We start from the raw sequence: 60,948 nt of genomic DNA, 5'->3' as shown, positions 1-60,948 counted from the left end.
CAGCAGGTGGTACTGTAACTGGAAGAGAAAAGTGACAGATAAGCCCATTACGGTGACAAATAGTGTGTTTATGCTCAAGTAAAACTGTTTAAATTTGTGTCTTAAATGTTCCCCAGTTGCTGATCAAAAGGAGATATCAAACATCTTTGGATGGGGCTGCCAGGAGTTTTCATTTCAGTATAACCTGCTGTACTGTCCTAGAAAGGCAGCAACGAATAATAGAGAAACACAGATATTACATTTTAAAAGATTTGCACAAGCTTTAATGATTATTTAAATACTTTAAACACAATACAAAAAACCCATAAACTGCTCTTTTTGCAGCTTTAAAACTTGTTGAAGCTGGTTCTGGTCTTTGTACTCCCGTTCATAACTGGGGCTCAAATATGTGTTTTAACAGTGCACATCTTATCTATGTATTGTACTGTGCACAGGTCTTAAGCCACCCCTCATTTCTTTATATTTTGTTGGCAAAACTATAAAAAATTCAAAAAGATGCAGCAGTCTGCTGATTTTTTTTTTCTAATGAGCTTGAAGGTCAATCTTTGACATAAACATCTTTATTTTTCAACACAGTTAGGCTGTGTTGAGCAAATTGTCTTGAAATGTCATTAAACAGTCTTCAAGAATAGTCCTCCAGTCTTTAAAAAGGACAAAAGCTGTTCCAAAGCTCTTCTTCAGATGTTGGCTGCCCTTTGTTCCATTCTCTATCAAGATGATCCCACACTGCTTCAGTAAAGTTGAGGTCCAGGCTCTGGTGAAGCCAATGTATGATACTATTCCATTCAGGCGTTAAAATTAGCTGGGATGATCTCAAATAGCATTCTGGCACCATCAATTAACGACTAGTTACATCTAATAAGCAGACTACTTTTAAATTAGTTTATTTTTTATTTTGGTGCAGTCTTTTTCAATATGAATAAATGACAACCCATTGCCTACTTACACCATCATCACAACCCCTTTTTCTTCTCATGCATTCATGTTACAGATATCACAATTCTCAGCATCTAGTTAGCATTAGAAGCAAACATATACAGAGTAGTGGTTCTTTAATCAGCAGGTAATTTCAAATGCAACATGACGTAACACGTTGTGCAGTTCATCGTAAAGCGTCTGTGGCACCTAAAGGTACAGTTGGTGAATTCCAGAAAGAAAGAAAGAAAATGCTAAAACAGGAAAATTAGAGGTTATGTGTTAAAAAAGTAAACATTTTACGTCAAAATGTACATATTGAATGATGTTTTCATCTTAAAAATCGTATTATAGTAGTTAATAACTCAAAGATTTCTTTCATCGGGCTTTGTGACTCAGCCTTACTATTTTTTTCATAACTAGATTTCGTGTTTCTTTTGTCAAAAATTGACTTCCATACATCTCACGAAGCAGTTACGTTTCCTTTAAACGCCCCACATTCAGGTGGACCGTAAACCTCACACGGGGCGGTGCTGCGTTCATTGCCCCCTCCCCCCCTCAAACCACGAGGCTCGAGTGTTGACAGGCGAATAACCGCCCATTGGCACCTAGCTTTCATCCGCCTGATCCACCTCACCGAAAGACAAAGCCCCCTCTCTCCGTCCCTAGTAAATGTGAACGCCAACCGGTAAAACCACCGTCTGAAGTAGCTCTTTAATACAACTACACCGTTGTAGTTGTATTGTACAAAGTTAACATTCTGGGCCGAAATCTGGCTTTCAAAGGACTAGGGCCGGACGGGAATTCCGCCCTCCTGGCAGTCCTCAGCACGGAGCTTGCCCCGCAGACCCCGCCTTCTCTTAATTTGTCAACAAAGGGGTTTGACAAGCTCGCCGAAGCCCTGCCCCATGTTGCCATAAAAGGATGATTTGGCCATACACGGCCAACAATCAGACCGTGGGTAACCTTTTCCGTTCCCCATCCCGTTCATATGGTGCGTTGACTTCCTCCGTCGCCGTTAAAGCGGAGCTATCATGGCGGAGCGCGTACAGCAGCCCCCAGCCAAGCGGCTCTGCTGTAGACCGGGCTACGGCTCAACATGTAGACAAGGCCAGCGGGCCGCGGGGGCGCCGTGCGGCAGCTCGGGAGCCACCCAGGGCGAATCGAGCAGAACCCAGAGTCCGGAGACCCTCCTGGACATCGCGGCGAGGAAAGTCGCTGAGAAGTGGCCGTTTCAGAGGGTAGAGGAGCGTTTCGAGCGGATCCCGGAGCCCGTCCAGAGACGGATCGTGTACTGGTCTTTCCCGAGGAGCGAGCGTGAGATCTGCATGTATTCGTCGTTCAACACTGGCGGGGAGGAGATCGGAAGTAGCGGGGAGAGCGGCGACGAGACGCGGCTGCCTTTCCGACGGGGCATCGCTCTGCTGGAGAGCGGCTGCGTGGACAACGTACTCCAAGTCGGTGAGTGATGTGGCGATACTGGGCTCTACGGACAAAAATGAAACAACCGGACAATTTCAGTCGAGAACAGAAAGAACAAGAGGAGAAATTTAATGTCGGTGCGCGAGAATGTGTCGATTAACACGAGGAGGTAAAGTGACAGGGTTTGACAACAAAGGGCGACAGACTCGCGGAGAGGCTACAATGGGGCTTTAAATCTGCTGGGTGCATGAATGGGAATGTGTGACTGAGGCATTTAAATCCTGTTTAGCTCGGGGCTAGTTTGAATGTGAAAAAAAGCCTTAAAATACAGACTACGCTGAAAATAAAACAAAAGAGGATTTTCCCCCACATCACACCTCAGCAGCGTCAGAATGAACTGCGAAACTTTGTCATATTAATGACAAATAAAACGATTTTACTGTCCTCCGGCTGGCTTGGATCACTTAGTGACTGCGTTGACGTGACTCGGGGAAGAAGCATTTAGTTGCGTTAGAGCTTTATTTTTTCTGTATCACATATCATGAGAAAGGAGCCTGTTCAAATACCGTCTGACCTTTAAAATCTGTTTTAAAAGATTACATAAAACTATTGAGTAATAAGGGAAGTGTTCAGCTGGGTTGGGTCCCAACTGACACACATTACATTTGAATGAGTTGTTCTTTGTGGCACAATTGATATGCTGTTGAATAATAATGATAGTTGAGCATGCATTGTGGCTTTGACAGCCTGCATACAGTTTGATCAGCATTGTGTAGCAGTGAGAAGCTGATAAACACGACCTGCTGCACTGGAAAGGAGACAAGTATGCACTATTGATGTCTTATATTTAGATCTAGAGGAATGACGGGAAGGTTTTAGAGTTCTGTTTTTTTTAAAAGGCAAGAAAAAAAGTGTATATATATACATTTTTTTCTTTTTTATGAAAAGAAGCTGAGAATTACCGTACGTGATCTTGTTTATAACCCATTGAGAGCTAGTGAAACAGGAACAGACACCTGTGTGCTTGTGCTTGAGAACTTTAGTCCACCAGCAGCATGAATCAGTGCTTGATTTAGTGTCATTTTTCCCCTCTCTGAAGAGGTTCTTTGAGATTTTAATTACCCAGCACACATATCAAATGCCCAGCATTTCCATTGTGAGTTTGGCACTTTGTTCCTATTTACATGTTCATTTGTGTCTTTCAAGCGTCCTGTTGCCAGCAAAAGAAGAGCAAACAAAAGCATCTTTTCACTCCCTTGTTAAGTAGAAGAGGTTTGGAAAGAGAAAGTATACTGGCACGAGATTCTTCTTAAATGGGCCATGATTCACACCAGTCTACAGCCAGTTTGGGTTGTGTCTTTGTGCATATCTGAAGATCTCACTTGAATGAAGACAGCCCTCCGTTTGGTCAGCGGGGAAGCTGTGACCGTGCTACAGTTTGTCACCTGTGAGTTCATGAATCTCTGAGGGCTGTAATCCCATTACTCCATGTGCTTAATTTGAATTGTAATGGAATCTGAGTGCTTGCATGATCCATCCCTCGCCTACCCCCCCCCCCCCCCCCCTCCACCGTCAAATGCAGGCGGTTCATGTGGGCATTGTGTATTTGTGAATACGCACTCACAACACATTCCCCTGCCAAAACAAGAGGCCTATGTTCCCAGATATTGGGAAATGTTTCTGCAGGAATGAAACTGAATCTGGGCTCGATGTGCATTCTTACAAAGAGGAATAACAGTAGTCCGCACATCCCAAACGCTCACACACAGGGAGGCTTTCTTGGCTGATTGCACCCCAGCTTGGAATTTGCTGGAAAAATAGAGCCAAGAAGTGATAAATAAAAGATGTAATCTCCCCACATGTGGGCTGCACCGGAGGAGGAAGGTTTTCTTGCAGCAGACCTTGAGGAAATGAATTGGCACACATGCGCTGCGGAGCCTCACGCTCCACAACAGACCTGCACTGTTAATCTGAGCAAAGATCAACTTAGACATTTTTTTCTTGACAGTGTAGCTTCTCAGGTGTAGACCTGATGACTGCTTTATTACCTTTTTGTAGTCTATATCGTAGTTTGTGGTCATTTTATTGAACTGCTCCAGATGACCTGTTGAGCTACAACACAGTTATCTTCTGTTACAAATTGTAAATTACAGTTTAAATTATTATCTATGTGAAAGTTATCAGTGATGAAAAATGCCCCTAATTTGGCTTTTCAAAAACCAAGTAACAGATATTCTGATATGTTGGGGTTAGGTTTAGGGTCAATGTTTCAGGTTACTGTTTAGGATTAGATTTATGGTTACGGTTTAGGTTTGAGGGTTGAGTAGGTTTAGGTAGGGTTTGAAGGCTAGTTGTTAGAAGTAGGCTAGGAGGGTCAGGGTCTAATTCAGTTTGCGGTCAAAAGTCAGAAATGCATCCTGTGTGAAGAAACTACAATTTGTTCAAAGAGTCGTTACGGAACAAGAAAATAGACGCAGAAAGGGAACAGAAAGTAGAAGACATTAGAAGTAGTATTGTTGGGTAAACGTTGTGAATACCCGTTGTTCGACACAACCAGCCAAAATTGTGCCAATATGTAGTCTACACCCCGTCATTGGTCTGTTGTACTAGCTTTGATTTGATTGGTGAAATCTCTCATCGTTAGAGGCTGTAGGCACCTTTTCCAGGAACACAAAGCAGGTTCAGAGGGAGGGTGATGTTGCTAATGACCATCAATTCTCTTTTAATTGGTTTTGATGTAAAATTAATCAGACTCACGAGTTGATATAATAATTTTGTGATAGCTTCAACTGCATTGTCAGCACTGAATGTTGCCAAAGCAGCAAAACAACCGAGAACTGCCACAGCTGCTGTAATGCTGTTGTTGTTGTTGCGTTAGCCTTTGCTGATCAAGTTTATGATGCTAATAGCAATGCTTGAGAAGGTAACACTGCTTATTCTATTGCTACTTGTTGTCTTCTTCAAGTTTAACCAGTTAGCATTGTCACATCCAGTAGTTCTTCATGCTCGGAGGTACCCACTGCAAAGTGGAGCCCTGAAAATGCCCCCAATAGTAGTGTCTACATGCCAACATTGTAAAGCGAGCTTGCGGATATTGTATGCTAACGTTTTATAATTAGAACTAAACATAAAGGGCGACCGTGGCTCAGGGGGTTGGGAAGCGTATTTGTAACCGGAAGGTCGCCGGTTTGATCCCGGGGCTCTCTGTCCTGGTCGTTGTGTCCTTGGGCAAGACACTTTACCCTACTTGCCTACTGGTGTTGGCCAGAGGGGCCGATGGCGTGATATGGCAGCCTCGCTTCTGTCAGTCTGCCCCAGGGCAGCTGTGGCTACAACCGTAGCTTGCCTCCACCAGTGTGTGAATGTGAGAGTGAATGAATAGTGGCATTGTAAAGCGCTTTGGGTGCCTTGAAAAGCGTTATATAAATCCAATCCATTATTATTATTATTATTATTATAAAGAAATGCTGAAAGTATTTTTCATGGGTTTTGTAGTTAATAATTTGGTTTAAAAGTCCAAATTAATAGATTACCTTGTGATGGTATTAGATCAAGTTGAAGGCTCAGCAGATTTATTTATAGATCATCCTATAGGGGAAAAATATAATATGAGTACCCTGACAGAGGGATCAGGGGACCAAATCACTGGGGCTCTACCTGTGAACTGCTGATATCTGTAGAACCTCCTTCCTAGCATTTCTCAATAACACTTCCTTGATGTTGAAATGGAGACAAGATTTCAGTCTCGTGGTCAGTATTGAAGGGACTAATTGCTTATTTATGAAAGTGTATAAATAATAATGGCTGCTAAATAATAATAATGGCTGCTGCCTCCTGCACCCTGAGGTTTTTGCTGTAAACATGACGTAGAGCATTTTATTGACATCAGTTCACAGAGTGCAAGTCTGAGCTGAAGTATAGGCTGCAGTGCGTCTGCACTGAGCATGGTTATTTTAGGGAGTAGAAAAAATATCACAGCTGTGAACAGCATCACATTTACCTGGGCAGGGAGACACATCTATATGTATATGTGTATGTGAAATTCTACATAGGGCTGCTCAATTAATCGAATTTTAATCACGATTACGATCTGGGCTTTCAACGATCATTAAAAATGACTGAGCCGATTATTAGCCCCTCCCTCATTTATCCGCGACACCTTAAAGGCCGGTCCGTGGAAATATTGTCGGGCATAAACCAGTCCGTGGCGCAAAAAAGGGTGGAGACCGCTGATTAAGAGGACCCGAGGGAAGCTCGGAAAGCTAAGCAGAAGTTATTTGGAGAGTGACTGCCGTTGGTTGAAAAGAGTTAAAAAAAAAAAAAAAACTTCAGTGGTGTTGCACACTATTTTATATTATTTTTTTAAAGTCATTGTTAACCCTTTAAAGCCGGTCAGAGCAGCATGCTCCGTTTTGCGTAACTATTTTTAAATCCCTGTAGAACCTGAACCGTGTAAGCTAGCGCAATAATTTGTTTTGCATATGAAACCGGAGGAGTTGTACTTACATCTGATGCCATGAGCTTGTCCTCGGTCACGGTTTCGTTCCACATATAGCTTTGCAAAAACTGCATAAAAAGCGCTTGCAGCAACAAAAACATAATATTCCAGAAACACGCTTTGCCGTTCCTATCAGCTGTTCGTAACACTTCCCACAGTGAAATGATGCACATGCTGTTTTCTTTGCAAATTTGCATCATAGGATTGTTTTTTGTTTTTCCTGCAGTATATAAAAATTGCTGTATCTCCAAAATAAAACTATGAAGACACTCAAAATAAATTTCCTGTGGTGGGAAACTATTTTTTGCAACTTTATTGTATTTAAAGTTTTGAGGGATAAACCTCTTAAACTTCTCCAAGTAGAAATATATGTAAACAAAACAAAAGCGATTTTTCAATTTTTTTTGTAGTTCATTGCACTTTTTTGCAATTTATGTAATTACTATGCACTTAATGCATACATATTATTAAAATATGGGCTATAACAGTTGTATTGATGTATAGGAACTTGAAATGCTCCCACAAATGGCACTACAGCATGTAAAAAAAATAAATAAAAATAATATAAGCTCTGGTGGACTTGGTTCTATAGTAGGTCTTAAAGGGTTAAATAAATATCGTCAAATAATCGTGATCTCAATTTCAGTGAAAATAATCGTGATTATCATTTTTGCCATAATCGAGCAGCCCTAATTCTACATATGGCGGGAAAACGTGCTGTAATGTGTTTGGTACCTGCGTTTCCCAGTTATTAGCTTGCATTTAAGCTGCTTGAACTTTTCAGGTCAGGTTCATAACTTACACTGAACTTAGACTTTAGAAGCACTTCTCTCTTTCCCTCATCCTTTGTTGATTTACTTCTATCTGCTTCAACTACACTGGGTCAGAGGTCTTTGAAATATTGACGCTGTTGGTATTCAATACTTGTTGTTTATGGGAAAATGCAAATCCCTCCCCCCTCTTTCTTCTTCTTGCTTGTCTGCTCAGCCTGGAATGAAAGAAAATTGAGAGTTAGCTTTATAAATAAAGATGATTCTGATTAATGTTTAAGCTGCTCATGGTCAGAAAACAACAAATAAATGTCCTGCACAGTGCAATGCTGTTTTTTTTCTTCTTTTTTTCATTTAAAAAGTCAAACGATGCACATGAGAGAAAAAATGCAATACTTGCTATAAAATGTAACCACTACATACTGTGTGTTTGAGCTAGCTAATATCATTCTACAAGCAGATGTACACTTTCATAATGCAGAAGCTTGTAAATAATCTTTAGTTAACCACTTTTCCCTGCATAATAAATGACATGTTCCACTTATTACTGAGATACAAGAGTGTTGATGTTGAGAAGAACAGGATCTTAGTTAACTTATCTCATAACTGATTAATAATCTTTCAAGCAAAAAATGGCAAAAGTCGTTTAGGTTTTGGACTTTTGAAGATGTCACCCTGGCTTCTGGAAAACTGGCATTTTCCACCATTTCCTGACATTTTTGTCAACATTACTGTCATTTTGTACACTGAAGTGCAGAATTTGAGACTCAGCCCTCAAGTCTGTCACTGGCTTGTTGCTTCATAGTCATGAGGGTTGATAGGCAGTGATGACTGCCAGCATGTCCACCAGGCTTGTGTGAGCGCTTGTAGTTTTCCTCACATTTCATCATGTGATATTCAGGCAGCTCTGTTTCTGAGCTCAGATGTTGGGTAAGGTTTGAGTCTGCAGGCAGCATTAACACTCGACTATCACTGGTGCACTTCTGTAATCACTGGAGCCGGCTGAAGTCCAGCCCAAGATTTGCCTGTTCTAGTTCAGCGGTCTTCTGAGGAGGTGCAGCTTCCTGCTGATGGTCAGTGGTGATAGAAGTGCCCAGGTCCTTCAGATGAAGTACAGGCAGCTCACACTACCCCTCTAAGCCACAGTTCAAAGAAATAGTCCTTTTATATACTTGCCTCTTGTTTCTCCCCTTTCCCCCCCTCCTTTTTGTAATTTCAGTGCTTCTTCTTTTTGTGCTTTGTGCATTTGTAAGCAGGTGCAGAAATATTGCAGCCACTTCTGTATTCTGAACCCTTTTGAAAGTGAAATTACACAGCTATTATCAGTGGAGTGATGCATCAGGCGGTAGAGGTGGATACAGCTAGGTACAGATCCTGAACCTCTGTAGTCCAGTGGTTCCAAACCTATTCCTAACCTTTGTATTTTTAAGGTTAAAAATCCAGCGTGCTCTCATAAATGAAAGCACTGCTTTTTCTTCACATACACATACACACATATGCAGATGCTTACATGAAGCCTCGGGCCTTTCTCGTGTTCACTCATTACTGGATCTCATCTGCAATTTTATGAAGAATCAATGAATTGGGGCACACCTAGTGAATGATGCAAAGCCTTGTAAGTATGCCAAGGGACAACCACACTCAGCCTTTTAGCTTGTTGATCAGCATTAATAGTCTGTGCATAGGACCTCAATATGCTTCTTCTCTGCAAGATCAATTTTTATTGGAGCAACATTGGGCGCATGCTGTGAAAGCAGCCATTGGCAAAACTTGCCATTTTGAAAAATGGTTTTACAGCATAGTGAGCCTACCTGCGTGAGATTAAAAAACAAAGCGTCGAGCAGTGGGTGTTGATGTCCTACAGCAGAGTTGGTTTCAGTGGGGTTGTTGTTGCTGGTTGAAGACTTGGAGTAGTGCCCAGGTATTTTTCAGGTCATTCCTGTTTCCACATGGATGGCAGAAGCTCAGCTGATGCAGAGTTTTGTTTGGCTTGTTCTTTTAGTACTGTATTTTTCCCATTTATCAGTAACTGCCAGTGAAGAGAAAGCACATCTTTTTTTTTTTTTTTCCTACGGAAGAGCTATATCTTTAAAAAAAAAAAAGAAAATAATCACAAATTTGTAGCTCAGCTGAGTGTTGGAAGTTTTAAGCTAACATTACTGAAACAGGAGGAAACAGTGCATTTCTTGGAGATGTACAGTTGGTGTTTCAGTAAGTTTTGGAATAGCTGGATGGGATTGAATTTGCTTTGGGTTTCTCTCATAAACTGTATATAAAGGATGGACTTGCTTCCAAGTCTGAAAAATGAAGCCAAGGAAATATCCTAAACTTGCATTTCAGCAGGAGGGAACTCCTCTGGTTCCAAAAGGAAAACACCCAGTTTTACTAAGGGAAAATAGCCATTTAGTCCCTTGATGTCAGTAAAAACTTAACTATTATTCAGAACAAGATGGTGGTGGTGAAAATACTCAGTGGGAGTCCCAGAAATTTGATTCTGTTTATATGGACGAGAGAAAGACCGAAGAAGTTACTTGGATGAGAGACGAAAACCTTTCTCCCACTGAAAACACAGCATCCAGATGAACAGAATCAGCTTTCTGGGATTTCCTTCCCTGGATGATTGAGCATACATCAAGACACTCGGTGGAAGCTTTTTAGCTAATGGGTGACGTCATGGTGGAGACCATCTTTTATATACAGCCTATAGTTGCTAAGATTTTTGAACAACATTGCATCTTAACAAGCTGTAAGTACATGCTAAATTTTAGAGATTTTCGGGGGACTTTTCAAAACAGATATTGATATAAACAAAAAAACCTCACTCCATGTCCGTAGGTATGTAATATAAATATGTTGGTATGTAGGTAATTCTGCAAATCTCTTACTATGGCTAGTTTAGTGTTTCTGATCTGTATTCCTCTGCCGCATCCCTTCGTCATTAACCTTCAGCTTGTCAGAGAGGAGAGGCGGCAGAGAAGAGCAGCGGATGGAGGAGGGGAGTAACTAGTTTACCTCCGCCTGACTCGATTGGCTCAATAAATCCTGTTTTGTTCTCATTGTCATTCTTGTAGCCCAACATGTTCACCTGTCCATATCATGCCCCTGCTGCTGCTGCTAGTGTTTCATTAGGAATTCATCTGCTGATTATTGTAGTGATTTATCATTCGCTCCATAAAGTGTCAGTAAATAGTGAAAAATGCCCATCACAATTTTCCCCTAGGGTCCAAAGCGACATCTTCATATTCCTCCTTTTGTCTGACTACAGTTGTGAAATTCATAATTTATTTACGGTAGTCATAGTTATATTTTATTCCAATTTAGAGCGTCAGTGATTGATGTTTAGTCCCATTCATATTTATAATAATGTATTTTTAATAAATCAATTTATTTAGAGAAAAAAGGTTCAATTAACATTTATTTGGCCAAACTTCACAAATGTGTAGCTTTGTTATCTTTGTCTAGCAAACAAAGCTAAAGTGAGTCTGAAGGGTTTCCGATATTTTATTTTATTTGTTATTAAAAAATTGTCTTCTTAATAAACAAAATAATCAGTCGATTAAGAAAATGATTAGCTGGATTAGTCTTTTGTTATTTGCAGTTCTATCATGTGAGACAAAAAAATTCAGGACACTGTTAAGAAGTAGCTAATCTGTCTTTTCTTTTGTTTGCTTGGGAAATAGATTTCGTTATCAATTAGCTAATTGTTTGAGCTGTAGAACAGCCTCTGCCTTCCACAGTCTGTAGTGGTGTTTTTTCTTGGCATGTCTGGGGAGTGCTATTCAACCTCACACTGTCTCAGCAAGTCAAAGCCTGCCATTGCTACAGCTGTATGGGAACATGGGGCACCAGTGTGAAGTGGTCCCTGAAGACGATGGCCCTTTGGCTCACTGCATATCTGCAAACAGAGCACTTTAGTTAACAGGTGAAGTGCTTGGAGCATTTCAAACTCAGGATTTTCTGAGGTCATCACAGCAAAACAGTCTTTCCTGTTGTCATAAAGAGGACACCAAGGGGCTCGTGATCACTGTTGCAGACCAAAGAGAAGCTTTTGTCTTTGTAGAGCAGGCGACTAACCTCTCACAGCCTCAGCGCTGATCAGAGACTGCTTATGAGCAATGGTTACCTTTTAATGGGAACTTAAAGCTATCATCAATCAGAGGCTGTTACCTTAGCTCACAACCAGAGCATGCTTAATGAAGACTGATGCTCCTTTCCTCTACCTATACAATATATCCTTTTGTAGCCTTGGAGTTATTTTGTGCACTTATCTGGACAAAGACATGTGCATTTGATTTGATTTGACTTGATTTTTTTTTAAGCAGTAAAAGATTCCCCAGCAATAATGTCCTGGTTCACATGGAGGTGAGGTAATGTAACTGACCCAGTATCTGTGTTGGCGTACGGAGGTGCTACAACTGTCAGAGAGACTGCTAATGCTTCATTTTTAATTCATAAGGTATAAACCTATTGGAGTTGTACTGAAAAGGGAAATGATGGGATCATTGTATATTTGTCAAATTAATTAGCAAATTCCTATGTAATTGCTGTAATTGTTCATTTAATCTCTCCAGGTGTTACACTACTTTATTTAAGCACAGCATCTTTAGTGCAGGATATCAAAATGACATTTTATTTTGTAAATTATGGATGATTAGAGAGATGGCCTCGCAATAATAAAACTAATAATGATGAGAGTAATTACTACTGCAAATACTTTGACTTGAAATTAACAAAATTACTAGTATGACTGAGTATTTTTCTCTTTAGCAAACAGAATAGACTTAATAAAAGTAACACCCTAGTTCACTGGTGGTGGCACACATGTAGATCCCACTGGTGCAAAGCTAACATGTGTCATACCTGTCAGTGTTTAATAAACTCAGAGGAAAGACTCCTACAAAAAAAGGTGATTAGAAACACTTGATACACAAATGTTATGGAAATTTAGAGCAGGTCTCTTCTCATTAGTAGCCATTAAATGTCCACCCTGAATCTTGAAGCTCAGTTTCGGCATTGTTTCCAAAATTATATTCAAAATATGCCCTGTGTGCAATGTAAAAGCATGCAGATTAGCTGGATTATCATTGTGGTGACGGGGTGGATTCAAATTTAAGTATCGGTGTGCGTCTTTGCTGCGTTTGAACCTGCTCTGCTAGATAACGATTCTACCATCTGCTCTCATTATCTATATGTCTGTGCATGTTTGACTCTGGGAGAAAAGTTGTCAAAGTGTTTGCTTAGTCAAATTTGCAAAGTACCCAGACTGTGTGTGAAATAACGTAAAACCATTGACTGCTGTACCCATGACTATTTACTTCCTGTCTTTGCTCTGGATCTCCCGCCTACTTTCAGTTTATTATTCTGCCTCTTTGCATGCTCCACCTTGGCACTTTTGTCTGCATCTGTAATAACAAGCAAATGATCTTGTTCTCCTGGTCCAACTGTCATCTCGGGCTTTTCCCCAAGCTTCATCGCAGCTCCCAAGTTTCACTGACTCATATATACGAGAGCCATGGAGCTTTAAAAGTACGTCATGTTGAAACTTGGACAAGTAGAACCAGGTTTTAAGGCTCGTCCTGAAACTATTTGTCTGAGGACTTGAGCTTATTGTTGATCTAATGTGAAAATATTTCCTGATGAAAAAACATTGAACGAACAGTTTACTTTTCAACCATAAATACCAATCATTATGAAGATTGGCTGCCTATTGTTTGGATGGTGCAGTGTTTGCTGGACCAGACCAGCTATGTGAACTCTGTACTTTGTGCTGAAGGAAATTGTTATGTGTTGTATGCTGTTTTCTAAAACCAGCATACAACAAAAACAAAACCAGTAGAAGCTGAAATATCTCATATGTCAGTTTCAAACATACAGACTCTTACATATTCTTTACGCTCTCAGGTGTCTTTCATAGAGTCGTTTACTGGGAGCCATTTTTCTGTATTGCCTTTTTCAAATGTTCTTGTATTGTTACTTGAATTAGGGATGGGAGAACTAAATCATATTCTCAGATTCTTAATTAGGAAATGTATTTTCCTAAACTCTTTCTTGTTTTATACCATGTGGCTGTAGCTCAGGTGGCAGAGCAGGTCAGCCACTAATCAGAAGGTCGGTGGTTCGATCCCAGGCTGCCTCCTGGCTGCATGCCAAATATCCTTGGGCAAGATGCTAACCCCATGTTTGCCTACTGGTGGTGGTCAGAGGGCCCGGTGGCGCCAGTGTCCGGCAGCCTCGCCTCTGTCAGTGCGCCCCAGGGCAGCTGTGGCTACAATGTAGCTGCCATCACCAGTGTGTGAATGGGTGGATGACTGAATGTAGTGTGAAGCACTTTGGGGTCCTTAGGGACTAGAAAAGCGCTATACAAATGCAGGCCATTACATTTTATACCATTTCTACTTAAATTTTTTTAAGTTAAAATCATTTAATACAGTATCTGGCATTTTTATATTCTTGTATGTTATGATAGTTTAATCAATTGACTTTTAAACTATTGGTTACAGTTAAATCAAAGACAACCCAATTATTTTCAGCTTGTATGACTTCATTCATTCATTTATATCTTTCACAGTAATACATTAAAATACATTTTATATAAAGAAATAACATTTTTCTCTTTTATGTTGTCTCGTCAAAGTAATATTCTACTGATGATCCTCAATTGCATTATAGAAGAAGTCAGTCAAAGCCATTTAAAAACACTGACTAAGAAGCTAAAAGGGAATTGATTTAAGATGCAGATTCTAAAACCAGCTTTAGGTGGTCTTTAGTATTTTTCACTTTCACTTTTTGTTTTTAATTTAGGAGAGAAACTCTTGAGTCTTTTTGTCCATCCATGCCCTAATATTACATAGTATATTTTTCTTTCTGTTAGACCATCAAATTGTAGAAAAGCAGTTTGTACTGCATGTTTTCTGTCAAACATGACAACTATAAAGGAGTGACTGGGTGTTCATACAACCGTTAAAGTGGTGCTCTACATGAGACTGCTCTTTTATGTGTAGAAACACCTGCGTGTGCGTTTAAGTGATAGCAATATGATGAAACTGTAATAATTTGAATGAACCTGTCTAGCAGTTGCTTTAATTGCTTATACAACTTCACCTCAGGGATGACACAAGTTCTCACAAGCCCTGCTAAGTCATCCAGTGTTTATTTCTGCACAAACTGGGTATGCCTGGCATGCGTCTACAAGTTGAGTCATTGTTTTCATCTGTTAAAGATGAGTAATGTCAGTACTTGCGATGGAAACGGGATGCACTTGAAAACCGCATCGACTGGGCTTTAATGCAGTTTAAAGCAGGGAGCGGCGGCAGAGCAGGGAGGGAGGGCTGATTAGATGAATGTGTGCAACTGCACGCTGGAGAAGTGTTCCAACTCCCTCTAAAGTAAAATCACAGAAGTATTATCAACAAAATGCACTCAGAGTCCTGAAGAAAAATTACATCATTAATTCTGATACAGTTATTGATATTTGAAGATGACCAAACTTCTTCTTTTATACTTCTTTGGTGCTACAAGATTTTCTTATTTACCTAAATTCACGCTCTTGTGTTTTCCCCTTACTTATCTATCTTTTCCTTTCTTTCTTCTTCCTTTCAACCCCTTTTTTTTTTTTTTTTTTTTTTTTTAATTGACCAGAAGGAAATGTATTAATTAGTGAGGTTTGGACACACTCTTTGATTGCACTCTAGAACTTTATTACTAGTTCTTTTAGATACAGTAGTTTGGTTTTTCCTCGGAGTGAACACTCATTGGTCCTTGAACCTACCCTAACTCTGTATTTTGGATAAAGGCAAAACAGAACTTTTTTTTTTTTTCAAAATTTATTTAGGGGGTAGGTTGAAATACTTTTGATGTGTTACAAAAATTACATACAGTATGATTGCTCAGGTTTACAGCTAGAGTTTGTGGCTGTGACTGATGACGTCTTATATCTCAGGGTTAAAAGTCTTGGGTTTTTTTATTTGTGTGTTTTTTGTTGTTGTTGTTTTGTTTTTTTTTAAGCAGCTGTTCCAAACCCCAACGATTGATTTTAGAACCTGGAAATGACAATTTTCTGCCGTTCTGTTCTTGCCAAATGACCTAAAAAATCAATTGATTGCCAAAACACTTGCCATTTGAGTCTGTTTCCGATTAACGGTTTAACTAACCATAGCCACTAACCAAAGATGTAGCAATGGAATAAAAGGAAATGACGTGGAGTAGAATTGCAAAAGAAAACATTCTCATGTAAAACACTTCATTGTGTTAAAGGAGAGTGAGTTAGTACTGGTTTAAGCAGTCAGTGAGCAGCAAGGCTGCTCCAGCTGGTGACTGAGATGCAGAAAGAGGAGGTGTTCAGACAGATAGCAGAGGAACGGCGAGACAACAGAAACCAAAATACCTGCAGAGTGATCAGTTGGACAGTAGCTCGTTGTGATTATAGTGTTGTTTATTTTACAGTCCATTCACACCTGCTCTTTAAGCACACACATATTCTCGCTCCAGAAATGTTGAGCAAGCCGTATTGTGTGTTTAACCCAAACAGAAATGAGGCTGAGGGTGTGTAACTCTGGTTTGATGCGCTGCCATGATAAGGTGTGACCCGCATCCTGTTTTGACAGTGAGGGGCCCCTCCTCTGCCGTGACGCTGTAGGAAAGCATTCTTTTCCTCCTGGAGGCATGCCGTTTGTGACGTTACACTATGACAGTTAAACAGTTGGTCTGAGACAAAGGCAAGAGCAGGGCATGTCGTCAGGCTAACAGTTCAACACACATGTTGCATTCGATCGGTTTTAGATTGAGTGTTGATTTATTTATATATGAACAAGTAGAGCATGAACCACTGCTTTAAGAGCACAGCCTGGTTTGCCATTCTGTCTTTTGACGGGCCTTTAAATTGCACAACAACAACAACACATACACCAGTGTGTACTTATATTAAAAACACAGATCAGAATCTCCAATAAGGAAAGAAATAAACGCTTGAAACATTGAAGTCAACAGTATACATAGAGCGTATATATGATGCACAGCGTGCTTACATACCAGTGTCTCAATGCAATGTTTTTTTTAGAAACTTCTACACTTCTAGTGTGTGTGTGTGTGTGTGTGTGTGTGTGTGTGTGTGTGTGTGTGTGTGTGTGTGTGTGTGTGTCAGTTCTTTTTTTTTTCTTCCCACTGAGAATAGTTCAAGCAAACTCAGAGGACATCTGCATCAGCTGAACAGCATTTAAAGAACACAACTGTCATAATGATTCAGAAACTCTGAGTCATCATTTACTTGAACACACAGTATAAGGGAACTGTGCCCTTTTAGTTCTCTCTTTTTGATGTCTCTGGGTTTACTTTGGTAGAAATGTATGCAAACACAGTGTGTGAAAAGTGAGATATGAAAATACGCTTACTGGAAAGGGTTGGCGCAGCCACATTTGGTTTGGTTTAGTCACTTATATCGTTCATGTGATGCCGCTTCAGTGATGCTCTTTTGACTTGCAAGATGCAAATGTTAGTAAAACTCAAGAAGTCTTAGTTGCGTACATTCTAAAAGAAACACCTGACAAAGGCAAGATCTGTTTTAAATTTACTGCCATATATACACACAGCCTGTATTGCTGTCGTTAGGCTTTTTGTAACCTCAAGGATATCAACTGGTGTTAGTGCCGAGGTCAATGGTCACAGTGCTTCCTGAAAAGAAAACCTTGTTTGCTGGTGCTGCAGAATCTGGCAGACTAGATTTGCACATATACTTTAAGGTTTTTTTGTTGGGGTTTTTTGTGGACATGTTAGACTTTTGGTTTAGTTCACCCTTTAAAGCTTTGCACCACCCACATATTTCATTTTCACCGTAGCGAGTAGAAAGAGTCATTATTGGTGTAGTGGTGTATTTAAAGATGACAGTCGGCAATCTCCCCTGCTCCCCCAATGATGACTTTTAACACCTCAGCATATATCAATAAAGATGTGGTTTGATGGCCATTAGAATAGTTTTCGGGATTTTCTGAGGGTAGCTGCATGGGCAGAGACCACCCTCGCTAACTTGTGACGCAAACCACAACATTCTGTTCTATAAGTGCGCCTGAAGTGTGACACAAAGAGCTAATTTCCGAGCATTCCTTATAGAAGGATTATTTTTGTATGAGTCAGTTTCTTCTGTTCTAATGATGCTTTGAAATGCTTTTTTTGGCTTTATTTGAGTGGGAAATGTGAAGGATAATTCTGTATTTGTTTTAAATGTTTCAGCTGGTTATAGGGTGCACCTGGTGATAGTACTTTATTTATAAATAGAAGTAATGATAGTTTCAATATCATAGCGTACTAACAACATTCTAGCAGGGAGATTCCTGGATATAAAAAAACAATGTTTCCAGTGTTTTGGGTTTAAAAAAAAAAAAAAAGTATTTTCTTTATTTGTGTTTGGGCAAAGGAAAGTGGAACGGAGCATATTATTATTATTTTTCCAAAACTGACAAACAACTGGCTGTTGACAAGTTGTTCAGCGTAAAACTAGAACACCTCACGAATTTTCTTAGCTCTCATGAAGTCCTTATAAGACCTTATAAGCAGCAACTTAGGCCTCAGTCTCAGTCACACAGGCGTGGACACCGTTTGGCGACTTGGCAGCATCAAACCGTCTAGGACAAATTTGTATTCCCCAACCACTTGGTGGGTGGTTGATGGAGGTTGCTGGCTATTGCCACGGGAAATTGGTTGCAAAGAGGTTTTGGTCGGAACTAAAATGATAGTTTAATTTTTGATATCAAAAGGTTATTTCTCTCCGGGCCGCGGTGGAACTTGAAAAGTCGCAGCAACCAGCACATTTCAAAAGGTGCAACTTTCAATTTGAAGGCTAATGTTCTTCATTTCCAGTTTGGATCACACTTTCACACTTGTCACAGTTTCACTACTGCTTGGTGAATAGTTTGTGACTGTTTGGAAACAAGTAGGTGTCTTCTATTTGGCTGTGGACTGTGGTAACCTGCTAGTGACCAGAACAGTCACAAGCAGGTCTTTGGTACAGCACCATATATCTCTTTGCGAACAATTTCATGCTCGTAACAGCCCCCGACCTCCAGCAACCACCAACAATCACTTCCCAGCTGGTCCCAGATTACACACATTTTACTGGTGAACTGTGGTTACCAGCAAGTTGATTTCACATCAACTTTCAGTGACTGGTGGTTACCAGATGGTCCCTGACAGGTCTCTAGGCTTGTGTAACTGAGGTTGAAGAACGCCATGAGTGCCGTTGAAGGTCGTGGGAAAAGAGCTATATTTTTCCCCCAAAATAAACCAATCACAACCAAATTTGAGTCCTCTATGTAACAACTTTCCTAACAACTGTGTAAGAAAAATAAGAATAATGTAAGTATTGTAACTTTTAGATATACTTCTGAGCCTCGTACTTTAACGGAGCACTAAAATTTCATGCTTCATCTTGCTATTCTTCTACCCCTCTCTACCCCTCTCCACAAGACACTTTTTCATTACTAAGGCATTGCTTACACATGTAGTGTATATGTATTGTCGTCTTTTCCCCCCCCCTTTATTTTCCACTTTATTTTCTTTTGCAGTGACGGAGACAATAATCTCAGGAGATGGTGTGTACTGATACAGTTAAGGAAAATGGTGACATTAAAGAGAAATGAAAATGCAGAAACAGCTGGAGTTGCACCAGCACAGTCCCACCGGAGCAAAAAAAATATTCAACTTAACTCTAAGTTAACTTTATCCGCTCAGTCTGAGCTGCCTCCTCTTTCCACATTGACTTTTTTTCTTGGTTATTTTTGGTCATTGTCGTGGTGCATGTGGTCAAAGATACTAATAGTGATACAATGTTAATATTTTAGAGGACTGAGCGTTCCTCGGTAACTGTACAGCAGGTCATCTGCTAATCGGAAGGCTGGTTGTTCGAGCCCTGGCTGCTGCTGTCTCCATACCAAATATCCTTGGGCAAGATACTAACCCCAAGTTGCTCTCCGATGCACCCGTCAGCGTATGAATGTGTGTGAATTTTAGACAGAAAGCACTTACATAGAAAAAGCATCGCAAAAAGTGCTTGTATGAACGGGTGAATGAGGCAAGTTGTGTAAAGCCCTTTGAGTGCAGCACATGTGTATGAATATGTTGCGGCCAGTTAATGTATTGGGGTGGCATCTGAATCTCTATATGTATATTTGATCTTCTGCCAGTTTTATGTCAGTTTAACTTGGCATTAAGACTGCAAAGACGGTGAAGCCAACCTAAAAGGAGGCTAATAATAATAGTGATAATAATAATATCCCTATTATGTTTAAAAGGAAAGTGTAACATTCTGTAATATAAGTAGCTTTTAGAGTTAGATGAAAAATGTGATCCTAGTTAATGAAACACACAAGGGGTAAATGGCTAGCCTTACTGGATGCTGTCATGCTACATTAAAAAATAATATAACAAATAGCCTAACATTTCATAGACATTATGTCTGTGAAGGTTCTCAGTCATCCAGGTCATCGTAGTCAAAGGAGCTTGCAAAGAAAAGCGTCTGGACTTCTTTAAGTTGCTTGAAGACGTTTCACCTCTCATCCGAGAAGCTTCTTCAGTTCTGAGACCTTTTTGTTAGACCTTAGACCTTTTTGTTTTTAACTTAACCTACAGTAGGAGCAGTGCTGTTTATTGCAACATTAGGTTTTACCTTCTTCTTTTTAAATTTAGCGTTGCTGAACAATACCAGCTATAAGATACCTGTATGTTACAGAAATGCATAAAATCCTTATCTTATAGCTAATTTTATAGATGACTTAGGAAAGAGTTAACTTTGTCGGAAAGAAATAAGCCAGGAAATGTCCAAAACAGGAAATAATCCTGTACTTATGCCATGTTAAAAATCCAACTTTGTGTTAAACTGCATCCAGTTTCTGCTACCCATGCCCTGGTTTCTTCTTCATATCTAGCATACACACATAAAAGAAGTATTGATCTTCTTATCTAGCTCCCAGCTCTCAGTGTCCCAAAGTGTCAAACAAGTCCTCTCAGGTACACGGTTCACATAATATTCACTAATCACATCTTGGAAAACAAGATTTGATCAGCTACAATCAGATCAACATGTAAGCAAACACTAAAAGCTTGCATTTGATTTTATTTATGTCTTTATGGGATTCCTGAGCTCATTAGTGGCAGCAACGCTGCTCTGCAAGGATCTCTGTGGAGACCGTGCAGTATCTCAGGGGTGGGAACAAATGGATTTGGAGAGAAGAAGCTCTGGCTGCCTTGCTGATGGTCCTCAGAGGCTAAACAAATGACTTTTGCAGAGCACATCGGGAACAGACACCACTCAAACAAATGCTTTTAAATGGGGAAAGATGGGGAGGCAAAGATCCTCTTCTGTCCCTTTAGAAGCTTGTTTTCAAACCTCTCATGGCCATTATTTTTCATCTTAGCAGAGGCACACTTACTTTTAAAATGCTGGAGAAACTGTATGTTTGTCTGTCCATGATCCTCCATGGAGGAGCTAGTTTAATCAGGGAGTGAAACACTGGAGGTTGTTTTCTGAAGTATTTTCAACTCACAGCACCATGTGCCCTGTACTCTGTGTGACTTTAGACATTTATACTGTGTAAGAAGAGTCTCTAAAATAAACAAACACCAGAACTAATCGAATTGATTTAACACTGTTTAAGATTTAACTTGTAGCATTATCAGGAAAATCAGCTTCGAGTATCAAAAGTAGAGGTACTCATTACGAGTTGATTGGCTAGAAGTAGGCCTTGAAAAATCACTATTTGAAGGAAACCTAGGAACCTTTGGATTATTAACTATAACTACATGGTAATATTTTTAGTTTGTAACATCGATCAAAGTTCATTTTGTTTAAAATAAAGGATAAGGGTAGTGATGGTATCAGGATTAATGACTGCGGGTAAGTTGAGATGTTGTGTAATATATACAACAGTTTTAATTCAGGGCCAACGCAAAATGGGTTGGCCCTGAATTAAACTTTTCTTTACAGAGAAGCAAGTTTCACTGAGAAGAAAGGGTGCTGTCAATTCACATGTGACAAAGTGGTAAAACAGGGTGGGCCATTTATATGGGTACACCGTAATAACATGGGAATGGTTGGTGATATTAAAGTCCTGTTTGTGGCACATTAGTATATGTGAGGGGGCAAACTCCTCAAGATGGGTGGTGACCATGGTGGCCATTTAGAAGTCGGCCATCTTGGATACAACTTTTGTTTTTTCAATAGGAAGAGGGCCATGTGACACATCAAACTTATCCGGTTGTTCAGTCTGACGTCACTAGCCGTGTCTGGGTCTAAACTCCGCTGCAGGTCCATATATCAAACGATCACTATGGCATTACTGAGAGTTGAAAAACTGTCTAAAGTCTTTCATCTTTAATAAAATGATCAGCGTTCTGCTCTACCAGGTGTAACAATTGAGTTTAACATCCAGGCATCCATGAAAACGGAATTTATGACATTTAACGGAGTTAGAAGTTAGCAGGGAGTTAGCTCGCTAGCTTCTATCTAAATACAATATAGCACGTCCTGACCCTAACCCTTTTGGAAACAAATTAAAACGTACAGCTCTGTTATCACTTCCAGCATAAATGAAGACAGAAAACTAAACAGCAGTGACGTTTGTAGGGTTACTGAAGTTGGGCTAGCTGGTATATAATGATGTGCTACGTGACCGCTAGCGACACAGCTATGTTAGCATAATATAAACAAGCTAACTTTTTTTCCACTCGATAAAAGTTAACGTGAGTGTTCTCGGTGGTCAGGAACAAATGTAATCGCATGGCAGGATGCTGTAAAAGGACCAAACTTCAGCCAGGAGAACAACTGAGATAATCCATCCACAATACGAGGTTAGTCATTCATATACTGCTGCATGGGCTGGGCTGTAGTTACATCCTAAGGTTTTAAAAACTGACCTTAAATAAATGATTAGCGGTAATAAAGGGAGGTCAACAGTGATCACTGACTGTTTTAGGAGCTTTTTGAGATCAAATAGAAGAAAATACATAACATTAAACATGTTAACAACACAAAAGCCATATTAAACGCAGACTACTTTAGACCCGGAAGTAGGATTCGTCGCGTCATCACTGAACAACCGGATTGGTAATGTCACAAGAAAAACAATGGTGTGCTTGGTTTCAACATAACTTTATTCTTTCATGAGTTATTGACAAGTTTCTGACCACTTATAAAATGTGTTCAATGGTTTGCCCATTGTGTTGGATTGTCAATGCAACCCTCTTCTCCCACTCTTCACACACTGATAGATACAAATGAAAAATGCCAGCACAAATAGAAATGCCAGCACAGGCATCCAGTGTCCGTAGTTTCAGGTGCTGCACATCTCGTATCTTCACACCATAGACAATTGCCTTCAGATGACCCCAAAGATAAAAGTCTAAGGGGGTCAGATCGGGAGACCTTGGGGCCATTCAACTGGCCCACAGCGACCAATCCACTTTCCAGGAAACTGTTCATCTAGGAATGCTCGGACTTGGCACCCATAATGTGGTGGTGCACCATCTTGCTGGAAAAACTCAGGAAACGTGCCAGCTTCAGTGCACAAAGAGGGAAACACATAATCATGTCGCAATTTCAAATATCCAGTAACCTTGAGGTTTCCATTGATGAAGAATGGACCCACTATCGTTGTACCCCATATACCACACCAAACCATCACTTTTGTTGTTCTAACAGTCTTGGAGGGATCCATCCAATGTGGGTTAGTGTCAGACCAATAGCGGTGGTTTTGTTGGTTAACTTCACCATTCACATAAAAGTTTGCCTCATCACTGAACAAAATCTTCTGTGTGAACTGAGGGCCCTGTTCCAATTTTTGTTTTGCTCATTCTGCAAATTTTGTGCGCCGATCTGGGTCATCCTCGTTGAGATGCTGCAGTAGCTGGAGTTTTGTAAGGGTGCCATTTGTGAGTACCTAATATCCGCCGAAGGGATGTTCGACTAATGCCACTCTCCAGTGACATGTGGCGAGTGCTGCGCTGTGGGCTCATGCTACGCTGTGGGCTCTTGCTACGCTGTGGGCTCTTGCTGACTGAAGCGAGGACAGCCACTGATGTTTCTTCATTAGTGACAGTTTTCTTGCGTCCACATTTTGGCAAATCCAACACTGAACCAGTTTCACAAAACTTAGCAAGCAGTTTGCTAACTGTAGCATGGGAGATGGGTGGTCTCGTAGGGTGTCTTGCATTGAAATCTGCTGCAATGACCCGGTTACTGCGTTCACCAGATATCAACACAATTTCGATCTGCTCCTCACGTGTTAACCTCTTCGACATGTCAATGGCTGTGAACAAAGAGAAACTTGTAAATAACTCATGAAAGAATAAAGTTACGTTGAAACCAAGCACACCATTGTTTTTCTTGTGACATTACCAATAAGTTTGATGTGTCACATGGCCCTCTTCCTATTGAAAAAAAACAAAAGTTGTATCCAAGATGGCCGACTTCTAAATGGCCACCATGGTCACCACCCATCTTGAGGAGTTTGCCCCCTCACATATACTAATGTGCCACAAACAGGACTTTAATATCACCAACCATTCCCATGTTATTACGGAGTATCCATATAAATGGCCCACCCTGTACATATCGGCTGCAAAGTGGCTTGTAGAAGCATAACAAATACGGACAGGCTGAAACAGCTTAAGTAGCACGCTCTATTTAAGATAGTGAGTTTGCTAAGTAGAAGAGTATCAGCTGATGGGACCCGATATTGGATCTACTGATCTCAGGATTTTCGTGGATCTTTGCTAAGTCTGGTCTGAAGTAACACTGTGCTTGATTTATCAGATTTGAAAAGATTTTAATCTACAAAAAACAATATTCTGCAGTTATTCTAGATATCAATATGTATCTTTTTTTCAGTGTTTGGATCTTTTAAAGTCCAAACAATTAATTTAATAATAGAGAAATCATTTACACTCTAATCAAAATAATAATATAGTCTTTTGCAATTCAAGACTTGGAAAAATGCTTGACTGCTATGTGTGACACCTGCTCTCATAGTCCTCAAATTGCATTACATGAAGGCAGTAAGGAGTGCAGCATCTCTAAGTGCTTTGATAGTTATGTTCTTAATCGATTCATCTGCTGCCGCTGCTATTAGAGTGGTATGTCGCTGTTAAAAGGCTGGTCTCTCTATCCTTTCACTGCCAGATTAAGTAATTCCAACTGCAGTGGTTCTTTCAAAACCATAAGAGTTTTTTCCCCATCCTTGCTACAGGCCAGACAGGCCTCATTGGAGCCTGAATCGCAGCAGTTAAACTCAAATATCAGCCTCTTTTTATTGCATGGTGAAATGGGCTTCCATGGTGTTTGCTGGAGTTGTTGTTTTTGGGTTGTTTTCTAATTTTTATTTTTATTTTTTCGGAGTGATGAGACCGTATGCAGTTTCTCATGCATGGTGAAGGTGGCCTCTTGTTTTTCTGAGAGTGCTGAGGAATTTCTGTCTGCTCAGTCAGAGGAGGACTCATTCAGCTGTGTAGTATTTCATCGCAGTTTGCTATTTCTAGAGTTCTGTTTCAAAAGCAGGACATTGGATACAAGGAAGGAGATCACTGTCTTTGGCTATAGTCTTGTTTTTACTTTTACTTACTTTTACTAATTACTTTTAGTCACTGTAGGGCTGTGAGAACTGGCACCAGGTATGACATTTATCGGCTAGCGTGTGAGGTTCACGGTGTGAGGAAGGAGCTTTTGGTGTTCACTTAAGAGGAACACAGATTGACCTAGTTAACTCAAATCCTCATTGACCTTATTTCAGGTTTGCCTCCATCAGCTCCTTTCAAGCCCCTTTTTCTAGCAGGTTAACTTATTGACAGTGGCTAACCCAGTCACAGGGGGTGGGGGCAGTGTACTCTTAGTGACACAGCCAGTCTTAGTGGGGAGGATTGTTTCAAGAAGGCCTCCTGGCATAAAGATTTTGCCAAATTAAAAACATGAATCATCAAGAATGAGATTTCCATACCGGATTGTCTAGGCCTGGGCTTACAACCTCTGCCTCCAGTTTTGTTGGCCAATGGGGTGCCAGTGGAAACTGTGCTCCTATTGGCCACAGACTAATGAAGAGGACAAGGGGGAAAGGCATGTTCAAAGACCGTTAAAGAGAAGGAAAAGGACTTCAAATGTAAGGGCTGTGGTGGTAAAGGGAAAGAGATGTTTGTTATGATGGAGAGAAGGATTTGGGAGTGCTAGGCGAGGCAAGGGTTGAAATGGGTATGTAGTATGAGTATGTATGAGTATTATAAGAGGGATAGCTCAGGTTTCAGGCATGTGTAGAGGAAGTTTACTGAAAAAATTTGACAAAGAATGTTGATTATGGAGTTCCCTTTAATGGTTGCCACCACCATCAAGCTGTTAAAAGAAAAGAAGAAGACCTTATTAACAGTGGCTCTTTCATGTACAGTAACATATTAAATACTAACTTTGCATTAAAATAAGAACTAGAATTAACATAGATTGTATTTCTTTTCCCTTCAGTCCAGAAAATAGTTTTTTCACAATATTATGTCTCAGCATTGTTGACCTTTGGTCTTGTCACCTATAGTGTGATATTGTGGTGTATTTAACATATAATTCAATCTGAAACAAGTTCATCTTTAAATACATTTTTTTCAAGTTTCTCCTGAGATACTAAATTCACTAGAATGAGTCTAGGGGGATAAACCATAAACATATTGCTGACATCTACTGCTATTGACAGGTGGGAAGTGTATATTAAAAAATTAAAAAGGAAGATAAAAAATGCCTCTAATTTGAATTCTGCAATTAATGATTTTGTTGTCTACAACTGTTTTAACTTGAGTTATGTAGCTTGCCGATTAAGCCAATGTTCAAACTATGAGTAGTTTTAAATCTCCAGTTCTGTAGCAGTGGAGCATAAGGATTACGTTAACCAGTAAAAAGCCATCACCCACACCTGTTTATGATTCATATGGAAAACATGAAAAAGAAATGGTATTGTGATGGTATTGCACCATAGCGCTTGTTAATAAGTGCTGTAGTGCAAGTTCTTAAGTGTAAGAAAAAAGATCAGACTGGCTTTCACTCATAATGCAAGGAAATTGCATAATAACACAACATCCCATTCATTAGCCTTAACAGTTTTGTTATGTCTCGCAAGAAAAAAAAAGATGAAATCATGAATTTGTTTGAAAAATTTGTTGATCCAATCAACTGCTAGAAATAATTAATCACAAAAATCGATTAGGATTAGTGGCTATACCATAAAGCCCTGAAAGTGCAAGCTGATCTAAAACCAGTAATTAAAGACAGATGGTGATGAGTCCACTGTGACTATCGATTGGTTGTTTACTGTTCCTTCCTACAGCCCCAGAGGCACCTCGGTATCTATGGGTGAGGGATTAGGTTCCCCATTGTCACCAGAACCAACACACAATGCACACACTGATAAAGTCAAGATACCACCTTAGCTGAAATGCTTGGCCACACTGCGGTGACTTACCCCTTACAGCCACAATTTCAGTGTGCAACAAAGCTCACAGTTGCTGGCACAACACCTTCTGAGGCTGAACTCTACATGGAGCTGAGCTACTGCTGTTTCACAGGCTAACATCCTATGCCTGTTTTCAACCACAGCCCCCTTCCTCCTCTATATAAGCCGTCTCTATAGGATTCAGTGAATCCTATAGAGACGGCTTAACTGGGAGTGAAGTGTTAAACCTCAATTTTGCAAGCGAGTGTATTCAGGGTATCTGCAGCTCTCTTTATATCTGAAGAAGCAATTTTCTTTTAAAAGCAAGTTTCTTTTTAAACAGCATGTACAATGGCCCTTAATGCACTGAGGCATATTCAGATGCACGAAAACAAATAAAGAAAGCATCTTCACTAATATGACAAGCACGTATGCAGTATGTACTTGCTAAAAGAGGTTGGCTTGGTATTGAAAACTAAACCAGCATTATGTGCGGAATGTACATTGCAGATAATGCTAATAGCCTCCCACTATTTTATTATTTGGTCCTGCTTTTGGTTCTTTCTGCACATAAATGTTACAAAATAAAATGCAAATATAGTATTAAATATTATTTTTCCCTAATTGTTCTAAAACAATTAGATTAAGCTGTTTAATCTTTGCTGGATTTCAGACAGAAAGGTCTACCTCAACACTTTTATTAATTGGGTCATCCTTTTTTTTTTTCTAATATAATGTCAAGCTCTTTTGATCGTCTTCCTGAAACAAAGCCCCAGAGGCCTCACTCACATAAGGCTAGATGCTGGTTAGTGACCCCCTAGAAACCAAATTTCACTAGAGAAATAAAATTTGTTCCTGATTGGTTGGCGAGTGGTTGCAGGAGATTCCTCGCTGTCGCTGGGTGAAATTAGTTGCACAGGGGGTGCTGGACCAGCAGATTGTGGTGTTTGCCTGTAGTTTTCATAGAAGATGCCTACATGTATGCAAACAGTCACTAACTAACCACTGAGTTATAGTGAAACTTGAAAAAGCGTGTCGCAAACCAGAATCGGAGAACTTCAAAGTAAACGTTTTGTCTTATTGTTGAAACCAACGCTTCCAAAGAAGCAGCTTTTACTTTAAGGATAAATACGCTCTCTTTCTGGTTAGTGTTTATTTCACTAACACTTAGCAAGTAGTTGGTGACCATTTGCAGATAAATTGACATCTTACGCACCGACCTTGGTGCAACTTAAAACTGTGAGGAAATGAATAGTGGTTGACTCTGTTTGTGACCTCTCTTGCAAAGAGTTGCAACCAGTTTCATCAACCAAGCAATCTCAAGAAGAACCAGTGGTGGATTCCAGGGTTGTTAGGTACTTGTACAGTAGAAGACCTCCATACCTTGAAATTACACCTCGACACTGGTGAACTGCAGTATCATTACTTAGAAAACAAACCGGTAGTATGCATTAGTTCCAGGGTTCCCAAAGTGCCCCAAAGACCAATAGCAGTCCTTGAGATTTCATTCATGGAGAGCTCTTATATTTAGCAGCGCAGAATTAGGGGTAAATGTAACAATCACTTCTCTAGTGGTCAAAGTGGAATAAAGTAGCACAACAGTAACAATTACCCATGTAACTATCACCCCCCTAAATGGAAGTATAGGTAACATAAATATAAAAAACGTCTTTGCATTTCTACTGCATCACATCTCCAGCTTTAGTTCTTAAAATGCTCCAGACTAGTTTCCTGATGTGTTGGGAGGGAAGGAGTTAAGTATGGTTGCTATGTGGTGTACAGAGCTGTATTATGCAAGCTGTGAAGAGCAGACAGAGAGAGCGAGGAAGTGCATTACAGAATGCTGAGCTCAGGGCTTTGGCTCGCCGCCAAGCAACTCCTGCATGTGCTCACTGACACACTCAGCTGAGGGCATACCGATTTTTCCAGCAGCACAGTGGTGGCCTCCTCCCTCCTCTCGAGTCACTCTCTTTCTGTTACGTCAGTGGTTCAGCTGTAGGCCAGGCATGACTGGGGCAGGGCGGCGTAACGGAGAGCACCACACATTTCATCTCGTGTGTGTGTGTTGTGTATATGTGTGTCTGTATTTAAAAAAAAAAAAAAAAAAAAAGACAGGATGTGGACTGGTGGTTGTGTGGTTGACTGAGTGTCTGCTCAACTGGAAAAGCAGAAAGAACTGAAACACCTTAGTTTTTTTCTTTTCTATTTCTATACAAGTTTCACTCTCAGATATTGTCTTGTAGTCCTTCCGCCTCTTTTGTTTTTTCTCACAAAGCACCATCACATCTGCAGACAAACACCTACTCTTGTTCGCTTCTTTTACCGAGCAAGGGAACATCCGATTTTGATGTTGCAACTGCAGAAGTTGCATTCAGCACTAACATTAATAGCTATAAATATGTGACCACGTGCGTCATAGCGATATTGCTGCAAATACTCATAGCTGTGACACAGATTTAGTGCTGTCCATAAAAACACTCGCGCCTCTCTTGATCTCTCTTCTTTTTAGTTTGATCTCTGGTTTCAAAGAAGTTGAGCCACAGATTTTACATTTATGATGTTATTCGATATAGGAAGGCTTTGAAAACATTTTTGCGTTTATTTAACAGTAAACAAATTTGTACTAGGAGATTTGGTGAGAAAAAGTGAACTTGCAGGGAGTAGAACACTCGTGCTCACTTACTGTACTCGGGTTTTGTTGGTGTGTCATTACTTGTCCTGAAAAGACCAGAAGCTGATAGCTAATGTTAGCTAAAGTTAGCTAGCATCTGGTCTTGCTCTTTTTCAACTCATGCAGTCTTTGCACACGCTAAATGATTGCTGACTGTACAGAAAGTGTATTGGAATCTCTTTAATATGCTTAAAGCAGACTTATAATGCTAGTTTCCAGTTCACTATTTTTATTCTTGGACTCTATTGCTGACTCACAGTTGAAATAATCTTGATCTCCTCCCTCGTGTATCCCATTAGTTCATCCTCTGTCTGGAAAAAAAGAAGCTGTTTTAGCTCCATTCCCTCTATCTTAAAGCCAACTTTGTTCTGACTGACTGACTGCTTTTGACAAACAGAAAGTTCATACGTGGGGCTTCAGTCCTCACAGCCAGAGATGTATGCCTGAGATGACCGGATATCATACAGATACAGTTAGAATAAGGAATATAAGTGTGTGTGTGTGTGTGTGTTAGTCTTGGTTGAATATCTTAACATCACTTTCTAAAGACATCTCATTTCTAAAGAGATATGATTTAAATCTCTTTCTGTCTGCTTTCAAACGATTACATAGACAGCATCTGACAGAAGGTTGGCTCTTTAATGCATTTCCCATTTTCTTTGGCTCAAGCGACCATCTAATAATGCTGTCTGTCATCTGTCACTGTCTGGCATGGAGGCTTATCAGCCTCCCTGTTGGCCACGTTACATGATTTTCAGTTTGAATGACAACATGATGCAAGACGTACATCATGCTCCTGCGATTCGAGGTCTAAATAAGCCACTGTTCTGCCTGTGTATCGTAAAATGAGCTATGCATGTGCTCCCTGTAGTAAGATTAAAACAGTACAGACTAAATGAAATTGTTTATATCAGTTTAGCTCTGGCTGAGTTTATGAAACCATCTGTCATCAACTGATAACCCACTAACTCAGTCAGATTGCCCATTTATTCTAATTACAGAAGAATTTTACCCATAAAGTACTTGTTGCATTGTCATATTCTGCCAAAACATGTCCATCTGTTATGGCTCTCAAAACTCAACACATATTTAAACCTCACTCCCACGTGGTGTTGCTGTTCTTTTGAATCTGTATTTGTCACATTTGGCTTTTATTTATGTTTTTTCCCTGTCAAAACCCCTAAGCTGGGAAGAGTAAATTCAAGGTCACATTCACATTAAAATACGTTTTTTTAAATTCTTTTTTTCCCAAACACACAGAGGCCTGTACATTTTGGCCATGAGAGGGCCATAGGTTCACAATACAATAACAGTTCTCAGTGCCTGTGAACGATCCTGTCTTTGCTGAAGTGCTGGTGAGGATAAGGTAAACACTGAAGGTGTTGTGGAAAGGAAATGAAAAGGAAATGAGAAAATTTTGGTCTTTGCACTCAGTCGTGCCCTTTACCTTTTTTGTGTCCATTTTTTTCACCTGGGCAGCACTTTGTCGATCACGTGAAATTAAGGTAGAACCAAAGAACGAGAATAGGATCATTCTGAACAACATCCAAAGATAAAAATAGTTGTATGAAGGGATACATTTGTAGTGAATTATTACCATAATCTGGCAGCTCATTGTTTAACTGACTGTTTTGGAGTACTCTCACTAGCTCCTTAATCCCAAAAGTAGTTACATTATATTATATAGTGTAATATGTTACCAAACATATATTATATGATATTATTGTATTGGATACAATTATAACAACAATAAGCTTCAATTCACTTTAAGTTTTATTTAAAAAGTCCTAGAACACATATTTGTCTTAAGGTACCTTATATTGTAAGGGCAACTGGCCTTTTCCTTAAAAAAAAAAAGAAAGAAAAAGAATATTTTGAGTGTAAACAGTTAAGGACCCAGCACAGATCCTCGGTAGCTCAGTAGATATTGCATGAGACTTTTAATCTCAAAATTGTGGGTTTGAGTTCTATGCTGGATGCAGGTTTGTTGGAAATTATAAATAAACAAAGTATATCTTATTTTAATTTTAAGCCGTGGTTTGTGATTATGTACATGGTGAAATTATGTACATGAAAATACATGGTGCGATTAATTTCTAATGGTCATTTCTGTCTCTTTGCAGGTTTTCACCTCAGTGGCACAGTAAGGGAACCCGCTACACCCTCTGAGCCAGAGCTAGTCTGCAATGTGAGCGTCAGCTTCGACCGCTGCAAAATCACAGCAGTGACATGCAGCTGTGGCAACAAGGACATTTTTTACTGTGCCCACGTTGTGGCACTCTCACTGTACCGAGTACGGAAGCCAGAGCAGGTCAAACTGCGCCTGCCCATCTCAGAGACTCTATTCCAAATGAACAGAGATCAACTGCAGAAGTTTGTTCAGTACCTTATCACAGTGCATCACACAGATGTGCTGCCGACAGCACAGAAGCTGGCAGATGAAATACTGTCACAGAACTCAGAGATCAACCAGGTCCACGGTGAGTGGAGCCACTGCTTTAAGGGTGGTTTGTGATTTTAGACAAAGACCAGGCTGTCCATAAACACAGAAACAGACACAAATAAATCCATGTACCTGGATTAGATTAGATTTTCTTCATCTTCCATCAGTGGATTTCCAGTTGTCATCTCCATATGTACTGTGTATGTAAGTGCACCTGTACTACAGCATACAAGAAGGAGACTTTCTTTGTGTGTATTTGTGATACATAGTGACACATAAGTCCCCATTTCATATATATTTGAGCAAACGTCTGCCTGAATACATTATCTTATGCTAAAAAGCATCTCTTGTATATGTAGCTTTAGTATCTTAAAATTAAACTGAAAATTACCTTCTTGAACAAATTATCTGCCTGAAAATGTACCTGTGTGTTTCTGAATTACTTTAGTATTAATGGTCTTATGTAGATTGTTGTACAGAACAAATCTAAAGTAGTGCTGCAGCTAACTATGATTTTAATTTTGCTGCTGAAACTGTTGCCCGTACTGATGAATCATTTTACCCTTAAAATGTCAGAACATCGCGAAATTGTCCATTTTAACTTTCTGAATCCCAGGTTGACAAATTAAATCTTTTAAGTATTTTACAATACAGTATATGAATGTTTAAATTATGATTTAAATAACTGGTTATCAGAATATAAGGATGACTAAGTGTGTACTTATAGTGGAACATATTTAGCATAAACCTTATGGATTATATATTCCCTGGAGTTGGGTGTTAAGCGTTAGAAATGAAGGATGCACTCTTTGCTCATGTAGAATGCTTATTGTTGCAGATTTTGCATTATTTTCACTATTGATCAGCATTTAAGCTTGCACAGCACTAATGCTTTAATGCAAAAAGTAAACTAGTAGATATGCTGATGGTGCCATATTCATTTTGTGCTCTTCCCTGAAAAGACACTTGTTTGGAAATCAGCGCAAGTTGTTTAATCATTGTTTAAAATAATAAGACCATATGCATTAATGGACATACGAATATATAAGTACTTGTGCTTTTGATGCTTTCACATTACATACTGTTTTGCACTGCATCAAATCAGTTTTTTATGAGGACATCTAGTTGTTGTTAAGAGTTACTGACTTATTCATTTTCATTCACTGCAGGAGCTCCTGATCCGACAGCGGGGGCAAGTGTAGATGACGAGAACTGTTGGCATCTGGATGAGGAGCAAGTCCAGGAACAGGTCAAGCTCTTTCTCTCCCAGGGCGGGTACCATGGCTCAGGAAAGCAGCTCAACTTACTGTTCAGCAAGGTACTGACCCACTAATCACATCATGTCTTATATGTACGGTGATTTTGTTGATTTTATGTATATTTATTCTGATACTCTACAAGCTATTTGCACTGATAGTCAAAACACCTTCCAAATTTAATACCTTAAGGGGTACCAGAATGATCCATGCTTGGTCTTTTATCATTTACATTAAAAGTGTTTTATTTCTTTGGTGAAATTAAAATAATCCGGAACTGTCACCTTGATTTTGATCCTATTATCTGATTAAATAAAAGTGATATATACCGTTTACTCACAGTGACGTTGTCTCTGCAGGTGAGAGAGATGCTGAAGATGAGGGACTCCAATGGAGCTCGCATGTTAACACTGATCACAGAGCAGTTCATGGGTGACCCTAGATTGGCGCTGTGGAGGCAACAGGGGACGGCCATGACTGACAAGTACAGGCAGCTGTGGGACGAACTAGGTACAGTGATAACAGGCACACAAACAGAATTTCAACCAATTTGTGGCAGCTTTAGTATGTGAGCGGCTACAGTGCAGTTCAACCAGCTGTCTTTTTCTTATGATTCTCTTAACCCTTAGATGTCCTATTGTTTATTACCATTTATTACAGAAATACATTTTGAAATTCTGAGATTCAAAATCTTGCAAGATAAAGAATGTGAAATCCTTTGCATTCATCCACCGCTAGTTTTTATACCTTTATGTGAGCAATAAGCTTATTTACCTGATTTTTTTTTTTCCTGTTCTCTAGCAGGGGGAAACTCCACTGTTTGCAAAAAGAACTCTTGCTATGTAGAAGTCTATAGAAAAATAACTCTTTGTCTCCCCTACTCTATGACCTCAGTAAACACTTTCCTGATAAGTTTATTATCTCAATCGGTAGTTTTACGTCTTATTGAATATGAATTTTGTAAATTATGCTCCCGCATAAAACAAGTGACATCCTGTTTAAAAAACCAAACAAACAAAAATACAAAAAACAAATCGAATCAAGACTGATGTGATGGTCCATTTGAGGCCTCATAACAGGAGTTTGCTAATAGGTGACATCAGGATTCACCCATCTTTTATATACAGTCTATGGCTGATTCTAATCGCTTGTCCCAGATGGTGACTGTTCCTTTTGCAGAAACAGACCAAAAACGAAACAAAACCAGCCAGACTCCAAGTGTAAAGCTGACCTATTTGCTTGTGATCAAAGATAACTCAGATTTCCCTTAAAAACAAACTCAAAATCCTGTTTTCATGAACATTTAAGTCCTTTTTATAAAAATTCTAATATTAAATCTTAAATCGTAAATATTAATGTTTTACTTATTTCCCCATCTTCTGTTTCCTTTCCTTCCCCTGTGTGTTGCTGTTGAAGATTCTTTCTCTGCATTTCGTCACTCACGTGTGACGTCGCCCTGCTGTTTTCCCTCCTCCGTGTTGTCCTTGGTGCACCCCTAACAAAGAGACAGAGGATAAAGCCTGTCTCCTCCTTCCCCTTCCCCCTCATTGTGAGCCTCCCTCCCTCCCTCCCTCCTGTATTCACTTCATCCCTCCCCTCACCACTTGTCTTCTCTTTTTTTTGGACATCTTCTTTTTTTTTTTTTTTCAATTTCGTTTTGCCCTAACATAGTCATTATTCCCTTCATCCTTCTTCAGCCTCTTTGAGTGTGTGTGTGTGTGTTATTTTTTTTCACTACTGTCTTCATGGTTTTAGCCAACAGTGCAATTAATCTCCCAATTGTTTATGGAGCTGCAACAATTAATTGAGTAATACAGCATCAGGAATTGAATTGGCATAATCACTTACTGATTTTAGTCTTTTTCCTTTTGTGGTCATTTTGTCACACAAAACAGAACATCATATATTAGCAGCACATGCTTGGACTGTTCAGAACAAATTGGCACTTTCTCGAATTTGGTTACAACAACAATATGAATATTTCCTGCTGTCTTATCAATTCAGGTTTCAGCTTTGATTGCTTAGTCGATAACATAAAAATATATCCATCTGTTTGGTTGGATATGTAAAATGCTGGTCCAAAACTGTCTTTCAACTGTGTTATGTTTGTTTGTTTGTTTGTTTGTTTGTTTGTTTGTTTGTTTGTTTAAAAAAGCTTTTTTTGGTTCCAGCTTTTGAGCTTTTATTGATCTAATATGACAGCAAACTGATTCTTGACTTGACGTTACAAGCCTATAGACTGTATATCGAAGATGGACAGAGCCTAATCATCTGCAGGATTCACCTTTATTCTTTTGGCTGTTGGTGTTAGTTTTTCCAGAGCTAGAAATAACCATATTTAGAGAAGCCTATGATGTACTTAGTTATTAACTAATGCTGACAAGCATGTGCTAGCAAGCTGAACTGATAAACTAAAACATATGCAAACGCATCCACACAGGCATGGATAGCTGCTGATTAGCGCTTAGCGGTCGAAGCATAGACTTCTTTGATGGTCTCAATCACACAGCAAGCTATATTACTTGACAGATAATTTCATTAAAATGCTATAATCTGCTATAATCTGCTATAATCTGCTATAATTTACATGAAAAGGTGACTTCAGCTCGTGCAGGTGAGGCTAATAGCTACACTTGCCAGTGTCGGCTTATCCATCAGTCAAAGTAGTCACCTCAAATTTTAAGCTTTATCAGTATCAAAAAGGGTGAGTTATTAAAACAAAAACAGCTCTCTGATGTTTTGTAACGGGAAATTAGCTGTACTGAAATTTGAAACTGAAATTGGCTGTCAGAGTTTAACAGGGGAGGTAAATGGTCTGCTTTTGCAGAAAGCCTCAAGTGGCCATTAGGGGAACTGCAGATCCTTTCTTGTATTTCTTTTTTTTTTGGCACTTCCATGTTTGCTTCATTTTTCAGCCCTTAAGGTTGCCGGTTCAACTGAGCACAAAACAATCTCATGATTTATAAACCAGCATAATCAACAGTTTAATCAATAATGAAAGTATTGGCTAGCAGCAGCCCTCAAATATTTAACAAGTTAACTTGAAGCTACAAAACTTTATGGATTATTAAATTCCTTTTTTTTTTTTTTCATTCTGTTCTCTTGCTGCAAGTCTCAGAAGAGGAGAGCAAAGTTTGTAAGTGTAATATATCTGGATATGTGTGTGCAGGGGCCCTGTGGATGTGCATCGTGCTGAACCCCCACTGCAAACCTGAGCAGAAGGCTTTCTGGCTACGTCAGCTTCGCAGGTGGAACAGCGTGGATGTCTGCCCCTTGGAGGACGGTAACCATAGTAGCGAACTGACCAATCTGACCAACGTTCTGCCCCAGGGCCCTGCTGGTAACCCAGGTGAGATGACACCAGGCAGAAATATGTCTTCCTATTGTTTTATTCCCAGACGCTCTCCTGCATCACATCATTTCTTTGTCCAATCTCCAGCAGCACTGCCCCCCCCCCCCCCAAAAAAAAAAAAAAATCAAGTCTCCTTTCAATCTCGGCGGCCGTGAGGCTTTTTACCTTTTTACTAATAGAATGATCCTAATAACACATTTGAGGTCCTGAAGCTTTTTCTGGCTCTATTCTCTCCTCAGCTTTAGCTAAATCGGAGAAAATCCAGCGAAATTAATGTTTCTTTCAGGCAATAATAAAAATGTTTCAAATGAGCTGAAGGGACCTTTTATTACTGCTGAGATTTTTGCCTGTAACACGCTGCACTTGTTATGTTACTGACCTTTTTTCAGTTCAACTTATTCAACTTATTCATTATACATCTTCTCACTCTCTTATTCTCTGTCTTTTTCATATACACTCCCGATCAATAAATTGAATGCTCAAAAAAAAGTTTTCTCTCACTGCCATGTCTTTTTGTTGCATGTTGAAGCTCTACTTGGAACCTTGTTAAGATCCAACCATGCAAAATATGATTTTTTTTTTTGCCATTTTTCAAGCAATCTTAAACATTTGTATTCAGCTTTTGTAGCACTTTGCGAAATCTAAGACTGGAAATATAACTGTGTCACAAAAATGAAACCATCCATCAGGACTTTTGTACTAGGCTGTAAACATGCCTTTTAACTCCTGGTCATTTTAACCCCTGATCATTCCTAAATTTATCAAATCAAAAAAAAAGTTTGCGCTTGACCTCAGAGTCAGCCTCAGGTGGCCATAGGAGGAACCCGAAGGGAACCAGTATCATGTAGGCTTCAAATATATTTCTCAGATGGAAATTTAATTAATAAATTGCTTTGCCTTTATCATCAAACTATGTTGATTAAATGATCTAATTAGGCACACAAAATAAACCACCACACTCCACTACCTCGCAGCTTGACGTTTAAAAACATCTGACGTCTCTCACAGACTCGCTGTCTCGGCCTCACCGGACGGTCTTCACACGAGCCATCGAGGCCTGCGACCTGCACTGGCAGGACCCCCACCTGCAAAACATCATCACGGAGGACCACTACACCAACTACTGCTACCATGAGAACCTCGACTCGTCCCTCTTCGACACCCGAGGGTGGCCTTTGTGGCATGGTGAGAGAGAAGAGTTGTGGTTAGAGATAACAAGAAATAAATGTAGAAAAAAAAGCAGAAGGAATACAAATGAAATAACTTCTCCTTCCCACAGAGCACGTCCCTACAGCGTGTGCCCGAGTGGATGCCCTGAGATCACACGGATACCCCAAAGAAGCGCTCAGGCTGGCCATCGCCATCGTCAACACACTGCGGCGGCAGCAGCAGAAACAGCTGGAGCTCTTTCGCTCCCACAAAAAAGGTCAGTGTACCCTCTTTTAATGTGCTCTTTAGTTTTGCTTTCCTACTTTTAATCAGTGCCCTCCAAAGTCTGTTTTCATTTTACTGCTGTATTATCTGTATACACAACGTCTGTTCACCCGCGAAGAAGAACACATCCTCGCTTGCTCTTATTTAGGTTTCCCTCTTACAGGAACTTGGCCAATCAAGCACGTATGCAACAAATGCAAAAACATTATTTTGCATTGAACTAAAGTGCAAATGTTCACGCATCTTTACAAACAGCCATCTGTTCGATTGCTCTTGTTTTTTTTGTTTGTTTGTTAAGGTTATTGGTGTTATCTGCTTGTATAATTCAAATTTGGGCTTGAACATTCATGGGAAACATTTATTTGGGGCTCAATTACTCTGTTGGTGGAGCCCTGTGGCTCACTTAAAGTTCTCTATGAAAAACCGGTCTAACATAAATAGGGGCTTTTTATTAACTGTAAATCATGCAAAATTATGCCAACAGAGCTGTAGAATAAAAATACAGACCTAGAAATTTGCATGTGTGGATTAAGTGGAACTGCATCTTGGAGACCTTTTCCACAGGTTATTTGTTTTTTGTGCTTTATGGAGTAGATTAAAGTGTCTCTGCGTATCTGTATCTATATATTCCTATCTATGTATTCCTTCAATGACACTGACATCATAGCTCTGTGGGGGTCACAACATCTGTTGCTGGAGACCCTTTTTAGATATGCATACAAGCTGTATTTAGTTTTCTGTGACACTTTCTATCAGTTTAACACCAGAATGTCAACAGTTCATCAACAGTCATTTACGACCATGAAAGATTATTTCATATGCAGGAATTTATATCCGACTCTGTTCTGGTGACAGGAAATATTTAAAAAAGACAATATAGAAACAACAGGAAATATTAAAAAAAGACAATATAGAAACAACAGGAAAAGAGGATGTGTGGTGGATTTGGGTTGCAAAGGGGCTTGCAGAAATGTGTGCAGGCTTAAGTCAGTTAAATAGTACACCCTATATGAGATACATGGATGTTTTAGGCTTATTCAGCATCATGACATGGTCTTCCTAGCCTGCCTAAACTAATGTTATAAACTAATACTTAGTGTCTTTGTGTTACTGCAGAGCTGCTAAACAGAGGAATTACAGCAGTCACCAACCTGGAAGGATGGGTGGGCCACCCTCTGGACCCCATCGGCACTCTTTTCAGCACCCTCATGGAGATGGGGAGGGGCAGCGAGGAGGGAATTCTGCTTGATTTCTCAGGTGCGTGCAGATCGTTCACATCCTCTGGTGCCAAAAGTCTTTCTGAAGACTGGTGCCTTTGTTTGCTCTAATTCTTTTGTGAGATATTTTCATGTCCTTTTTTGGGTTGATAATATTTATGGAAGATGTGTGTTTGCTGAAATTACCTAGAGAACCCTACAAGGCACACATTTTTAAGAGGTAATAGGGCAAAAGTATGGTGAGTCACTGATGAGCTTTAACATTTTATTGGATTTTGTAGTGTTACCATAGGATGCAAAGTCAAAGAAATGTAGTGGTAGTAGAAAGTACAATATTGTTCTCTGAATGCAATGATATAGAAATATACTGTAGCTGAAAATGAAAATACTCAAGTGATTATGTATGTATGGTTGCTTTCCTTTGCTGCAGATGTTATACACACACACACACACACACACACACACACACACACACACACACACACACACACACACACACACACACACACACACTCATACTCATACTCATACTCATTTTCCAGAGTGTGCCTCCAACATTTACACTGCAGTGATTGTATCTTCTCTGTCAGAGCTGCAGGCCCTCAGGTCACAATCAGCACAGTTGACACAGACATGCTGATTGGCCTCCAGTCATCCTCCAATAACAGCTCATGAATAAGAAATGCAGCAGGAAAAACACTCCAATTAAAATGCATTAATTATGCAGGGAGCTCAGCGAGACGAATTTCAGCGTACTGTAGCCAGAACAGACGTCACATTAGCACTCTGTTTTGCTTGTAAAGAACAGTTTCTTCAGGAACTGCTCAGGGCCCTTCATTTTTATGTTCTAGATTTAATTTTAAAAACATAACCCTGATTTTAATCACCATCAATCTACAATGAATTCTTAATGAAAACTGAAATCCCCTTATTAAAAGAAGTTTTCAGAGACTTAATTCAGTACTTTGTAGAGGTACCCTTAGCTGCAGTTATGTAATTGTGTCATGTTGGAAAAGCGTCCACAGGCTTTTCCTGTCGAGGGTGGAGGTCTCCAAGATGCAGCACCTAGATTTGGGCAGTTCATCCCATTTTGTTTTCTACCTCTTGTCAGGCTTGGCAGGATGGCATGGCAAGCATCTGAACTGCTGTATTCAGAGTTTTCCACAGGTAGTCTGTGGGGTGTTGGCTGAGACACTCAACTTCAGCCCTAAAGACTTGTCCTGAGACCATTCCATTATTATCTTTGCCAGTTTAGATTCTTGTTACGCTAAAAGCTGAACTGTAGTCCCAGTCTTTGGTCTCTGGGGGGGGGGGGGGGGGGGGTTTCTTTAAGAAATTCTGTTTGGCTGCATTTATTCTCTTAGTCCTAACTGATCTCCCTTACCCTTTCCCCTTCTTAGAAGCACCACCACAGCAGGGAGCTACTGCCACCATCCTTCACTTAGCTGTCTTTTTTTCTCGTGTTCTCTCAGCCCTTTATATACAATTTCTTAAGCTCTTAGCAGTCATAAATATTTTGCTCAGACTGACTCATCCAGCTGTTTTACTGTAAAGGTCTAACTAGTGCAGTGCTGTTGAGTTGGTTTGCATGTTTTTTTTCTCTGCAGAGGGCTTCTCTTTTTAGATGTATGACGAACTCTATGAAAAGATTAGATGGTATCAAAGCACCAACTATAAAGAGAAATTGTTTGATACCAAAGTGTTGTGTATCATACATACACTGCTCATACACACTTCAGCTGTGGTGGTTTGCATTGAGACTCTTGGACCTTTACTTCGTAAGGTTTATTGAGTGTAGATTGATGGGTAAAAATATGAGTTGTCAATATGAGTTCAAGAAGTGAAGGAACTTTTTGTAGTGAATATAAGGCTTTTTTTTTTGGTGGGAAGGTTTTCAATTAAGCCTGTGCTATTTATAACTGTGCGTGTGTGTGTGCGCGCACTCATTAGGGACTGTTAATTCTCCTGGGATGAACTGTAAGGTCTGCCAAGACATCATTAAACCATTAAAACACATGATTACCATCAGGAGGGTACACAGTGAGGAAAATGGAACACGAGAATGAACAAACAGATCAGTAGATTTATCAATACTCAGCTCAATCTGCACCCCAAAGGGGACATTGTCCTTGCTAAGTCATCTCTCACCCTGTCCTCCTCCCAACTCTCTCTCTTACCCTCAGGCTCGCTGGGTTCAGGCAGATGGACGGAGCATCCGGTTTTCCCAGCGCAGCGTTTCTTGGAAGAAGGAGAGTCTTTCCTGTCGTTGGCCGTGGAGACAGCTCTCATTGGACTGGGGCAGCAGAGAGTGATGCCAGACGGCCTTTACGCTCAGGAGAAAGTGTGTCGCAATGAAGAGCAACTATTGGGCAAGCTTCAAGAAATTGATTTAAATGACATGCTGGTGAAGATCTTCCGGAAGCAAGCTGTCTTACTGCTAGAGGGTGAGTAGGACCCAACTTTAACAACATTAAGCTGCTTTTTCGAACAGTGAGCTTAAAGAACAGACTCTGTGTGTACAAGGTTGTTAACTCTGTGTACTTTGCAGGTTCTGTGCTGTACATGTACGTTTACGCTTCGTTTGGAGTCCCGTATTTACAATTGTGGACTTGTTTGCATTGTCAGTCTGTTGTCGCTGTGTATTTGTCTGTGTGTATGTTATGGCTTTAGTTTTCCTGCCAATATGTCTTTTGCACACCATGGTTGTGTTTATTGGGTAAAATTATTCGCTGTCCTGATAGTATGAAAAAAATGTCAACACAAAATAATCTTGTGATATTCTACTCTATTCTATTGTCAGCAAAAGCGTACTAAAAGCTAACATTTCCTGTGCCAGAAAGCTCTGCTGTTCTCCAAAAGCATATTAAAAGCACATCCATGAGTCAACACTGTTGTATTGTGCGACATGATCTTTCTTTGCTATGGACACACATTGTAGTCTGTTTTAGTTTACTTCTCACGTACAGCAGAACAAACTTAACTCACTGTTGTTTTTAGTCTTTTCATGCGAATTGTTTTCAGATTCCAGGTTAAGATGTTAAAAAGATCCATTTTTTTAATGGAAAACTGAACTTTCACTAAAAACCATAATCTGCCAGAAGTACCAAATGTATATTCGTTTACAGTTAAAAATAGTTTATTTATTTTAGGGTAGAAAAACCTGTTCCAGGTGATCTGAGAATTTAAAAATGAAACTACATAATTGTGATTTTCTTTTTCTTTTTTAAAAAGAGACTTGAATACGAAGTAAAAACCAGTGAGCTTGGAGTGTATATTCCACAAAGAACAGGGCAGTTATCCACTAACAGCTGCAAGGCTTAAAAAAGTGAAGGAAATAATCATTTTAATATATATTATCAAAGTCTGTAAATCTTTATTTCTTTTAACACATTTTAGCTCTTTTATTTATAAAGTATAAAGAAATAAAGCATGAGAAAATTGAGAATGAGCCCAGCATTTCAATTAAATCCAATAACTTCTTTAATTTAACTGAATTATTGTCTTAGAGAAAACCAATATTGAATTTAATAGAAGCGATTATACTAAATAAGCCCTTTTTGTGCCACCACACCAGCACTTGAAAGCTTTTCCTAGAAGCTGTTTCATTTTCTTTAGAACTACATGCATATTGACATGTTTCAGGATGTCCTCTTGCACAGTTTAAAAGCAAAACGTTTCTGCTTTCTGTTTCACCAACACAGTGATCAACCCTCTGATACAGAGCTGACTCACACACTTCGACTTTGCTTTGTGGGTTTAATCAGCACTATCAAACTTGTTAACGTCAGGCTGGGAAACAATCTGGTACATAGGGTTACCACCCAGTCATATATGAAGCTCTTCTCTGCACTCATCTGTATTCACGTCGACTCTGTACAGACTGAACTGATCCATGTCTTTCTTGTTTCTTCCAGCTGGTCCTTACAGTGGTCTGGGGGAAATACTCTACAGAGAGAGTGTCCCCATGCACACTTTTGCCAAGTTTCTGTTCACCTCCCTGCTACCTCACGATGCTGAACTGGCATATAGAATTGCACTGAGGGCTATGAGGTGAGTTACATGCTGTCTATATTTAAATGTAGTTTAAATATAGACATGAGAAAACATAAAAACAAAACCAACAACATTCTGAAAACAGGATGTTTCACTTTCCAGTTGCTTGTTTTTGAATGGATAGACAAGGTGACAGTTCAAGGTAATTTCCTTTATCGCCTGTCTTTTATTTTTCCCCACCTCCAAACTATATTGTCTTAGGACCTAATTCTAAATATCCTGTATGGAAAAATACTCATGTGTGATTTCAATGGCAGTACAACAACCATTGAAAACATGATTTTTTTTAAAAAGGACAGAATACTAGTATCCACCACTGATATAGTACCTTTTGTACTTGTATAACATCAGTGATAAAGGTACTTATTGTAAGTTCCTGAAGCTGTTAACAGAATGTGAACAAACCACCAAAGTGACCTAAAAGAAATTTAAATTAAAAAAAAAAAAAAATCTGTGTATTGTATTGAAGCTGTATCAACTGAAGCTGAACTAGGGCGTGTTGTGTTATAAGGGCTGTCTTGTGTACAAAATGGTATTTTTGTACCACAGGCTGATGCAGTAAGTCAACGTCACCTTTATTTAACTGAGGAAGTCATAGAAATTACAATACATGATTCATATTTCTATATTAAGCCTACGTTAGTAGCCACCATGTATACTTGTGCAGCATGTGCCTGCACATAAGAAAGTGTACATCCGGTTGAAGTGTAACTTTAGAAAGGTTTGTGGTTATTACCTACAGAATTACTGCAGAAACTTGAATCATACATTATTTAAAATGACAGGCCAACAAAAGGCAAAATCTCTTGAGGAAATGAAGCTAGCAAAAACTAAACAAAAAATATTTTATCTAGAACTCATAGTAAAAAATAGACGTCTAGATTAGGCAAGACGAAATGGCTGAGAAACTAAAAAAAAACATGCAAATAGTGGCGCTAAGCTAACATTTTCAGGCGATCATTTTCATTCAGACTTCCTTCATGTTGGAAGGAAGGAAGTTGGGGGGTTAATGATGACAGTCCATCATCCAAATCATCCTCTAGACGTTCACTACAGAGGATCAGTTTTAGTCTGCATGCCTGAAAGAGAGAAGGAAAATGTGCATTTACATAAAGACCGATTAAGGCTGGAATTTTAACACCACCTCCTAATATAACCTGCCTCTCTGCCCGCTTTAAGTCTCCACTGGTTCATGATTTAGAGATGGAAAAAGAAGAGAGGCAGACTGAGGAGTTATCTGGGACACTGTTTAATGATAAAACCTCCTTTTGCTGGAATATTCACTGAATAATTCAAGAATGCTGAGGAGGAGTTTTAGAAAAATGTGTGAATAATAAATACACACTGTTGGTTTGCTTCTAGACCACCACGGGAACCTTTATTTCGTCTTGTTTAAATTAAACTTCTCTGATTTTTATATTATGTAAATCGATCAGACTTTTTTTTCCCCCCCCAGACCTAAAAACAAAAGATGATTATAAAAGTACATCAGCTATATCCGGTAGAACATCTCTGTGGTTTGGCTGAAAAGGAAAAGTTATTTTTAAATCCATCCTTTCCTCAGTGCTCATAGCCTGAGGCAAAGATCCACCTGAGCTCAGGTGTGCGGACACGCACTGAAAAACTATTGATTGATCCTGTAAGGGAAACATTACACTCTGATAACTTGTTTACCTCCATGAAGTGTTCTTCTGAGAGGTCACATCTCTTCCTGTCTAATAAAGAACTAATATAATTTTTTTCCATCTGCTCTCAGGTTGCCGGTCCTGGAGTCCACAAACCCCTCTAGTGACTTGTCTCGGCCTCACCACATAGTGTCGGTGGTGCCCAACCGATACCCTCGCTGGTTCACTCTAAGCCACATAGAGACTCAACAGTGTGAACTGGCCTCCACGATGCTCACTGCTGCTAAAGGTACACAAACGTACATTGACTCAAGATTGGAAAAGTGCATTTTGAGGTGTTTTGTGATCAAACAGAATTATATATATACAGAAAACAGATCACATGGCAAGATAGAAATACCTGATATTCATGATAACCATCAGATTTAAAAATGAAACATCAATACTGTCAGTAATGCACATATGAAAAATATTATCTTTTATTTCACAGTGCTGCAATATAGGGGAAATTACTACTACTATTTATTGTAGAGTTCAGGTAGATGGCTCCATCAAACACACCCCTACACCACCCCAGCATCCACCTGTAGGCTTTGGGGTGATGTTTATTCATCATGCAACACACAAATACAGGTTAAACAGCAAAAGGAAAGACTTTATTGACTGTCAAAAAAATCCCAAAGTGACCCAAAACCAATAAGTAAAACAAAAGGGGCCACTTGACGCATATGGAATGAGGGAGAAGAAATGTCTGATTTTGAGAAAGTGTGCGCGCAAAGGGAGGGTATGGTAATCAGATAGGTGAAAACACTGAAACATAGAAAAGCACTGAGGGCAGGGCCAATAATCAGAACAGGGGAAAAAGAACACAAGCAAAAGTAAAACAGCAACAAAAGACCAACCAGCCTTCAAAGTAAAACAGGAAGTAACCAAAACCAAACCAAACATCTAAACACAAAGGCAGGAAACAATAAAGACTAAAGAAGATGATTGTGTAGAAGACAGAAGGAATGGGAAGAAAAAGATGAAACGTTTAAAATCTAAAAACTGATACCATGGAAACGATGGCAACCTTTTTTTCCCCACAATAAACTGTGAAGTGAAAATCTGATACCGTGACAGCCCTAATATCGCTCTGATGGTAATATCCTTTATGCTGCTTATCACCAATTTAAGTACTTCCCCACAGTATGTGGGAATTATTTTCAATGATAAAATGAATTAAATTAGAACAGCCTCAACCAGGATAAACAGGAAATTGGATTGAAGGCACAGTGAGCTGAGGAGATGCTGCATCTTCTCAGGCTGATGGTGTCAACTTAGACTTCTCAAAAAAAACTGAACAGCCTCCTGACAGAGCAATCTCGCCTTTAGTTTAGAGGTATTTAATGTTTTCTGACGTGTGCGACCACATACAAGACTAAAGTAAAATTTGCTACCTATGGCAAGCGAGAGAAACTATTTTGGAAAAAAACCTGCAGGTACCCAGGACATGTAAGAGCTAGAGTACCCTCAAAATAATGTAGTTCCTGATTACATCTGAAGGGAAAGTGTTTTTAGCCTTTTCAACACACCACATGGAAAGAAGGTGCAAAAAGTCTGTCACCTTAAATAGTTGTTAGAAGGATAATTGTGTCAAACTGAGCTGCGTGCAAACAGTACACAATTCAGGTTACACTTTCTGCTGTGTTCACCCATTTACATTAATTAAGATTTTACTTTAAATATCTTTTGGAAATGTGTGATCAAAGCACATGAAAAACAGAAACATAGTGTTGAACAGGCAATAAATGTTCAAATACTGCAAGTCTTGCTTGAAGGCATTTATTCAGTAAAGAACTTTGCACACCGGAGCAGCTGCTGTGTGAAGTGGGAATGTTGAAATGTTTGTTCAGGAACGTTACCAGAAATATATAAAGTTATAATGATGTGGCACTGGATGAGCTTGGCAGAAGAAGGTAATTGAAAACTACCCAGGTATTATTAGAGGGCCTGCCTGGTGACATTCTGTATTTTCTCCATTTGCTTTGTTTGATGTGTTACCAGGTGATGCTCGCAAGCTAGAAACTGTGTTAGAGTCGATCCAGAAGAACATCCACTCCTCCTCCCACATCTTTAAACTGGCCCAGGATGCCTTCAAAATTGCCACTCTCATGGACAGCCTGCCTGACCTCACGCTGCTCAAGGTTTCCCTGGAGCTGGGCCTTCAGGTAAAGAAACACACACACACACACACACACACACACACACACACACACACACACACACACACACACACACACACACACACACACACATAATGCTTTCCCTAGCCCCTAACCCTAACCATTAAAAATGAATGCCTAACCCTTACCCTAAACCTAACCATAACCTAATTGTAACCCTGACACTAAAACCACATTTTGAGCCTCAAAAATGCCTTCAAATTTGTGAGGACCGGGTTGTGTGTCCTCACAAGTGACTGTTGGTTCTCACAAGTATAGTAAAATGCAGATTTCGGTCCTCACAAAGATAGCTAGACAGGAACACATACACACACACACACTGTACAGACTTTAATTTTGTGTTTCGTAAAGGTGATGAGGATGACCCTGTCTACACTGAACTGGCGTCGGAGAGAGATGGTGCGCTGGCTTGTCACCTGTGCTACTGAAGTCGGTGAGTTTTTCATACCAGAGGAAATCGTGACACACACCCTCTTTACAGTGCTAATTGTGTCAGAGGTGTCAATGGTGTCTTTTTATATAAATTGTGTTTCTGCATATTATAACCTGCATATTAATATCATCTAATGGTGAAATTTTGGGATAAAACCTCTTATATGTGCCATGCACAGGTTTAAGAGTGAGAGCATTGCAGCAGTCCCATATGGAAAAGAAATAGTAAAAACTTACAAAAGACTTGCATAAGATGTGGCCTACTTCATATAGTGAATCATATAAGGCTTATATGATTTACTCATGAAAGTGGGCACTTTCTCATTACTTTCATATATTGCTTTAGTAAGTATCCAAAACATACAAGTTTCATTTGTATAATTTTTCAAGGGATCTTATATCCGTTTTCACTCTTGTATGCTTTTCATACAAGTTTCACACAAGACAGATACAAACTTTATAAGATTTATATATATCTATGTTTGTTCCCCTGCCATCTATGAGACAGAATCAGCGCAAATCTTGGTCATGCAATAACATTTAATCGGTTACGCAACTTAAAAAGTAACAGGTTAGGTTGTATCTGAATACTTTAACATACAATAACACAGTCTACACTGTCTAATAATTAAACTAAAATTATGTTTGGAAGGAACAGCCAATTAGAAGAGAGTTGGCTTCAGGGAGGATTGGCCTTAAAGCGTGGACTTAAAACAGGAGTCCAAGACATGAAGTTGGAGAAGAGTGTCATTTATGTTATGCTGTTATCATGAGTAACCAGCAATAAACGGACTGCTTCTTTAAGCACACTGTTTATTTCAGTTCTTACACTGCTGCTGTGCTTGTGGTTAAATTTTGTATAAAGTACAATGCAGTTCAGTTTGTCTTTCTATTGCACCACAGAGTCTACTCATACATGTGTAGAAAAAGCTCGACAGGCCTGCTGTGCCCTGTTGTGGGAAGGGAATAGCAAACAGTTAGCTACAAATAGATTGTAAAGATGTTTGTGCCTGTGAATGCTTAGAGATTTAGGGACTTTTGCGAAACAGCAGGTCAGACTTCATAAGTGGGTTTTGGAAAGCTCTCTGCAAGGGAGATGGAATGACTGGAAGGTCAGTAATTATGGGAGATTGTGGGCTGTTGGCTGATTAAGTGGGCCTTATGTTTGGCCTTGAATACTGTGGCTGATTTCCCTGAAGTGGACAGGAAGCTAAGTCCAGGGGGAGGGAGCTCTACAGAGGAAAACCCTCCTTCCAGATGATCTCTTGTGAATGCAGGGGAGTGACAAGGGGACCCTGTTTCTGTGAGCGGACTTTGAATGGATTCATTGAGAAAATGCCAGCCTGGTGTGGAGTGGGGGCCAAATCATATAATGTCAGAGGAATTAGCAACAAACTGTCCAATTACAATGTAATAAGCTGTTTTAATTAATGATTTTCATTTACAAGGCCAGATCAGAACTGTATTGCATGTTTTGTTAAATAAAATATGTACGGTGGTTTTGAAAGGTTCAAAATATAATAGTCATTTTAGATTGCCTTTTTATTTCTGCTTGGATTCGTTCAAGGTTTTTGCATGGAAGGATAATGATGTTTCAGTTTTCAGCATCACTAGATCTCCTGTCTTATGATTTACACTTCACACGCTTTCGGTACTAGACTTTCATCGGGAAATGTGGTAAATGTAGAGCATACTTAGTGACATTTGCGATTGAAAGCTTCACTTTAAAAACCTCTTAACTGTCAAGCTAAGATTTCTTTTTCTGTCTTTCTAGGCGTGTTTGCTCTGGACAGCATCATGCAGAACTGGTTCACCCTCTTTACCCCCACTGAAGCAACCAGTGTTGTGGCTAGCACTGTCATGTCCAACAGCACTATTGTCCGCCTGCATCTGGACTGCCATCAGCAGGAGAACCTGGCCAACTCTGCCCGCACCTTAGCCCTGCAGTGTGCCATGAAGGACCCCCAAAACTGTGCCCTCTCAGCTTTGACACTCTGTGAAAAGGACCACAATGCCTTTGAAACAGCCTATAAGATTGTACTGGATGCAGCTGCCACTGGAATGAACTACACACAGCTGTTTACAATAGCACGCTACATGGAGCACCGCGGTTATCCAGCAAGGGCCTACAAACTAGCAACGTTAGCCATGACTCACCTGAACCTAAGCTACAACCAAGACACACACCCGGCCATTAATGATGTGCTCTGGGCATGTGCTCTCAGCCACTCCCTGGGTAAAAACGAACTGGCAGCCGTCATCCCTCTAGTGGTGAAGAGTGTGAAGTGTGCCACTGTCTTGTCGGACATTTTACGCCGGTGCACTCTAACAACACCAGGTGGCATGGTGGCACTACACAGTCGCAGAAACTCTGGAAAGCTGATGTCTCTGGACAAAACTCCACTCAGGCAGCTACTGGACGCCACAATCGGGGCCTACATCAACACAACGCACTCTCGGCTGACGCACATCAGCCCACGCCACTACAGCGAGTTCATCGAGTTCCTCAGCAAAGCCAGAGAAACATTTCTCATGGCACACGACGGACACATCCAGTTCACACAGTTCATAGACAACCTAAAACAGATATACAAGGGCAAGAAGAAGCTCATGATGCTTGTTCGAGAGAGATTTGGTTAAAAGACGATCATATGACCAAATTGTATTTTTGTTGTTGTTGTTTTGTTTGTTGTCTCCTTTTTTTAAATCCTTTCTAACTTGAAGTGAAAATCCACCTAAAACAACTTACATGTGAATCTTATTTCTGTGCTTTAGGACTGCTGGGTCTGATGGATAACACAATTTCCTCAAGGCAAATATTTAAGACTGTGACGTTAAAACGTTACCGAGCATGATCACACACAGATTCTAGTGTTGGGTAGCCAACACTAGAATCTGGCCCAAAAGGTTTTAGAGTAAAGTTTAAAATTTGGAGGGGAAAAAAAGACTGTAAACCATATCCGCAACACCCGGGGCCAAGACTAAAACAGAGTGTACACACTTTTTTGTTTGGGAGATTTGAGGCTTTTCATACCGGTTCTGTCCTTATCCAGCTTATTTCACCATAAATAGATATACAAATGCACTGAGTCTTTTGTCACATAAATAATTCTGAATGTAGAGTTAGTTGCTACTGGTGGATAGCTAATGGCTATACTGTGACCATGTTCGTTCCAAGATAGTTGCTCTTATAACGCATACAATTGTGATGTCGGCCAAGACAGTACTGTAAATACAGACGTTCCCATTGGGGCTTTAATCAGACATGTAACTTGTAAATCATCTTCACCCCAGTAGCAGTAGCTACAACCATAGTCATAACTGCAGCAAGAGTAATGCCCAAAAACTTTATCTGCTAGTGATTATATTTAGCCTTCGAGAACCAGAGGAAGGAATCTACCTTTAATGGCCACTCATCACCACATTCTGGAGTCAGTGTGGCATCATCATAGTAGAGACACAGAAAAGCAACAATTTTTCTTATTTGACAGTATTCTTTTGAAAATGTTTTTAATTATTTAAATAGTTGCCAACTATTATTTTCTGTTGATCCACGGATAGATTAAGTAATTGGATCTCTAATTAAATGTATTACTTTGAACTGCAATATAATCACAAAGTTATAGGTACCGCTCCACCAATTTGTGATATTGTAGCGCCAAACCATAATTCTTATTAAATGTTTAAAAGATAAGCAGGAATTACATTTTAGAGTTCCTGTTCAGTCTGTTCAGGGAGTTCTTCCTTCCCACTGACAACAAGTGTATGATAATGGTAGAGTTATTTCTCGAACGTTGTATGGTCTTTTCCTTAACCTCCGAAGACACGAACTCTTCCACGACATGCATTTTTCATTTCTCTTTGATATTTGTGCATATTGGGGCCCGATGAATGTAAAAACAAAGAATTACCAGATTTTTTTTTTTTTTACCTTTTTTTTAAAAAAGAAAAATAAGAGCCACATATGAGGATATTCGTTTAAAATTTTGATAGAACAGTAGTAGTATAATGTCCTCGTAAGTGGATGTCAGGCCCATGTAGAGCAAAATTGAATATTTTGGTCTAAATAACCCAAAATGTGATGTCCACATATGTGGACGCCAGGTCCTAGGAGGTTAAAGCACTTTCAAATGATTCTGGTTTATGATGGCATAAAAAAACAAGTATGCAGCTCAAATGAAATGTAAATCTGTTGCTTTTTGGTGTCTTAACAGTATAGACACTGAAAATCTTGGACTGTTCACCAATACCAAACATTTTTATTTATTTATTTTTTGCTGCTTTCTGATGTTTAGAAGTTACCCCGCTGACCACTGTTATCATTATGCAGCAGATTTTTTTTGTTTTTAAATGTAGCTCACAGAATTTTTTGTGTCAACACACCAACAAACTTGGCAGTTATCTTTCAAAGGCAGCAAATAATAAGACCACTTACTAACAAGCGTAAATGTATAAAGTGTAATGATTTTGCGATGTTGTATGGGGGAAGAAACACTTGCCTTCATTTCTAAGAAAACTCCACAGGGTACCTTTAATAGACCAGACTTTTTAAACATCACTTTATCTGTGGGAGTGTTGTACACACTGTTTATACATCTGGCCCCTGGTATTGATGTGTCAAAAAAACCCCAAAAACTATGTATTTAGTTTGCAAAACTGTCACTTTGTTTGAAGATTTTGTTTTCCATTACATACAAACGTGAGAGGGTTTTACGCTGTGTATTTCCTGTATTGTCCAGTGGCAAAATGTCTGCCTTGCACTGCTCCTGCTTTCCTCGGCTAATGCTCACAGCCTCAAAGAGAAGACAAATGGCTTTAAACCAAATGGACCATTTGAAGTGACGAGTACCTCTTTTAAAGGATCCAGCTTTACTCTTCCCCCCAGGCCTCCTCACCCATCTGCTCAAGAAAGGCTCTAAATCCACCGTCAAAATTCATTTCGCTGCCATTTCCAGGCTGGTTGTTTTGGCTTTGCAGTGTTGTCGCAAACGTTCAGTATGCTTATTTGACGGACACATTTGCCACGATAGCACGACGACAAACCATCGCAGTTCTTATCCTCGTGGAAACTATGTATATTCTCAGGGATTTCTCAAAAAACACAAAACAAAACAAAACAAAAAAAACAGAAACAAACAAACAAACAAAAAAAAAAGGCAGAAAAAAGAACAAAAGCATTTTATTGTCCTGTGTATATATGAAAGTATATGTCTGAATATTGAAAAAATGTATATGTTAACTAATTTATGACAGAATATTCTATGTAAGACACAATACTTGAAGCTGCAGTAATTTTGGAAACAAGCGAAAAACAAAACATATCAGAGGGACTTCTAAACGTTGGCCTGGCATTGCATTACGGGCCCTGTTTGGGCTCTGCAGACATGAAATGAACTGCAGAAAGTGGCCGGCAGGAAGTGGACGTGCAGAGTGGGTATTATCCAGAGCACAGAAGTGTACTGAGGGGTTTTACAAGTCATTGAAGGAGGCAGAGCGGCAGCAACATACAGCTGCCAACTGCTGCTGTTCTCTCATTGTGGTCAAGTCTGCCTCATTCCACCTTCTGCAGTGATTTGCTCACAAAATGAAGCTTTTTTTTTTCTTTTTTTTTTTTGAAGTCCATGCCTTTTCTCACTTCTTGACTTTGTGCAGGACAGAAAGTTGCTCTGTACAACAGGTCTTGACTGTTCCACTTCATTTTTAAAAAATTTATTTAATTGTAATGTTATTGTCTCTTCCTCTTTAACTTCATGTCTCTAGAATTCCTCACACAAGAACAGCCTTCTTTCTTGCCTTGTCTTAATGCTTTAAAATAACCAAATGGGAGTTCTAACTACCAAACTCTTTTCATACGCAAACTGACCATGATGATGGCCTTTTAGTGTCTTTGATTTGTAGCTGAACTGGCTCTGTATTCTGTGCTTGAAAAGCTCATCTCATCTTCTTCAGTGTCGTCTCTTAGAGGTCTACTAGTAGCTCTTTTGTTTAGAAATGAATGATGTGCCCTTTTATTTATTATATTAGGTAAATGATTGTACAACCATGTCAACATGCTCATGAAGTTAAAACTAAGATTTGATACACTGATCGATTTATTTATGTAACTAAATCACTGTTTTATAAAGTTGTTAATGAATCAACACTTTGCTTTAATTAAATTAGATTTTTGAGAGGAAAATGTCTTTGTGTTTATTATTGCTTTTAAGGTACATATTGTAATTTTTTTTTAAATGTATTTAAAATAAATTGATTTTTATTTAAAATGGCTTATAATCAGCCACTATCGCTATCTTCAGAATGTAAAGAAACACTCCTGTTTATTTCCAAAAGATCTATGTATTGTGTTAAAGAGATACCAACTTAAGTTGAGCTGGGCTGTACTTTGGTGTAATACCAATTTGTAACATAAGATGCCGTAGTATGTTAGTAGTGTCATTTTGACTTTATCAGGAAAGTAGATTGGAAACCCTTTTTAGTTTGTAGCTATCCTAAGACATGGGATTGCTAAAAAATAATATTGCAACTTTTAAACTGGTGCTGCTGAAAGCTTTAGTTAAATTCTGCATAAGGTGATTGCTAAAACAGAAAACCGTAAAATACAGGAACGGCAGAACTGTCAGCTATCATTTTAATAATCCTCTCTCAATTTTTTGAACGCTAAATTATACAACACCAATTCATAACAACAGTTTCCTCGAGGCACTTTAATATAGGGCAAAAACCAACAAGAAGATCTCCAGCAGAACCAGGCCCATGGAGGGGCAGCCATCTGCTGCGACGAACCAAATCAGAAAGTTATGTGGTAATGTGGACTGATGACCGTGTGTACAGCAGCATTTTAATCATTATATTAAACGCTGTAGGTGGCAGCCACTGATCTTACTGTATAAATGTAACAGGGCTCGGTAGTGGTTCTAAAAGTTTGAACTGCTTCGAGCTTTATTTGTGACAAGCACATTAGCTTACCAAAAATGCTAGCTAGCTAGCTGGTACTGCTGGGATGCTATATATTCACAAGCAAACATAAGCCTAAAAAAAAGCTGGCGCTTCATGCAGTGATGCTAGTGTAATTCATGTTAGCGCTAACTTGTAGTTAGTACAGCTTTTTCTCCAGGGACCAAAAATTCACAGAACTGCTATATGATGAAGCTAATCCAACAATGAATCCCGAAGCTAATAGGAAAAGGAAATTGAATTGAAACGAAGGAGCTCATCATTAAATGTCAGAAAATAATCTGCATTCTTAATTTGACTTTAGTCAAAGGTCAAAGGCCTATAGATTTCTCCGTAAAAATCACAGTTTTTATTTGTGAATCTAAAATTGTTTTTTTTAAATAACATTTTTGTTGCGAGTTGCTCTTTTCTCTCTGTAAATCTCTTTACAAGTAAAGTATTAAATAATTAATTTTTCATTTAGTGAGATTCATTACTTCCTCTTTTTATTGTCCATTAAGTTGTTAATTAGTAATACATAACTACAAGACATAAAAAAAAAATGATAATGATAGAAAAAATATTTTCCTACTTTTGACTGACTTCCACAAGATTTTGTTTTACCAATTGCATTAAATGGTTTGTTTATTTGATTAGTTTAACTCAGCCAGGAGTTATCAATTCACCTGACAAGCCAACCTGCTGACATAGTTTCTGGGGGCAATGGGCAATTTTTTGAGGCTTGTGGTGGAGCCAGTAGATACCAAGACTTCCTGTTCCATCTGCCAATACCATGTTGAATTAAAATAAATGTAATACATTTGAGCTCTCAGATGCAGACTTTGTGAAAAGCGGTACTACGCAGTCATTTAAGCATCACTGAAAAACTATTTTACAAAGTGGTGAAAGAAAACCCTTTTATTATTAATTATATATATAAGATCCCTTAATCTTATTTATGTAATAATAAAAAAGTTTTAATAATTAAGCATTTTAAAGTAAAAGCACTAATTATATAGAATAAAATTAATTACATTATTTTGTCTGAATTCATAAAAATATTATATATCACTAAATTTATACAGTAAAGACTACAAAGTAATGACCCAGCTTTTTAAAAAAAAAAAAGAAGTTATGATTCATAAAGTAAAATATTTAGATTCAAAATACAGTGGAGCTGAAGTAGGAAGTGGCATAATGTATAAGTACATTGTATAAGTACATTGAAGCCTGTACTTGAGTAACCAAAGTTAATTAGGTTCTACCATTGGGCCCAGTCATGCTCTCAGCTAAGGATAGGTGTTGGGCATTGACAGTTAAACCCCTGGCAGTTTAAAAACTGTTTTACTATGTCTGTCTGGTAAGAAAATCACACATGAGTAGAATGGAGGTCATTTTTTAGGGTAGGTTCAAGATTCCTTATTTGTCACATGCATAGCCATACAATACAACACACTGTGAAATGTGTCCTGAACTGCTCATTGACTGTGCAAAACATTATGAACAAGAAGTAAATTTAAATTAAAAATGGGAAATTTTAAATTAAAACCTGAAAATGTACATGTGCAAATGGAATGTTAAAGTGCTTTATGTCATATTAGCACAGCAATGTATTGACAGAGCAGTGCAAGTAGAATAAACAAAATGACCAAAGTAATTTAACAGTAGTGAAGCAGTAGTACTCTTCCTGTTCATTCCTGGTCCTCCTCACACATCCTGTGGGGATGATGCCCCTCTATGGCCTTGTCCAGATCTCCTCTTGTAATAACTCCCTCATCGTACCTATCTCTGCCACCAATAGTGACAAGAACACTAGCAGTGGCAAAAATAGAGAAAAATAAGTCAGGGGGGAGAACAGAGAACAATGGGCTGTGGCCATCACCTGCAAAAATCTTCCTTTTTGGGCGCTTAGTTTGTTGTTGTCTCTCCAGTGCACCTATTGTCACTTTCCTTTGGATCATAACAGGTGAAATGGCTCATAGCTTCATAGCTAGACAGACTGATAAGCCTTGAGTTGACCAGATTTTTTGTTATACCCTGATGGTAAAGTGTTAGTTTGCATCACATTAAAGCTTACCAAGCCATCTCGGGTATGTCTCCCAAGAATCTTTCTTTATACAAGTGTTATTTATCTTCTGAATGTGCAAAAAAAAAAAAACCTCAAAGAAACATGGAAGCACTTCCCTCCATTATTTACATCTATTTTGGCCTCTGACCCAAGGCTGTAGTAAAGCATCTTTTAACATAATCAGTTTTTAAAGAATTTTAAAGAATTAAATAATATAGAATGAGGCTTCAGCATGATCAGAGTAAAAATACACATTTAGATAATGCGTATTATTAGATTAAAAAATCTTCATAGCTTTTTATTGAGATTGATTGAGATATTTAAAAAAAGAAAAAATAGAACTGAGAAAAGTCAGAGAAGAAAAATAGATTGACATGTGTGAGAAGATGACTTCAGGAGTTTTTATTTATCTTTGTGTGAAGAGAGACTCACAGAAGATAATGGATTACTTGGATTGCAGTTTGTTTTTAATCGTTGATCTTAAGCTCCCTGGGCAGCAACGCTCCTCCAATCTGCTCATTTCAGACTTCAGTTAATTTAATGATTATGTGGTGAAAGTTTCTCAACAAACTTCAACTTATTCTGGTCCGGTGTAGTTTTGGACTGGAATTCATTCTCATTTGTTATTTAAAGAAAACGAGAATGTTTTCTGAATTACTTTGAATATATTAACTTGATCATTTTTTAATAAATCCTCATTTAGTAGTCTGATGATACCTACTCACCAACACTGCAGTAATATCAAGCCCCTCATAAACAAAGAAACAAACGTGTGTTTACTTGTTTACTCAAACGAGTAAACAACCTCCAAGTGAATGATCACCAGAAGGAACTCATTGTTTCTCTTGAAACTAGTTTAACGTCATGCAATGCTCATTTTGTTATTTTAGCCTTTCCTGATTCCACTTCCTCCGTCTTTTCAGCAGCAAGCATGGGCATGAAGCATCGGGAAGATTAAAAAAAAAAACCCAAAAAACCCAACCCCCATCCCCATTATAATCTTGGTAGTCAGCAGGTGTTAAAGTGGGTGGAGGAACAATCAGATCTGGTGTAGCATAAATGGTAAATGGACAGATTCTTATATACCGCTTTTCTACTCTCCTGGAGTACTCAAAGCGCTGTGTACAACATGCCACATTCACACCCATTCTCCCAAGCACTGACTGTAAACTGAGTGCTTTTCTAACAACATTCACACTCCGATGGATGCATCAGAGAGCAACTTGGGATTAGTATCTTGCCCAAGGATACTTGGCATGCAGACTGGAGGAGCCAGGGATCGAACCACCAAACTTCCGATCAGATCAGTAGGTGATCTGCTCTACCTCCTGAGCTACAGCCACCCCCAAGACTTATTTTTAAAATAATCATTTAAAAATAAGTCACATGCTGTGATCAGATGATTGCCCACTACTGCTCTTTGTGGATATCCACAGAAGATTATACATGAGCCATTGAGTTCTTTCTAACTCCTTAAAATCTTTATTTCTGAACTAGAAAGGAAGGTGGTATTAAAAAAAAGGAAGCTAAACGGCATAATTGGTATCATTGTCACTATAACTTGCTGACTGCTACACCATTAGCCAAGAATAAATTTATTACTTTGTCCTAAATCAGACAACTCCTGCATAAAAAAAGAAAGAAAGAAAAAAGACAATTGCAAACATCACAAAAAAGGAGCATGAAATGTGTAAAACAAACAAACAAACAAACAAACAAAACAGTTATCAGATTTACTGAAACAGGGATGAGTGAATGCCTTTAGCAGTTATGCTAACAGAACGGGGCCCTGAGTATATTACTACAAACTCAGAGCACATACTTAAAATGTCACCTTTATACTTGGCTAGTTTTCAAACCAGGTGGTGATGCCATAATGTAAGACGGATGCTGTAGTAGCAGGTAGATTGTCACACGAACACTTTCCGTCTCTGTCAAAGAAGTGTAACATCAAATGGACCCCTAATGATACTTTTCATTTGCCTCAGGAGTCAGATGTCAGAGATATGAGTGGCGTCACTCCCAAGTTGAGCGTGTTCCAGTGGTAACCTCAGAAAAGCAAGGCAAAGCAAGGAAAACTGTAGTCAGGTAGAGCCATTCATGCAATACAGCACACAGCTTGTTTTTTTGCACCTAAAAACACCACCACTTATCTAAAAATGACTTGACCTCTTCTTGAATTTAGTTTGGTTGTTTGTTTTTTCTTTTGAAGCTCACAGAGAGAAAAACTCAGTACCAGGCTATTAGTACAGACTACCAGTTTTTTCAGTGAGATCCTGTTGGTGGTTTTTGTTATTATTTATGGTTCCTTGTTGTAAATTCTGAATCTCTTTGTTGTGTATTAAATGTTTTTTCCCTTTCCTGTTAGTTCCTCATGGGGCTTTCCCTATTTTTCCTTCCTTTATTATTTTCCCCTCCTTTATAGTGTGTGACTGAGGTCACCTGTACACCATTAAACTTCAGTTTCGTGTGTGATTACTCTGTATCTCTATTCTGTTGGCGTTTGTCCTGTGTTTGCTGGTTTCACCTGGTTTAATTTCACTGTTTGGACTTCTGTTATTAGCCTCATTGTACTTTGGGCTGTTTGAAAAATTACTTTTTTATCTTCTTTAACTGTCCTCAGTCTCCTGTGACATCATCACTTACATCTCCAAAATCTCACAGCCATCAGTCACACAGTCACAGGCTGTCCATCAGTCACACATCAATGCATAGCCACATATATTTATGAGGTATCTCTGTGTATTTAGCCCTATATGCTTTTATTGCTACTTGAGGCAATTTGTTTTCGGCCACTCAGCACAAGAAAATTGTTCCTGTGTCAATCAGAACATATATATATATAACCAGCCAACAGCATATTTCTGTAACACCATCTGTGTGACTGGCACCACAGATAAACCTTATCACACGTAATCACACATATCCCGTGTGAACCAGCCTGTTATTTCACTCCTGCTGCAACACTGGTGAAGCTATTGACTCTGTATTATCCATCTGTGATGGGGACAGAAAAAAAAGTTCTCATGATATCACAGCTTGGAATTTAAAAACATTGAATCATCAGTGAGACCTTTTTTCTTTTTTTTGTTTTGCTTTTGTAAATGGCTTTATAGATGCGGTATCTTCATTATTCATGATTATTTTCAAGTGGTATCACAAGCTAAGTTAATGCCAAATTCTATACACAACAAATAACAACTGAAAACATTTTAAGGTTTTCTTTTCAGCAGTTGGGATCAAAAGACTAAAAGCCACGGTCTGAAATCTCTATGAAATCGAGTTTTGCAAAAAATTTTTGCGGGTCAGCTGACCTATGCTGCTCTTGATTTTGTGTTTTACTACTCTTCCTGCATTTACCCATCTACATTCTGCAACATATAAGCCCATATTACAGTCATTATAGCTGCTTTCCAACCAGTCAACCAGTATAAAGGTGGAATTTAGTAAGTGTTACCAAAGAACCGCCCAAATCTGAATTCAAACTGAAATCTCCTCCCAGAAGTCCTATTGTATAGCAGCCATAATGAATATCTTACCTTAAAGCTATCTGAAATAACTTTAATTATGGCTAATGGGACATAACAACTGCATGTACACCATGCTCAGTGAAATCTGATATTTAAAAAATCCACTAAAAGTCCCCTATAAGCTCACAAAAAGGACGATATACCTCTAATACCATTGTGGCAACTGCAAAACTGTCCCGTAAATTTCAGCTTAGAATTCTTTCTGTCGCATGTCTCTCCGATAAGCAGTGAAAACTGAGACCACACTTTGCCCTGTATTGTGCAACAGTCTATTACAGCACTGTACAACAACATTGAAAACTATCCATTTTATCCTGCACTTGTCATGCAGTACTTGGAATAACATGAAATCATTGTTTTTTAAAACTATTTCACTATAATGAAATAATCAGACGACTCAGGCAACACATAAACAGATTCAACATAAATAAGGACATTACATTACACTATTTGAAGAGTTTCAGTCAGGTTTCAGAGCTCATCACAGCACAGAAACAGCTTTAGTGAAGGTTACAAATGATCTTCTTATGGCCTCTGACAGTGGACTCATCTCTGTGCTTGTCCTGCTAGACCTTAGTGCAGCGTTTGATACTGTTGACCATAATGTTCTATTAGAGCGATTAGAACATGTTGTAGGTATTACAGGTACTGCACTGCAGTGGTTT

At 39.2% G+C, this 60,948-nt stretch overlaps 1 protein-coding gene across 1 annotated transcript; it reads left to right on the top strand.

The window, feature by feature from the left end:
• The first annotated feature begins 1,731 nt into the window (after positions 1 to 1,731).
• Positions 1,732 to 53,930, top strand: LOC113025404 (zinc finger SWIM domain-containing protein 6-like). Its single transcript, XM_026173104.2, has 14 exons — positions 1,732 to 2,376; positions 31,839 to 32,195; positions 33,328 to 33,476; positions 33,774 to 33,924; positions 36,584 to 36,763; positions 37,775 to 37,951; positions 38,046 to 38,192; positions 39,317 to 39,457; positions 41,601 to 41,861; positions 43,332 to 43,467; positions 45,227 to 45,384; positions 47,142 to 47,305; positions 47,672 to 47,753; positions 49,527 to 53,930. The coding sequence occupies exons 1-14, from the start codon at positions 1,950 to 1,952 to the stop codon at positions 50,390 to 50,392; spliced, it is 3,396 nt and encodes a 1,131-aa protein (XP_026028889.1). The 5' UTR covers positions 1,732 to 1,949; the 3' UTR covers positions 50,393 to 53,930.
• Positions 53,931 to 60,948: the final 7,018 nt, after the last annotated feature.

This window comes from Astatotilapia calliptera, chromosome 7 (assembly GCF_964374335.1).
Source record: "Astatotilapia calliptera chromosome 7, fAstCal68.1, whole genome shotgun sequence".
Classification (NCBI taxonomy): domain Eukaryota; kingdom Metazoa; phylum Chordata; class Actinopteri; order Cichliformes; family Cichlidae; genus Astatotilapia; species Astatotilapia calliptera.
This window is presented reverse-complemented; position numbering and strand designations above follow the sequence as displayed.

What these genes read in the sequence shown, in the direction of transcription:
- LOC113025404 (XM_026173104.2), top strand. Translation starts at nt 1,950, where the DNA reads ATGGCGGAGCGCGTACAGCAGCCCCCAGCCAAGCGGCTCTGCTGTAGA. An exon ending in CTTTCGCTCCCACAAAAAAG is followed by an intron (nt 38,193 to 39,316) that starts GTCAGTGTACCC and finishes GTGTTACTGCAG; the next exon opens with AGCTGCTAAACAGAGGAATT. An exon ending in AATTCTGCTTGATTTCTCAG is followed by an intron (nt 39,458 to 41,600) that starts GTGCGTGCAGAT and finishes TCTTACCCTCAG; the next exon opens with GCTCGCTGGGTTCAGGCAGA.